At 39.4% G+C, this 72,089-nt stretch overlaps 1 protein-coding gene across 1 annotated transcript; it reads left to right on the top strand.

Annotated features, from left to right (window-relative positions):
* Positions 1 to 47,233: 47,233 nt before the first annotated feature.
* On the top strand, positions 47,234 to 70,153 carry OBI1 (ORC ubiquitin ligase 1). The gene is made up of 6 exons (XM_042806175.1): positions 47,234 to 47,569; positions 52,329 to 52,464; positions 53,452 to 53,543; positions 55,198 to 55,446; positions 58,737 to 58,825; positions 67,812 to 70,153. Exons 1-6 carry the CDS (start codon positions 47,498 to 47,500, stop codon positions 69,307 to 69,309), a joined length of 2,136 nt encoding a protein of 711 aa, XP_042662109.1. The 5' UTR covers positions 47,234 to 47,497; the 3' UTR covers positions 69,310 to 70,153.
* Positions 70,154 to 72,089: the final 1,936 nt, after the last annotated feature.

Here is a 72,089-nt window from a genome sequence, read left to right as displayed (position 1 = left end):
TGGAAAAGGGGCACCACACACAATCTGGTCTCCTAGCCTTCAATTCTTTTTTATGATTCTGAATGTAAAGATACCAAGAGGTGTCAAAAACCCCAGTGTAAAAGAAATATGGTATCCCTAGGATTTAGGCAGATGAGAACTGTCAAGCAGTTTTGTTTTGTTAGGGGTGTCCCTCAAGGGATGGGAGAGAAAGCATAAAGGTTCTACTGTAGTATAAAAGTAAATCTTTCCCTCTTCAAATTGCAAGCAATGTTATATGAGGATAACAAAAGGCAAACTCAGGTAAACACAGCACGGATTATTTAGTATGCTTAATGTCTTTAATTGAAAAGACTCAGGGTCTGAACCACACTTTGTATCATCCCTCCTATATTACCAACACTGTCCCTCAGGGCTGCAAAAACAAATCCAAATTGACTTAGGCAATCCAGATACTCCAATTCCCAGTGGAGACAAGAACATGTAAGTCCTGAAGAGGCATTTATCCAGTGCTCCTGAGCCTGAGAAGGATAGCCATAAACTAGGGCTGAGCCTGTCCTCAGATGATCTGTATTGCCTCCTGGAGGGGGTCATCTCCCCACTGACAGTGTAAAAATCCTCTGACTACACTCTCAGTTTACGTATTTCAAGGGAATACCTGGAGTTAGGTGGGATACAGCCAAACTACCATTCCTGGATACAATGAATTAATAACACTGAATGTATTCAGTTAATTAGAAAACACTCTCCCTTCAACCTTGCTGTTTTCAGAGGACAGAATTCAAGAAAAGTAGGCTCAGATCCTGGATTTTGATTAGGTTGTTCTTGCTGTAGGTCAGTGTAGTGCCTTCAGGTTTTATGAATCCAAGCCTTATTGCTGAGATCAGCAATTGTAATCTCTCTCAAATTTAGGGCAACATTTCTTTGAAGCAATTCTGAGCTACAAATAATCTGGAAATCTCTCTGAACTTGATCATAACTTTTACTGCAAGAGCTATTGTCAAGAGGGCAAGCATCTCTTGCTAGCACATGGAGTTTTTCAAGAGGGTAGTCTCAGAACTGAAGCAGGTTATGTGTTTGAAATCCCTGACCCTTCTTTGTTTAGATATAGCCTTAAATTATCCATGCCTTATTCATGATCTTTTAAATGTAAGTAGTACTCCTTGACTTTGGAAATGTCTTAACAGAGCAGAAACCTTAAAAGGTTCTAAGGGATTTGGAGAGCCATTCTGAAATACACAAGGAGAATCCACAGCAGTTACTGACAGTTGTCAAAAATATTCTCAATAATAAGCCATCTATAAATTCACAAAGACAACCATTATGCTCATGTTTATAGAATTACATTTTAAAACTAAATCCACTCACATAATCTTGGGAAAAATTATGTGGGCTTTGTAGGATGAACTGATTACAGGAGAACGAAGTCCAAAAAGAGCAACACAGAAGCACTTAGCAAGGCAAGCTGTTGCCTGTGACAGTGATGTATGAGACATGGGTGATATATATACTGGGTGGCTTTATCAGTAAATCATTGAGTTATTTACTTCCCTGAGGAACTGGACTTGTCCCTGGAAGAGACTACACTGTGAGATGCTCCGGTGGGGAATTAATATTGGCAAAACAGTCAATTTTGATTTGTTCACACCAAAGAACCATAAAATATAATTTAATAAATAATATGCCACAGATGTACTTCCTCTTCTAAGTACTAGTGTTTTAAAAATGGTAGAATCTGGATCTTTCTCTTGTTTTCCTCATTAACTTGAAAGGAAAAGTCTCCATAAAATGGGTTAGTTTTAAGTAAAGTATTTATCAAACACATACCTGGCAGAGAGTGAACAGTTGCACACTGAAGAATTAAAAAAAAAAAAACAAAAAAAAAACAACAGAGCATGAAGCTCTGTTATTGAAAAGATATAATACCACTTTTATTTTTTATACATTGCATATTAGAGGTAGAAGACAATCTCCACCATCTGCAAGCAACAGCTGTGAGGCCACTGCAATTTCGAGCTTCTGCTACCAACCCTTGCTATAGGGCCATCCATAGGGATTCTCAAGCACAACAATGAACAGGATGCTCCCCAGAACCCTTCAGCAGGCAGAGTGACAGTCAGAACAGCCACTTGTGCCTTCCTCACCCCTTCCCAAGCTGCTGTACTTGCAGAGGCAAGAGAATTCCCCATGCTCTGCACCTGGGCTTCAGCACCATGTTGCCAGATTTGTCGCCTGGATGTCCTGCAAACCTGGCTTGAGAGAGAGCTCAAAGGGCTTTCCTGGGGCTTAGTATGACACTGCTCTGCAAGTCTCTTAGTTCCTCATCCTTTGGTAATTTTTGGTACCTTTTTTTTTTTTTTTTTTTTTGCTTTATTTTAACAAATCTGTAGTTAAAACCATGTAGACTGAAAAACTACAAAATATGTACATGGTCAAACTGTAAAGTGAAAAAAAAATAAATCCAACATTGACACAAACTTTATAAACACTGCTACTTCCTACACCAAAAATAAACAAGGAAGCTCAAATGCTGTCAACATTTGCTGTGCAGAAAACAGCTCAACATTATAGAGTGTTTTAGGAAGTGTTTCTGCTAACATTAACACCATTTTCAGGAAAGCTTTGCACAAATAAAGAAAAATCAGTCTCAGTGTAATAAAAGCAGTGACAACTTTATCATTGCTAATGCACAGAAAATTACAGTTGTGATGCATAGCATATTATGGCAGAAATGCAAACAAAATACTTTTTCCTCTTTAATTCTTCCACAGCATGGTCATTCATTGGAATTACACCACATCTCTAGCACCATACAGCGAATTAGCTTTATTCTGATTTGGGGCTGCTATTCATATATGCATTTTTTTTATTCTTATTATTTGAGAGCTTTGGAGAGTCCCAGCCTAAAGCCTACACATTCCTAGTACTATATGCCAAGAATTTCCAATCAGACGTGTGAAGTACAGTGGACATGGTACTTACCTTGGTCATGAAAATATGACTGGATATTAAAGCATGGCCAGACTCAAAGTGAACAGCAGTAGAATATCCAAGAGGTATCTGGTTAGAAGTAGCATTCTTAAGGCTTCATGCTAGGGCCAATAACATCTTGATTAGCATCTCAGACAATGAGGTGTAAGACATCCTCATAAAGTTCATGAATGACCTCAAAACAAAAGGCACAATCAATATACTGCAAGGCAGGCATTCAGAGGGATCTCAACAGGCCTGAAAGGGTCTGAAAGAAATCTCACAGAGTTCAGTAAAGAAAACTGCGAAGTCCCATACCTGTGACAGAATAACTCCATGGACCTGTATGGCTAACAGGCTAGAAAGCAGCTTTGGAAAATATAACATAGTGATTCAAATAGACATTAAGTTGAGCATTTGTCAGCACCCTGCTCTTGCGGAGATGACCAACTGCATACTGAGCTGTGTTGGTAAAACTGTAGTCAGCAAATCAAAGCACATGATTATTCCTCACTATTAGGCACCTCTCTGACTCCATCTGGAGTAATGTTCACCTTTGGACTCCCCAGTAAAACATACTAGACCATGCCCAGTGAGGGGCCAGCAAGATAGTTGAGGCCTTGGAGTTCACAAGACAAAGAGGAGACTGATAGTAGTTCCTCAGACTGAGTGGACACAGCCCCCAGCAACCTGATGTAGTAGAACTGTATTGAGTGGGGAGTTAGGCCAGAGCATCCCTTATATCCCCACAGAGCTACTGCTTTGTAAGCAAAAAGGAGTTAAAGAATATAATGACATAGTCCAGACCTGAAACCATAGTACATTCAGAAAGTGCTCAAACCATGACCTGTACAGTCCCACGTTTGCCATGTTTTAAACTCCAGAGGTGGCAAATTAGTGTCATCAGTTCTTTATAGTACTTCTGTCTGTGCGACTCCTAGCACTTGCATTGTTTCATTAATCACTTTAAACTTCATTTAGAGAATAAATGTAAATTGCATCAAAGCTTCAAAACAACTGTTAAATTTCCTCTCTGCTTGAATAGACTATATTAATGAATGTCAAATGAATCATTACAACATAAGATATTAAACTGTTATATACAGTACTTTTGTTCTACTTGCTCTGACCTACTCAAATGACATTTGCTTTAACTATTTCTAATACCAAAGATGATCAATAATTTCCAAGTCACAGCAGCCATAGTCACCAAAGGCTGCTAGAAGTGAAAATGTTTTGGAGAAGACTCTCTTTACATAACAATTCTTCTATGAAGGGTTAAATATCATAAATATGTGACCTAATCCCAAACATCTGTATTCTACTCTTCACCATTTATTACTCTTACAGTTTCGATCTTTTTAGGTACAGGACTCCCTCTGGTTCTAGTAACAGTAAGAACATAGTGCACTTAATCTGCTTTTTCACGTTACATACAGTGGAAGTCCAGTCATATTCATCATGTATAGATCTTCACATGAAACAATATAAAAAGGATGCATATAAGTCACATGTACATGAGCCAGAGGGTTGTAATAGATGAGGAGCTTGTAAAATAATGCTATTTATGCACAGGCAATATCTAAGCAGGCAAGAATGTATGTCACTGCAACTGTTTCAAGGAGCAGATAGGTAAGTATGTGCATTGATAGTGACACAAAAGACATAAAGTAAGATTGGTCAATGGTGAGAAAAAGCACATAAGAGCTGAAGAGGATAAAAACAGGAAAAAAAAAACATGGAGAGTACCAGAAGGCTAATTAGAAACACTAGAAAGATAAAAATGCAGTTGTTGTGGAAATAGCATAAACCAGAGCAGAAAAGATCTGCAATAGATAGAACTTGATTTAAAAGCCATAATCATAGAACATATTAAGCATTTGCATTAAAAAAAAAAAAACAAAAAACAAAAACAAAAAAAAACAGCCAACACAAAAATCTTCTGATGTAGCTAGAATAGTAGTCTTCAGTTAAATACTCCTGAAACTGGAAGTTGCATTTACAGTAATTTACATTTTAAAGAAAAAAAAAACACAAAAGGTCATAGGAAAGAGAATAAATTCTAAATGCAGTTTCATAACTTTGTACAAAATAATAAAGTGAGCTGCTTATGATTGAATTTGAATTGACAGCAAAAAATTCTCATTTACTGTTATTTGATGCTTCATTGAGTGACTTGTGGTTCGTTACCAGCTTTCTCAATTGATATATCACTCTGCAGCCAAATAATGGACAAGTGACACACACTATGAAATATGCATTTCACTAAGAAACTGCTTTCCACATCTTGAAAACCCTTGGTAGCATTTATGCTTGAAATTAAACCAAACACTGAGCATTGATTTTAATATGTTTAGATTGCCCTAACTGTGTTAACACTGTGGAACATGCAGTAATCCATGTACTTTATGTGCCGATAAATCTGAAACTACAGTAAATGTATAATTATGCCATCACTGATATCTGTATCTGGTGCCTATTACTCAGATACCATGCTATCTACAGCTTTATGCATGAAAGTACCACCAAGGAAAGAATTAATTTATCTCACAAGTTACTAAAACAGTTTAAATCAAAAATAGATGGCATTAATAAACTGCATTTGTAATTTCAAGAAACAGCATTTTGCTTCCTTGCCTATGGTGTACCAATTGACTCTGGGGGAGCTCCCTGCACTAAATATTTGGAGAACTGGGAGTTTGTTGAATCTCTGCATGTTTCAGTTCATAATTCTGACAGCAGTTCTGTTCTCCCTATGCATGTTAGCATGATTGTCTCAAGTCTCTTCCCATGTTAGACAGAGAAACATTGTTTTGATAATTTCCCCTCCAGGACAGATTTCTCAGCTACAAATTAGTTCTAATGCTTATAGGCAAAGTTCAGATATGATAAAGGAAGAGAGGAAAAAAGGAAGGAGAGAATGGAGTGAAGGGTGGGAAATGGGAGGAAAGGAGGGCAACAGGGAGGAAAGGGAGAGAGGGAAAAGGGAGTCACCAAATCATCATCATTTCCAGATGATGGCACATAGGGAACTGTGGGGTTTGTGTTTTGTTTTTTTTTTTTTTTTTTTTCTTCTGATGCTGTTGGAGTGAAGCGTTTTTCAATTCATTGACAAAGGAGGGGACAAAAAATAAATTATTTGGAATTTTTGACAAACCAAAACAGTCTGTCTTGTGAACCTCTTCTTTAATAAAAGCAAACAGATTTAAAAGTTAGTCTGACAAGGAGTTCTGAAATATTCTCAAAATGGAGGAGCTGGCCTGGAACCTAGAGAGGCAGCAGCTTCTGGGCTCTGTTCTGAGATCTTCTAGATCTTCTGGGAACTTATCTGAGAACATTGGGGGATTTCAGGGAAACCTTCAAGGAGTGTCAGTGTGCTGGTTCTGCCCCATGAGGATCTCTACAAGAGGGTGTAGTAGGTAGGTAAAACACTAAGGCTTATCTCATCCTTCGGCTATTACAGTCCAAAAGCATGGGAGCTCAGGTGGTTTTTCTCCTCCTTCCTGTCAGTGCAGGTGAAGTGCTGGAGAAAGAGTGAATGGATCTTGTGGATCAACAACTTGTTACATAACTGGTATTCACAATAGGGGATTCTGCTTTTATGATCACAGGGCCTTCTCCGAGAACCAAGGAAACCAGTCTGAGAATCTCTTGTAAGGGAGGGAATTCACCTGAACAAGAAGGGCAAAAGCATCTTCGCCAGTATGCTGGCCAGTCTGGTGAGATCATTAAACTAGGAACAAAGCAGATGGGAGACGATGACTAACAATAAAATGAGGAAGTGTTGGACTGGGATGGCAAGCAAAGAGTGTGATATGGGCAGAAGAGACCTCACAATCATCAAAACAGTGCCAAAGTGTAACTACCTCAACCACAGATTCAGAATGGTTTGGGTTGGAATATGCACATAAATAAGGGAGTGACTACAGGACAATATTATGAGAGAAGTTCTTATGTCTTTTCTGGGAAATTAGTACAACTGGGTGTTTCTGAAGTATGTCCATGCAGTATGAACAGCATGGGGAACAAACCAGAGGAACAAGAGGTGTGTATGCAGTTGTAGGGTGACAGTTTTACTGAAATACTGTGGGAATACAATGGAAGATTGGTGAGGATTGTAAACACGTTTGACTTGCAACTGGGGTGTTGAAAAACACATATGTGATACTAATTGTTGTTTAGCTTTGTGTGCTTGATGGGTAGAACATTTGAGTTTAGGTAACATAGGGCTGTGATAGACTCAGAGACACCTTATCAAACATCCTTTAGATTCCTACCTTGCTGTGGGAAAGATCAAAGCACAGTAGAAAACTATGACTGCAAAAATCCCTGATATATACAGGCGAAAGCAGCAGGTTCAAGATCTTTTCCTTCTTCTCCACTTTTTGGCTAATAAGGACCAAGCTCCGCAGTACCTGCATCCCCACTTGCGTGTCTCTACCCAGGTGCTGCTAGAGAGATCAACCGAGTCACAAGGTAACAAGAATAAATTTACTCTTTGCATTTCGTCCATGGTTTTGTGGTTGTTCCTGCATCCTGCCTGTGTTGGCTCACACAAATACAGATATGGTGGGATAGCAGACACAGCTGGAGTGCTGCAATGGATGGATAAAAGTTCTTTAGGAACAATGGAAAGGAAGAATGGAATTAGGAGAGCCAAGGCCCACCTGGAACTGAATCTGGCAAGTGATATGAAAGGCAGCAAGAAAGGATTCTTCGGGTGTACTTGTTGCAGAAGAAAGACCAGGAAAAATGTGGCCCCTACTAAATGGGGCAAGGGATCTTATGGCAAAGGATGTGGGAAAGGATAAGGTATTCGATATTTTATTTTCTTCAATCCTTACTTGCTTTTAGCAATCCCAGGTCCATGAGGCCAGTGGGAAAGCCTGGAGCAAGGAATATTTACCCTTGCTGGAAGAGGATTAGGGGACATCTAAACAAACTGGCATACACAAGTCCATCAGACCTGATGGAATACACCCATGAGTGCTGAGGGAGCTGACCAACCTCTTTGAAAGGTCATGGCAATAACAGGAGATTCCTGAAAAGTAGGAGAAAGAAAATGTTTCTTCCAACCTCAGGAAGGAGGACCTGGAAAACAACAAGCTAATCAGATTCAACTTCCCTTTAAGGATGATGGAGAAGATCTACCTGGAAACTACTTCCAAAAATATGAAGGACACAAAAGTAATTTGATTAATCAGCATGGATTTATGAATAGGAATCCATGCTTGACCAAACTCATAGACTTCTACAAAGAAAGGACTGTCTCAGTGGATGACAGCAGAGCAGTCGATGACAGCAGAGCAGTGGGTATTCATTATCTTGACCTTAGCAAGGCTTTTGACACTATATCCCATAACATCCTCACACTAATGAAGTACAGGCTTGGTAAGCAGACACTGAGGTGGATCAAAAATCAGATGAACTGCTGGGTTGTGATCAGTGGCACAAAGACCAACTGGAGGCCAGTCACTAGTGGTGTGTACCGGGGTCCATAGTGGAGTCAATATTGTTCAACATCCTCATTAATGACCTGGATGATGGGACAGAGTGCACCTTAAGTGCATTTGCAGATGATACAAAAGCTAAAACCCCAACTGGATGCAGTTCTGAGCAACTTTTTTTTTTTTTTTTATTCTTTCTTATTTTCTTTGAGATGAGGAAGATTTGGAGGTGACTGTCTCTTCTTACTGATTATGGAGAGCCTACATGATGGTTTACACAATTTTTACATAACTAACATGATATTCCTCAGATAGAATGTAGGTATCTTAACACAGATGTAGTTGCTGAAGTGCTTGTTTAGTCAAAGAGAGAATTAGAGATTGTTATTCTGTGTTCATCTTATCCTGAAGCAGACATATACATTTGACTAACCAAACTGCTCCATAGAAGCATTTTCCTTTTTTCTCATAGTGATTGATCAGATACAGAGATCTAAAATGCAAGTTTATATTTGATCAGATGTTGCTTAGGTGTGAAACGACATTAAAAAAGGAAGAAAAAAAAAAAAAGGAAAAAAACAGTTGTTTTATTTTCTTTTTAACTAAGCTGGTGAAACAGGAGTGTAGCTAAGTTAAACCTGCCAGGAGACCCTTTATACTAATGGGGTTTGGTTTTCCTTCTGAAGATAGCATAAGCCATATTGCCATAAAAGCTGCTATATAACTTTAGTTGCTTGTAGGGGTTTGCCATCACTTCACTACCTCACCATAATTCAAGCTACAAAACTTGAATACTGACAACGTTCAAATATACCAATACATATGAAATTTAGTGCCGGATTTGGTGATGGATAAAAATCCATAAACTCAGTGCTTTATAATATGGTTTGATATAAGCTTGATTTAGAAGAGCCATGAGCTAACAGATGTTTTTGATTAGCAGATTTCAGTTTGGCATGGAGTACAGAAAGACCAAACTCATATTTACCTTCAAAAGACCATGTACACCCTTCATTATCTTAAAAGCCCAGCTGCTGTTGGTTCCTAGCCTTCCCTGCTGTCTGCAGAGGGAGCAAAGAATGATGCTTCTACCCTAAGTGTACAGCAAGACTCCTGAAGGAATGCAACTGTCAGCCTAGGACAACCTACCTTAAGCACCATAAAGCATCTAACCATATGGGATTCCAAACACCTAGAATTAACAGATTGTGTTCACCTTCCAGACACAGAGTGTGTGATGGTTCAGAGAACACAAGTTACAAAATGAACATTTGACAGTCCAACCACCAAAGTAATTTTTTCAAACTGGGACTAAGGTGGCTAAGTACTTTTGAAAGTGAATAATAAGATGTTTCATGCTAAATGCCATTGTGACTGTGCCTCAAAAGCCAGATATTAATCAAGCTGTTATTATGTTCAATGCAGTACACAGGTAACATAATAGGACAGCCCTGATTCTCTTTTTACAAAAGCCAACAAATGGTGTGGCTCTTACCATTACTTCTAGAAATTTATACCTGGAACAAATTAAATACTTCTTCCTTTTCTTTCGCTGCTTATAGTCATTGCTGCATAATTTCAGGCTGTTTTGCTGTTGATTCTGAAACAAAAACAAATCTATGAAGAACAGTTCCACAAGGAACGCTACTGTAATTCTTTGCTCCATTTCTGGAATTAACAAGATTTTTTTAAGGAACAAACTTCTTTCTGGTAAAACTGCAACTAAAATAAAAATATAAACAATTATTGTAAATATATAGTCACAAAAAACATTAAATTTGTCTCTTAAACAGGTTTATTACTTCACTACATATTTGAATAAAGATTTGTCTTCTACAACTTTGGCACAAGAACAGATTTATTTAGTTTATATAAACAATTATTTTTTCTCCATCAGCTACCCAGAATGGAATTGTTTAGGAGGTGTACTTTGTCAAATGTTATTCTGACAAAAATAATGTGTTCAAGTATATTTAGATCTTTTAATAAACATATAGGCTTCAATATTGTTTATGGCTTGTTCACAAAAGCTTCTAATTTATCAAGCCTTTTATTGTGTGTCACTGAAAGAAAATGCAAAACAGAGGCCTCACCTATATTAATATTGCTGCTTTCATGTTACTTATGGAAGATTCAACAATCTTAGTATAACTGACATAGCAAATACAGGGAAATACATGCAAACATAGCATCAAACTTTTAAGGGATGCCAATGCCCAGGGCTGTTAGAAGCTTTAGGAACAAAAGACACTCTTCGAGCTTGGCCACTTTGCACTGGAAGAAGTGTAGTTACCAGTCCTGAGATTGGTATGATGTTTCACACTCCTTCCTGAAGATATACTTGTATCATTTTCTTTCTAAGATATTACAGTGTCGTCACGCAGCAAAGTTCAGCACCCTTGGAACACGTGAATTTCACAAATATGTGGTCACCATTCCTCCTATTATAATTTTTGCCATTAAAAATCAATTCACCTATGTTCTACTATAGCATGGGAGTAAAAACTGAAACATGTCTGGTAGTAACATGCAGTGTATAGGATGAAATAGGTATTTAACAGGATTATTCTGCTTTGTCCACCTATTTCTGTAGGATTTCCTGAGGAGGAGGCTGGCTGCATGGAAAAAGCACGCTAGGTAATAGCCAGTGGGCCTTGGCCAAACTGTCCTGGGAGCAAAGGGAATCTTGTCATCAACTTTGCAAGGCTGCAGGTGAGAACAGCCTTTATTTGCATTCTTGCACACCTGATGGCAGTAAAAACGAGCTCTTTTTTATACCTTGCTTTAAAAATGTTTAAAAACCAGCTGAGGAAATGGCTGTTAACACAACTGCAAGCATATTTAGCAACCTCAGCTTCTAATTTCTAGCTCTCAATTTGTTTTATCCAAAGTTTGCCAGAACTGAGAGTGCTTGGGTTAAATAGCTCCTGCACTGGAGTAACTCCCCTCTCTACTATTGCTCAGGAAGCACAGGGGATGAAAAGATGTCTCTTTGGCAGCTGGTTCATTCAGTCTGCCAACTGATCACTGAGTGTTTAGGAGTGTGTTGCAAAATAGAAACTGGTACTGTACAGAGGTGCAGTAGCTACATCATCCATAATGACTGAGAAAATACCCTTGGCTTAGATTTCTTAGCAAGCTTCATGCTTCATACATTGATTGCAGTTATAATGTATAGAGAATTAAATTGCCTAGAATTACTTCTGACTTAACCATCTTGACTCTCTCACAGGTTTGGCAGGTCTGTGTCACTTAATTTATATCTCCTTAATATACCTCTCTTTTTTCTCCTTGAAGTGTGTCCCTCTCGATTCTTTTACCTCACATTCCATACTGTCATAGCTATAGTCTTTTTTTTTCTGCTTTCCAATTCAAAACCATTCTGTCCATGTTAGTCACTTCTCAAATCAACCAACATAATTATTTACTCATTTGGTTTTTCTCAGTAAGTAAATTATTATTTGTTTTCTTGCTTCTACTCTACTTACCCTATGAATCTTTTTATTATTTTTTTTCCTTTTCCTCTCTTCTTTCAACAACCTATTTCTGTAACAAGCTTTATCCTCTTTCATGTCTTCTACTCTATTACCCTTCCTGTCTTTCTGTCATACTTCAACACTCATTTCTTTTTATTTAGCTCCATGATTTCTGAAATACTGCTATTCTGATTCTGTCTTGTTATTTAGACAGACATTTGACACACAAAACACAAAATTGTTCAGCAGCTCACTCTTCCATATATCCTTTCTACTGGAAATTGACATAGTTAAAAGGATTTCAAAAATCATTTCCCATAGCTTATTGACCTAACCATACATGTTTTTGCAGGTGTGACTTTCTTATTCCAGATAATAACTTGCCCTTTGAGTAATATGAATGGCAGGTCTACAAAATATGGCAATGTGAGTCTGTAAGCATTCCATGACATACATTTCATTAGGAATAGGGGGGAAAAAAAAGACCTACCTGTTATCATCACCTCCTTGAGGAAGAAAAAATTGTTTTGCAATGGAAAACTCTAAAGCATTCTGACTGTACACAGAAGGCAGAAGAATTGTACCTACATTTGAAGATCTCATCCTGCCCTTTAAAGCTAACTTAACATCTTCCTAAAGCTTGGATTAATTTCTAGCATGTGATCTAGTCAGCGTAGATAGATACCTTCCAAATTGTTTGTTGCAGAGAAAATCTCCTAGGCTAGATAGTTCAATCCCCTTTATACAAAATAGCAGGCTTCTCAAATGCTTCTTGAATGATGCGTTTCCTTTGCACCCTGACTTGAATGGTAAGGCAACTCAGGCTTATAAGACAACTGAACCCACTGACCACTATGCGGGTTACAGTCTTTTCTATTTCCTTGTTTTCATACTACAGACCCTTTGATGAAATTTTCATAGACCCTTCTTCCAAAAAAAATTTTGGATGGGCAGTCAATCTCTTGATATTATTGGATTGTATTATTTCTAAGAAGAAGACTGACACCGTGTTGTCCATCTCTCCCTTTTGAGGTATGGTATCAGAACAGTTGGGGTATTCATTGCTAACCCCAATCTAGCACTGGACAGCAGTATTGGCTGAGGTTATAACTACACTAGAAAAATTAGTGGGCTAGAGCCTGTTTTCTGGCCATGATTGAAATGGCAGAGTGCAGTTGGTACCTGTATACCAAAACTCATCTTTTTCCTCCTTCCAAAACACCTAAGAACCATTCCTGGCTCAGTCTGTCTCCTGAACAACACTCATCCATTGTCAGGCAGAGGGCTAGTTTGCAGCAAGCTAGTTTGCACAGCTCCAAAATTACATATATTAATCAATGATGAATTGCAGGGCTTGGTGTATGTCAGTGTTGGAGCCTGTGATTTGGCCCTGTTCAGTTTACTGGTGAAGATGTAGCTGACCTGACTAAAACGAATGGGGCAAGCATCTTACTCTGCAAAACATCACTGGCACAGAAGAGAAGCATAACTGGAGCTATTGGAGGATCCCCCACCACAGAAAGAGAAAGAGTGGCCTTCCAGCTCCCAGGGAAGTAAATAAGAGATGAAACTCTTCTCCTTAGAGCTCACTCCTCTCTAAAGATAGTCAGTGTAAAAGTATTAGAAAGACTGTGAGTAATGGGCTATTAATTCTCACTTGCAAAAAGAGATGATAGGATACCATTTCTTACGGTGATGATAAAATGGAAAAATTAATTATTACTTTGCCAATTATAAAGTAGCTTATGTTATGGAAGAATGATTTTGAAATGTTCTCTATATAGGTAAGTATGCACAAACAGTACAACTGGACAAAATGGAAATTAAGTATGGCTATTTCTTAGAAAACAAGGCATTTACAGGTTGTTACAGGATTTGTAAACTGTACAGTTTGACATACCAGCAGTAGTTTCTATGGAATGGAAATCTGTTTAAATGGAGAAGAGTCCAATACAACTCAAGCCTGAGTAAAGGATGTCCAGAATCCCAACTGGGCTCAGCTTTTCTTTAAACAAGGAAAACACATTGCTTCTTCTGATTAACTCTGCATGACTGTTAGCTTCTATGTGAACTGGAAAGACCTCTTTGTCAGTGTGTATGCAGATGACATTGATACACAGTACACGGTATTGGTACACAGTAGACATATTGATAAGGACATAGATTAAATTCACACATACATATGCATGAACACATATACTTCCAATTGTGCACAAAGGGAAAGAGTTTTCAACATATTTTTAAAAAGAAATTTATTTAACTGTTTTTCATGTCTCAGGTGAGTTCACTAGTAAATTAGAACTACCTTATAAAACTGGATTTTGCATACTCCCTGAGAATACCTTAGTAAGATAGCGGATGGAGAGATGAACATCGTCAAAAGGCAATTCAGTTTCCTATTCCAACATTCCACCTATGTCTTCAACACTCTGGTGAGTTGACCTTAGTCGGCTGCCAAACATCCACTCAGACTCTTTCTCACTCCCTCTCCTCAATAGAACAGAGGAGAAAATAGGGTGAGAAACCTCTTGGGTTCAGATAAAGACAGGAAGATCACTTGCCAGTTACCATCACGGGCAAAACAGACTCAACTAGGGGAAAATTAACACAGAGTTGGATGATGAGAAGCAAGGACAAAACCAAAAACACCTTCCCTCTGATCCTTCCCCTTCTTCCCAGGCTCAACTTCAGTCCTTCATTCCCAACTCCACCACCACCCCAGCCTCCAAGCAGTGCAGGAGGATGTGGAATGAGGGTGATGGTCAGTCCACAATAGCTACTCTCTGCTCCTCCTTCCTCACACTTTACCCCTGTTTCAATGTGGGTCCTTCCTTCAATCTGAAGTCCTTCAAGAAGTGCTCCAGCATGAGTCCTTTCCATGGGGGTACAGTCTTTCAAGAATAGGCTGCTCCAGTGTGGGCCCCCCACAGGGCACAGGTCCTGCTAGAAACCTGCTCTTGACTGGGCTCCTCTCCATGGGCTGCAGTTCCTGCCAGGAGCCTGCTCTGGCATGGGGCCTCCATGCACTGCAGTGTGCTGTCTGGTTCACCATGGTCCTCTCTATGGGCTGCAGTGGACATCATCTGCCCCAAGATGAAGCACTTCCTCCCCCTCCTTCTTCAGTGACCTGGGTGTCTGCAGAGCTGTTTCAAATCTTCTCACTCCTCTCTTCCAGCTGCTGTTGTACAACATTTTTTACCCTTTCTTAAGTATGTCATCACAGAGGCACTAGCAACTGAATGGCTCAGCTTTGGCCAGCAGCGGGTCCCTCTTGGACCCAGCTGGAACTGGCTCTGTCTGACACTGGGGGAAGATTCTGGTGTTTGGCAGTCCACTTTCAAACACGTGTGGTGGTCCATGACATGGTATCATGGTTTAAACCCAGCTGACATCCAAATAACAAGCAGCCGCTTGCTCACCCTCCCCTGCCCTGGGGGATGGGGGAGACAATTGGAGTGGTAAAGGTAAGGAGACTCATAGGTTGAGATAAAAACATTTTAATAATTGACATAAAAATAAAATAATAATAATAATTAATAATAATAATAATATACAAACCAATCATGCACAATGCAATTGCTCACCATCTGCTTGCTGATGCCCAGCCTGTTCCCAGTTAGCAATCCTAGAGGAGAGAAAATCCTGAAACTGGAATCCTGGAAGAGAAAGCCAGCTTCCCGGACAACCCTCATCTAAATACTGAGTGTGTCATTGTATGATATGGAAAATTCCATTGACCAGTTTGGGTCTGCTGCTTTGGCTATGCTCCCTCCCAGCTTCTTGTGCACCTGCACACTAGAAAGACATGAGAAGTCGAAAAGCCCTTGATTTCTTAGCAACAACTAAAAACACCAGTGTATTATCAACATTCTTCTCACAATAAATCCCACTCTGAATCCAAAATACAACACTATTCTAGCTACTAAGAAGGAAAATTAGCTCTACCCCAGCCAAAACCAGGACACATGAAAATGATCAGAAGGCTGGAACACCTCTCCTGTGAGAACAGACTGAGAGAATTGGGGCTGTATTGTGGCCTTTCAGTACTTAAAGAAGACTTATAAGAAGGATGGAGAGAGACTTTTTGCAAAGGCCTGTAGTGACAGGGCAAGGGGAAGTGATTTTAAACTGAAAGTGGGTAGATTTAGATTGGACATAAGGAAGAAATTTTTACAATGAGGGTAGTGAGACTCTGGAACAAGTTTCATAGAGAAGTTGTGGATGCCCGATCATTGGAAGTGTTCAAGGTCAGGTTGGATGGGGCTTGGAGCAACCTCATCTAGTGAAATACATCCCTCCTCATGGCAGGGGAGTTGGACTACATGATCTTTAAAGGCCCCTTCCAACCCAAACCATTTTATAATTCTAAGAAAATAACTACTAGATAATTCAATGGTCAACTCCTTTGTTACTAAGAAAAAGAATAGCACTTTGTCAGCACAAAAAATGTTTACAGGTCATTACACACAACACTGAGACTGGGACAGCTCAGATATGTACAATTTGTTGGCAGTGTAATTTTATGAATGGGCAACTAGACCACAGCATTAAGGAACTGCTGCTCTGTGACCCCAGACAAGCTGCATATCCTCTCACTTATTTCTAGTCTACCTGCTTGAAATCTACATTTTCTGGGAAGACATTATATTTTGTTTGTATTATTCAACATCTGGTACAATATGGTCTCTCACAGTTAGGACCACCAGATATTATTGTGACACAAAGCAAACAACAGAATTCTAAAGTATTTCAATTCTACCTGGTTATACTGTAAATGAGATATTATTCCCAAGCATTTTACGACATTATAATTCTTCCCCTAAAATGCAATGTTCCCATCAGCACTGGCAGTCTACATTTTTATTGTCTCTATCTAATATTATATTTTCTCTTGTTCTATCTATCTATCTATCTATCTATCTATCTATCTATCTATCTATCTATCTATCTATCTATCTATCTATCTACCTATCTACCTACTTACCTATGATGTATCCAAATGTCTTACAAATATCTTTTCATTGTCTTATTTTTAAGTCATATCTGTAATTGTCACATTTCCAATTGTTTTCTCAAAGCAGAAGATTCCCTCCAAACAAACAAATGCTGTATCAACAGATGGAGTGACTTATCTGTATGCATTTTCACGATTATTTCACAGGACATTTTGAAGCATCCATCTTCATGGCACTGTTCTATCCTGCTTGAAGGATTATGGCAGTTTGTACTCAAAGGATGAAAGCAATGCCGGGATTATCTGTGGAATGCCAGCCATCTCCAGTGATGTCCTGTCTTTTCTATCTATTAAATACTAATCTATTCCCTGGAGGTCCTTATTAGGCCTTTTTTTTTTTCTGTTTTAAAAGTTGTCCTCAAACACGATAATTTTAGATTTAGGATCACAGTACTTTCTGATGCATGGCAAAGAAAACTCTGCAGTAGCCAATTTGCAACTCCATTCCTTGATTTCAAATAGATGTAGTGGTTAACTGCTTGCTTCTTATTTCTTCTGTTGTTTCACCATAAAAAGATAAGTAGATGTGGTTTTTGACCTCCCCCCTTTCCTCACACCACCACCTGCCAATGAAGATGTTCTACAGCATAAATAATTAATGCTGTCATCTTAATTCCTAGGCTGCTACCAAGAAGTGTGGCCTCTTCACAGTTTCCTTTCTGTTTCCTCAGTCATTGCTGCATCCATAATGAAGTGCAACATAACATTAAAGCTTCAAATTTAAACACACAGATGTTTAAACACACTCTCACAAGGATAGATGAGCAGAGCTGCATATGTCTGCTATTTCTGACACTTAGCAAATGTAAGGTCTTGCAAAAAATCTGCTAGTTAGCAGGAGATAGAACCTGACTACATACAGTATGAAGACTCCCTCATTATCCATGATAAAGATCCTATGTCTCTGTGATTTCTGCAGTACTGCTGGCAGCTGCACTGTGCAAGTTACTTCCCAGATTGCCTCCAAGATCTCTAAGCCTCAGAAGCAGGAAACACAAGAATTCACTTTCTTCTGCGATTACAAGGTAGGCTGATATGAAGAGATTTCAGATTTTTCCCAGAAGAAACAAGTTAATGATGGGCACTGCTTATAAAGTATCATTAGCTCAGATATAGCATCAGTAAAGTTGTGTTAAAGACCATGTTAGAATCTTTAACAAGACCTGTTCTCTGATGGATTTCGGTTTCTATACAAGTGCTTACTCAGATGTGCTCCACAGCCTTACAGAGGAGCTGTAGTGTTCTTGTATCGTACTGTTGTGTTGGTTAGGTTGCAAATTGTCAGGTAAGAGACACTGACCATAAGACTGAATGCAGACATCAAAGTCTTTGCTTCTGGCACAAGCACAGGATGATAGGGAATATGGGGATGGCACTTACTATCACATTTAAAATCACCTGTAGGAAGCCTAAAGATATAACCTGGTTTATTGCATGCCAGAGAGAAGTAACTTGAAGAACCAGTGAGCCATAATACTGGTACTCTCAAAATTTCAGAAAGTACCTCTGTTTGTTCATGACTTTAGCAGATGGCCAGTCATCAGTGCACATTATTAAAATGGAGGTGATCTCTTTGGCTTGATTCAGTTACCTTCCATAGGCACCTAATGCAATTTGAGATGCCCTAGGGTATCCTACCTGCACTTCTGCTACTACTACAGGTCACCGGTCTCTCATAACTCCTGTATCATATCTGCCAGCCCCATGTACATGTTTGAGATATTTTATGGCATTTACAAAGGCCTAAGGCACCTATCTATGGATGAGTAACTTGAGCCTTTAGCAATAGACTAGAATTAATCTCACCTAAAACAGGCATTTAGTCTAAATTGCTCTCCCAGGATTTGGTCTATTAACAGTGGAGAAATACAGGTACCTTCAAAGGATATTCATTCCTTACCAAAGTAGATGATCAAGGTGATTGAAATGAACTGTCTTTGGAAATTTACATTTATTTTGTCCAGGAATACAAGATTTATAGTAAGTGACTATTCACTTATTTATCTATTAATGCAATTTTACGTATTTTCCTATGGATAAGTATATTAGCATATATTTATCCCAAATACTATTTAAAATAAGGCAGCTGGAATGTTAAACTTACTCAAGTCTTCAAACACATTGTGTTGACTTCTATTTTATTTAGTACCCTGTAAAGTTTTCAACTTTCAACAGAACAAAGCACTTTTTTCCCTTAATGTTAAAAATATTGTTTTCACAATGTGGAAACAAGTGAAATTTACACTTTGGAGAAGGAGTATCATGAGGCCTACTCCTGAGTTATATCTCCCAATTCCAATTTAGTGGTGCACACAGATGGGCCTGTCTTTAATTTAAAGATTAATTTCTAGAGAATATGGTTTTCTAAGGCAGCAGTTTCCAACCTTTTTACTATACTGAAAATCCCTCATATATATTCCAGTGGAGGCTCCAATCTACATATAACAAATTTAAGCAAATTACCAACAGCAGCGTTTTCATGTTTAATTTAGTACATCTTCATGTTTGTTGGTGAAATCCTTAAAGTAGACTATTGGTCAAAGAAGATCGGTTACTAGTATCCACTTTCAAAATGCAGAAGGGTAACAACAGCTTCCAGATCTACATCTTAAGTATAAATAATCAAATAAACCATCATAAACAAACAGAAAAATGACCAACACCTTCACTGGGGACTGGACAGCAAGAAGTGTGAAGCCACATCCTACCAGAAGACAACACCCATTAAATGGGCTCAAGTTGCTGTTTGGTTGGGTTTCTTTCTAAACTAAGATTTCTTAAAACTCTGAATAAGATTTTTAAGGGTTTTTTCCCTATAATTAGATGAGATGAACCCTACCCACCCTTTTTTTCTGAACAACTATGCATGTAAAACTAGCCAGAAATCTCATCACAATATCCATAAATATGTATGAAATACTGCTAATAAATTTAACTGCATAACAAACCTTAAATTATCCCAATAACTTGTCTTCAAATACAAGAAAAAGCATCCCCCAATCTAATAACATTATTCTAAAGGAGTAAGGCTGTGAATTGTATCAGGAGAAAGTGACCAAAGTTTTCTTAGGTCACAAAATTTGTGAACTAAAGAAGCAGGTTTCAGAGGAAAAGTCCACATGACAGTGGAAGAAGTAAATTACTGGAAGTTCTGACTAACCTCCTAATGAAGACTACCTATAGGAGAGCAGCTTTCAAGTTCTTCATTACCTCTGAGTGGAAGAGAATTTGGAGATGGAAATAAAAAATAAATTTATCACAAAGATAATGTGGACAGGGAAGATAATCCTATTCCAAAACAAATGGTTCTGCCATAACTGTCCATTATATATTGGCTCCTGTGCCTTCTTACTGAACTGATGAATGCAATATGTAATGGCTCACAGGAGTTACAGTGTCCCTTCAAATTTTGATGTTGATGACCTCTCAACATCTGCTGTCGAAGCTTTTGTGTACCTCCAGCTTCTCACATGTTAATAAGTTAGATAGCTCTAATTTCATAAGAGATTGAAAGGTCAGAAGCACACAGTCGTTCCATGGTACTTCAGCTGTAGAAGAATAAAAATTTCATAGTTAAAAAAAAAAAAAAAAAAAAGCATGTATTCCCCACCAAAACCTGGAGAACCTAAGGAAAACAGTACAGTACAAAACTAATACCAGCACGTTATCTAAAATCATAGAAAAAAAGAGAGAAATGGAGGCTAAACCGTACTTCCCTTGTAGAGGAAGACTACTGAAAGGATGACTTCTTTGTTCTTCTATGCAAGAATAATGGAGCTCAAACATTTGACAGCATCAATGAAACTTCTTGCCACATCACTCATTTTTAGGACAATGTCTGACACATATGTTGTAACATTCACCCTTCGCTCTGCAGGCAAGCTACAGTGTATTATGATGAGTCTTCCCCATAATACCAGTCTGGCCAGGGCCTGGTTGCCTCTAAAGACAAAGGGATTCAATGGACAAGGTGGCTGCAACAGATACTGAACATGCATTGGATACCACTAGCAGAAAGGGATGTGTATCCTTCACTGTCTAGTGAACTTCTCCAGAGAATTCACAGTTTTGTCTCTGAACCAAATACATGAAAGAAAGATCCTGTTCACCTGAAGAGAGACAGGATTTCACCACTTAAATCCTGAATGGAAATACAAATCAGGACTTTGATATTATGCGAGAGGTAATTCTCATTTTGTATTGCTTAAATCCTGACACTTTGACAAAAGGCAGTTACACACCAATTAATTTCTCAGTATGTTTAAATCATGGGGTCTGATGAAATTTGCAGAATTTCCTTCACTCCCCAATATAGTTTAATATCATCCTTAAAGTAATTATTTCCATTTTGTCTTTTTAATGTAACTCTTGACAATATCAAAGTCCCTTTTATTGTGTCCAACAAGTATGCTTAATAATCATTTCGTAATTTACTCAAAAATGCTTGCTGCTCACAGGCTATGCATTGCTTGTGTACAACTGTTGTCTACCATGAAGAGGAAAAAAAACATTTTAAGTGTGCTTAAAGGTGTATTTTTGAAAGGACAGATTCACAGAATACTCTTTCACTAAGAAAGCTGAAAAACAATTATCATAAAAGGGAGAAAAACAAGATCGAAGAACCATTTTCTTCCATATACCCTTCCACTTATTAATCTGATAGGTTCACTCTTTAAGAGAAAGGTAAGATATCAAAACTTTCCTCCAAATTAGCTGAAACACTACAAATCACAGGTGGCTACTGTTAGTCATGTGAAGGATTCTGTGTTATCAGTTGATAGGAGCTAAATGGTCTGTGATCATAAATTTGTAAGAAGAGTACAAAAAAAAAAAAAAAAAAAAAAAAAAAAACAGCACTGGATCTGCTTGAGCTGTAAGAGAATACAGGCAAAAGACTGTAGCTAGCATGATGTAAAAGCCACAAGTGCAAAAGCTCCAGATATCAGGAAGAACACCAAAAAATTGGAGCAGAGGTAAAGTCAAGAGGATTCATATCAGCTCCAGACTAAATAAAGATATCTGTAAGGGGTAGGATTTAATTGCTCCAGCATAAGTACATAGGGCCATTTGAGACACCAGCACAAGACTGAGTAGGTATGACACCAGACTTCTGAGACCTCAGTTCCCTTATTTAGGCCAAGCGGGATACCCTAGGATATCTCAGACAGCCACTATATCCCACCCTAGGTGCCTAAGCTGCTATCATAGTACACCCAAATCCATCCAAGTGGAACCTAGAGAGCTATTAGCTGACTAAATGTAGGTTAGCATGAGCTAAGTAGCTCTGCAGGCTTCATTGACTGCATTAATTAACCAGCCTCCATTGGCTAAAATTGTCTTAACATCTAGGCATACAACTCTGTTTAGACACTCACATTTAAGTGTCCACTTTGAAGATGAATTCCATCCCCATATGCAGGGTCTTAAATTGGTGCCTTAACATAGGCCTTTAGTGCCATTTGAGAAGGTGCAGGACATCTGAGATACCTGGATGTCATTGGCAGATCTGACTTGAGACCTGTGGGAAACCTTAATACTTCTGGACCAGTGGTGGAAGGCCAGGCAAGACAGCTAGGTTGCCCAGGGCTTTTCAAATGTCCCTAAACACTATATCTAGGCAAAAAAAGGAATCAAGACCTAATTGTTCAGCATCTGAACCTGAATCATGCCCACTCTGTCTACCCCATTAAGATCTTCAAGAGCAGACCCGCATGCATATTCAAAGTGCCTTCTATGTCTGCCAACAGACACCAAGTCTACAAAGACTTTCAAATATGTTTTTCAGCTGAGAAAAGATAGAAACAATTCTTGCTTTAACCCCTGTATTACAAACACAGCCATGGACTCCCTGTGACATGTCATGCTTCAACAGGATGGAGGCAAATTCTCCCTCAAAAATATCAAAACAATACCAAAGTCCAGTTTTGGGAAAAAATGTGCCTCAAGAATTTTATCAGCATAAATACATTCTGTTAGTTAATGCATATCTTACTTATCCTACTTACTGACCTTATCTTACTTTGATAAGTTTGCTTGCAAACAGGAAGTTCCCAGGGCCACAAGCTGGAAAGACCCAGCACACCTCAGGAGCCAAGTCCTTCTCACCTGAAGGACAGACACCTGACATGACATTTACCAATGTCATCTGGTGATACATTTCGTAACAAGGCAGCGTCTCTGGTGTGGGGACTCACAAATAGTACTGCTGCTTGGAAGATTCCTCCTGCTAGTCTCTTGCTACCACCATTTCACAGGAGAAAATACTGGAGTACTGCAGCACACCTCCACAACCAGATAACTGACCTCCCCTGCTCACTACAGGGTCCTGAGTCCTCTGAGCACCCACCCTGCAAAAACACTCCTTTGCTACTGGGACCTCTTTAGGAACGAACCATCTCACACCCTTCAAAACAGAAATCAAGTGGAGTCTGGGGGGTAGTTCATTGTGAGCGCCACTGCTAAAAGACAGTACAGAGCAGACTGTTCCAAAATTGACTCCCTCAACTCTGCACTGTCCTGCTATGCTGAAAAATATGAACAAGTAAGCGTGCAACACTTTTCCCATGGGCTAAGGATCATTCCCTAAGGCAGATTCATCAGGCAGTGTAGATACAGCCTTAGACACTAGCCCCAAGAGGGAAGTGCAGAATTTCTTCAATTCTTCATTCCACTGGGATTTTTCATTGTAGACAAGATAGGAATAAGACAAATAGATTGCATTGTCTTTCTAAATGTCACACTTTACCCACATGTGCCAAATGCAGAAAAATCTCTGTGTTAGGGAGGTAAGTCTTAGGCAAACTGTGCATGCCAGGTTGCAAAATGCTGTCTGTCATTAGCAATGCTGAAAGCAAGAACAGTTGTTGAAAGCAGCTGAGGAACATCAAGAATATGGAAGAAAACTACCTGACACCATGCTACTGATGAAAATAGGGAATGTTGCAACTTAAATGGGCAATCTACCTCAAATGATGAATTACCATAATAATTCAGAATCATGAGAGCTACTATGTGGTGCCTGGAAGGAGGAATTTAGGGTAGGAAGAGGAAGGAAAAGAGGAAGGTTCTTGAAGAAGCTCAGGACTCGGGGTTCCTTGACTTTACAGAGAACAAAAGAGAAAAAGCACCACAGCACTGTCTTCTGTACCTTGCAAAACAATGCCCTTTATCCTTACCATTTCCTTTCTACCCCATTCTGCTCTGTGCAATCTTGCATGAAATATTGTGAAATACAAGTCTTCACATCATCTCAGCAGTAGTGAATGTCTGGCTTCATGGCGACACATGGAACCAACCCACTGTTATTTGGGGGCTCTTTCCTCTTTACAAAAAGTGGCTTCTCTAGTGCTGTTATAGACCACAGAGGAGAAACGGAGAGAAATACTGGCATGGTATCCTCAGGGTTTTTTTAAGACTCCACAAAGCAATCAACCAATATCGCACAATAAATACAGTTCTTGTGCTGTTTTCTTTAGTAACCTCTTCTATTATTGTAATTTAAAATGATAGTTAAAAACACACCATATGGTATAGATTAATCCCACTTTAATTTACAACAATTTCTACCAGATTGCAAACTGTTTCCTTGTACTAAATGTTTATTATAAAATTACTAAGAATTGGAAAAGAAACCGTACAATTTTTAAGAAAAAACACCAGCACTGGTCATCATCCTGGAATACATTAGCAAAGTCTGAGCTAAATTAGAGACCTGATAAATATATTAGCACAGCAGCAATAGTGCATAATGAAATCTTTTAAGTAACATAGGGAAAAGGAATAAAGTTATTAAAAATAAATGTCTTTTCTACAATGGTACATGCAAGGGGTCTCCATTGTATTAAAGCATATAAAAATAATGGAGAAAATTGAGTTGTGAGCACTGAGATTTTCTACATTTGCTTATTTTTAATGTAGAATTCAGGAAGGTGTCTAAGGCAATATACTAAATTTTCATGTATAAATGAAGCAGTAAGTTTCAGTAACTTGAAATTAATTTACATTAAAATTGAAGTTTAGTTCCAAATGGAATTGAGTTGTGAAATAGTCCTGTCAAAAATGAATGGAGATCTAAATTTAAAATGACTGTTGGCTAACAGAATATTGGTTAAAGACTGTGATTTGAGGCCCATGCTTACTAAAAAGCAGATAATACCAAGTCTTTAAGGAGAAGTATCTGGCCCATGTAAGCCATCATTTCAACTTGTTACCAAGTTAGTAATATTTACATTCCTTCTTAGTTTTATAAATATAAAATCACCTATAAAATGCTATTTTACAAATCTTAATCAGGCTTTTATGCTAACATTTCTGAAAATGGTCAAAAAATGAAATATTTCTTTATCTACCAGTAATGCTTTTAAGACATATTTGCTCTCTCTTTTTTAAAAGCAAGCAAGCAAAAAATCCCTCAGTTCTCTTATGACAGTACTCACCAAATCATCTGGCTATTTTATTAAAATATACATCAATAAGAAATGCTAAAAATCGGAAGTGACATTATTTTGGAGGGTGAATTGCTAATAAAGCAACACAGATTTTCATCCTGTGTGAAACAGCTGGACCATGACGAGATCACATTAGCACTAATTAAAATGATATTTTTTTGTGCAGTTTTTGTTAATCCAGCTTCATTGGACTCAAAAGGATTTTTGAAATCTGTAATAAAAGCTATTATGTAATCTTACTCTGGTTCTCTTGCATCAGGTTACTGTGTGAAATTTCCCTATAATAAACCATATTTTCTTAAAACTCTCACTCAATAAAATCAATATTAAGTTTTTTACTATTATAGCTGTTTTTTCCCAATATATGATCCTCATTTAATTAAAAAAAATTAAAGCTTTAATTTATTTTTGCTTGATGAACAAGAAAAATATCATATTAAAGGCAACATTTTGCCATGTTTCTCTTTCTCCCTCACTTTCCTGGGTCCCTGTTGTTCCCAATGTATAATTTGCAAAACATATTGCTTCAATACTTACAATGAGAGAGGCGGCCCAGCTGTGGGAGGGAAAGGACAGCAGTCTCCAATATTACCATAATAATCTGCCTAAGGTCCCATGAGCCCTCTGGAGTATACAATTCTCTATACTGCAGGCCCCAGCTGGAGAATGTTCTCTTGACATGTATGCCAACCTTTGCCTGCAGGCAAAATAAAAAAAGGCAGAGAAGTAATCATGAAAATAAAAAATCTTGTCAACTGTGGTAGGATGCAGTTTCCATGTTTTTTTGCTCACGTAGGCAGTCACTGTGCTAACAAAATGATATGAGACTTTAAAAGACTGCAGCTGGTACGTGTTTTGCTGGAGAGGGGAGAAGATCATGTGCCACACTAATTCTGCAATTCTAACTTTGGGGAAAAAAAATGAGCAGTGATATTGTATTACTGTCAATATGCATGACAGCTTTATTTACCTCCTCTTCCGATGGCTGCTCATTACAGGATTTAAGCAGGAAAGTGAAACCCTGACAGCGTTGTGCTAATTGCAAAGGGCCAGATTGTGATCCTCATTGTTTTGTGTTGGGTGGTGGTTGTTTTTTTCACAGCAATGAGGGCTCTCAGGCAAATAGTCTTGCTGGCTCAGTGGAACTAATTGGGAAGTAAACGCCCATCACTGTGAAAGCCATGCAATTGGCTCAGTGAACTTTCCAAGATAAAAAAAAAAAAAAAAAAAAAAAAAAAAAAAAAAAGCATTACTTTAAATCAAATAATGCAGTAAATAGAAAAGGTGGTTGGAAGGCGCATGCATGAGATCAAAGACCAAATATATGCTTTTGCTCTTCGGTTTCAAACTCAATTTGAACCCAGGAACCCAAGGTCTTTCTTCTGATTTCATTCAAACAGATGTAAGTAAGAGGAACACCAGCATCACAGAGCTCAAAGCAAGTCCCACATTTTTATAGATTCTCAAAAAAATAAAAGCAGTCTTCTGTAAAGAAAGAGAAAATGTGTAACAGTCATGGGTCGCAGGCTGTATTTTCAAAACAGTGTTGCCAAAGTAGGACAAAGTGTTATTTACCATTTTAACTCTAATCAACACTTAAACAAGATTTCCTTTTATTTTCCTTTGATGCTAGAAGACACGTTTCCACTCACATGTATGTTATTTCATCTCACAATAACCCCATGGATTTTACAGGTATACTCAAGGTGGAAAATCTTTGGTACTAAACCAGTACCCAAACCAAAAGCCTTAACACTTCTGTCTGAGTGAGCTCAGAATACAGCATCCATCAGGGTCATACATTTCTTTATCTTTCCTTGGGTAGAGCAGATTTGCACAACCATAAACCTGTATGCGAGCGAAGTAGAAATGGCTGTGGAAAGCTACCAGATCAGAAGAGAGCTGCTTCAGGCTCAGAGGACACAAGCATGGAAAAGACCCAGAGACAGAAGCTGCTCCCAGCAGGGGAAGAAGTTTCAATGCAGCCTCTATCTTCCTTCTTCCTTCCTACACCTCACTAACCCACACAGAGGTTTTCTTTATGCAATTCATAAAAACAAGCCTGTTAATTTACAAGTACTTTTCACCTGCCTGTGGGTGCATACATAAATATGTATTTTACTTCTTCTCCAAAATCAGTTTTCATCTCCTTTGCCTCCTTTCTTCAAGCCTCCTAGAAGGAACAAGAACATGTTTAGCTTAATAATTGCTCTTGAAAGATATGTACAGTAGCAAGTTAAAGGGTTCGATTTGTTGTCTGAAAGTGGAAGTCATTACTTATGCTGGGTGGACTTGGGAGAGACCCTGTCTGTCTGGCACATGAATGAGATCATTCTTTAAGTCTACCAGCCAAGTAGAGCTTAATTGAAGACACTAGAGAATTTAAAATGAGAAGAAGATGAAAACAAAATAAAATAGAAATTGAAACTACTGGGCCAAGATTAAACAGCATAGAGAATTTTCCACATGGATTTAAGAGAAAGAAGGAATCACGGCCAAAGCCTATTTAGACAGGATTGAACAATGTCCCCTTACAAAACTACTGGAACTGAAGAACGTGACTCTCCAGAAAGAAGGGTCTTTCATAGTCTAAGGCACTAATCCTCAGGAGAAGATTTAATGTAGTGAAGCTTTGGATACAGGTGTCTAAACTGTCTCTGCATTTCACCATAGGTAATAGGACTTCCCAGTCAAAGTGAACAAATAAATCCCATTTCTTGCCATGGAATGAGTAGGAAGCCTGGTTACTGTCACCGTGGCTGAGTTAGGTATATACACTTGCTACCAGATTCATGAATGTTCTTACAAGAATGGATATAAGTTTGGGGTGGTATGCTTTCTCTGTTTTCTTACTTGTTTTACCTCTTATTGATTGTTAACACAGTTCCATCAGTAAATTAAATATGACCTAGTGCGTTCCCTGGCACTGTGGTCAACCTGAACCTCACAGCCCAGATGAGAGCAATTAAATTCAAACCCTAATAATCTTTGCAATAAGGTGGCCTTATCCAACCTACCTGCTGGGAACCAGCAGAGCCCTTCATAAATCATCACCAAGAGCAGTTTGGGAAAGCATTGCTCAGCATGGGACAAAACCATGGGCAGAAACATTCCCAGTGCTATTTACCAGTATAGATGTAGCATGAACAAATTTTGCTTGTATTTGAAATAAATTTATGGAAATTGTTGAGGTTAGTGAGACCACTGTGAATGCATAAAAACAGTTACCATCCTGCAAAGATACTGTAAGTAGTTCAAAAAGGTAGTCTCTAACAGGGTAACAAATCTCTATGAAACATTTATACTTCATTTGCTGGTTCAATCACTTCAAAATAAATAATTTTTAATATGAAGTATCATTGTGACATAAAAAAACAAAATTATTTTTCACAAAATGTAACAGGAGTATAAGTTAGCTTTAAAAAATATGATTGCTTTATGTCTGAAGCAGTTTTATGAATCCAATCCAGAAAGAATATGTAATTTGGATTTATCTGAATTTGCATTTTCCTTCAACTTGATCTGCTCAGAGATATTAGGCATGGCAGTAAGTATTTTGGTTGATAAGCAATATGAGTAGGACAGGAAGCCAAGGTCATTAGAAACAAAACACCCCACTGTCTAGCAGGAAATGTATTTTAACAACCACGGCCCTCCCATAATCTCCAAATTACACAATTAAATGATTCCATGATTTTGTCTTGATTTTAGGAATACAAGCAGGCTTTCTGCAAATTAATCTTATTTTCTTTGCCCAATGGGATGAGAGAGACTAGCCTAACTCATTTACCTTAGGCATCTTTTTTTGCATGGGATGAAATCTGGAACTTCTTGTCTCTCTGCAGAGAGAGTCTAGTCAGCTAGCTGATAGGGAACCAAAGTCAGGTAAAACAAATGGCCTGTTTCTGTTACTTCAAGCTGGTTTGGAAAATCCCTTTAGACATGAGATGTGCCAAGTGCCTCTAAAAATCCAGTTCCAGATCTCTGCAAAATCCCTACCACCTGTGTTATGCGCTCAGTTTGCAAGTACTTTTCTGTGCTTTCCAAACTCCCTTGGCTTATGTCAGCAGGAAATATTTGTGACCAACCCAAACAGTTCCAACTGCAGATGCTGCTGAGAAGCTGGCTCACCCCTGCAGGAGGAGGTCGGCTGTCAGCACAATACCTCAGAACACTGACAAAAGCAAAAGCAAAGCAAAATGTGTATGTATGCAGCCAAGAGTTACCCAAAAGCTCTGTGATGAAGGGAACCTACTGCCCAAGCCCCCCACACACATAGGATTGGGTACACCACAGCAGCTACCACACACCTGACGCTGAAGAAGTTTATGGTGGGTGTCCACCTAAGAAAAGAATAGCAGATCCGAGCATTCCCCCAAACAGAAAGACAAAATGTAAACAAGCATTTCTGAGAGTGGAAATAAGTATTTCTACCCTCCACCGGGTGAGAAAGAATTGGGGATCTGTTACTTTTCTCACTGCAACGGGCCTTTGGCACCTAAGCTCAGCAACGTAATTGTCCAACAAACCTAGTTGCTACTCTGGTGGTAGCTAGCTTTCCACATTTCCTTAAGAAAGGAAGTAATAGACAACTACGTACTCATCCCGGAAAGGTAAAAGCTTCGTTCCCTATGTTATTGTGGAGAGAGATCTGGACCAACTGTTCAGTGCTTGGCAGATTAAAAAACCAAAACCAAAATACAATTAATGTCTTCAGTCTCTGCACTGTCACATATTCTCCTGTCCTCTCACAAACCTTTGGATGATTCTGAAAATCCTCCAGATCTCTGTCATGATGCTTACCCCAGAGCCTGGGAACTGCTAACCCATTAAGGGAATATGTGCTGAACACAACACAGCATTCAGAGACATGGCTGGGAAAACAGGATTTGTGAATTGCTACAGAGGAAACACTGAAACCCTGACTTCAAAAGGAAAACAAAATATTTCCCTATGATACCAGAGATTTTCAAATAAATGAACAAGACAAGTTCTTACATAAGAAAATTTTAGAGCAACATCTGAAATACAGAATGTCTACAAATGGTCAAATTAAGCATTTCTAAGAGTGTTACGAAGCATGATAAGCAATAAGATGGGCTTTTAAAATTAATAAATGGTCTTAAAAATAAGGCTGTTATTTTAAAGTTTGAAAGTTACTGATAGGACCTTAAAAGAAACCCCCTCCACAAAGAGGAAAATAAGTATAAATTGCTAGGAAAAACTGATATAACTGAGACATTCAAAAGATGCGGGGAATTTTGTTTGGAAAAAAGAGGAGAACTTGGAGTACTGAAGGAAAGCAAGATTATGATGTCAATAACTAGATGTAAAGAAATTTGTGCCAGGTCTCAGATTTTTTTCTGTTTCTGAATTGCCTACTATCAGTTAATTTTATTTTCTCCGTCTCTAGGTTTCCTGGTGCTGTCACGATGCTGGGCTCAATTCACCTCCTGTTCAAGAAAGAGATCATGATGCTGTGACTGAGCTGGTTACAAAAGGAAAACTGACTGTGATAATTCAGATTAATGTACAGGCATCAGTTTTCCTTGGCAAGCTGTTAACACAGATGCAAGTCTTTACAGAGGCTCAGCTCTCTTTTCTGCTATCCAGACTCTCCCCTCTCTGATTCCCCAACTCCCAGTGAAAGTGAAAGGGACAGTGCCAGGGTGGGTTATCTTGCTTCTTAGTTGCTTTCCTTGACATCCACTTACAAACCTAAAAGCATTTTTATTCACTATTTGTTTTGCTGTCATAACTAAAGCCTTCCATCAGATACAAGAACCTCACTTCAAAATATACCAGAAGATCACCCCTGTCTCAGAAAGCTCTTGGGGGCAAGTCTAATTTACTTCTGTAGAGTTGAAGAGAGGAGAGAAGCTAGTGATGGAAATGTCATTCACCTGAGGGCCAAAACTAATAACATAGCACAGAAATAAAAATATAAGTCTGCCCAAACAGGAAACATAAGAATGTAACTCATACAACCATAATTCAAAAATAAGAAAAATCTCAGATTTGGAAGGGGGAAGATGAGGTGACATCTTACTTCCTTGTCTGAGAGATACAACTAAAACAGTGGCTGCTCCTAGGCAAGTAATTTAAAAAAAACTTCTAGTGCACAGAAGGCTGATCTAAACACCTGAGTTTACAGAAGCCATGAATTCAAACCAGGGCTGTTCTCTTGGTGTATGGAACAGTGCTCCCACGGGGAGGCAAAAATTAGGGAACCATGGCTACAGAATCACATCTAGAAAGAGACTTGAGCAACCATGGAACAACCTAGTCAGAATTTAAAATCTGTCATACAAGGCCCATTAATCCAGAAGTTGAAAATTCAAAGCCTAGACTTAATGGCTGAGGCATCAAGTTCAAAATATATGTGAAGTTCTGCTACTTGGAAAATGCCAGATCTGAAAGAGAGCCACTGGTATTCATGAACTACACGAGAAAGTGTAAGTGCTGTGTGGTTTTCAATTTCAATTTCCATGCTTTAGAAGCCCTTACAAAGCAGTGTGCAAAGACAGCAAATAGCATAAGGGAGTTAGTGTCACGGAAAAAAGCATGCTCAGGTTGTTTGAGTTACACTGCTTAAGCCAGAACTTACAACAAGAATTCAGTATCAATAATAGCATTGCCCATTATTAAGGTCCAGGGACATGTTCTGGCCATATCTCAACTACACACCGGGAGCACTAGGCCACTGCATGCAGTAGCCTCATACTTTTTTATGCTGCTCTTATTACTTTGAGTTCAATATAAGGAAACCAAGACTGCTGCCTGGGCAGGATGTTGTTGGATTCAAACTACTCCCTAGTCTGCATGATCAGGGGATGAATGTTCCTACATACACTGAGGCGAACAAATGATGCTGCTGAGGGAGTGTCAAGTCCTATGTGCAACAGCTACTGTCATCTAAGAGGCCAAGGCTCATGTCATATCCTCCCCACCCCTCCACGTTTTTTGTTCAGAAAGGAAGTTTCTGGACCAGAAATGTACTTGCCACTGCAATTCTTCCTTCTCTCCTTATCCATCCTCTCATTCTTCTTGTACACCTGGCCATCCTCTTTGTTGGCCTGATGAGAATCATCAGCTGTTTCAGGTTTTTGCTGGGACATATATTTGTGAGTGGGTAAGTAATGATGCTGCTGTCAAGGCGGAGCAGGAATGTATGCACTCTAATAGCCAAGGAAAATTCTTGTGGTTATTTTTTATATTCAATCCATATGTTTGTATTCTTTATTGAATAGAAGGGACCATGGAGTATCTGCTTTCCTTAAAGACTTTTCTGGGGGTAAAAAAAAAAACAAAACAAACACTTACTTTTCTTATGGACTGTGTTCCATGCATTTGTTTATCTATTCTTCAGTGTCAGAAATAATTGTTAAATGCAATAAATCTAAATGGATAAATTAATAAAAATTATAAGTGTTTTGTGAGTGATGCCAGCAGCTGTGATACAAAGGTGGTTATATATCAGTGATTACACATTAGATCAGTGTAAAGCATTTTAAGAACCCAGGTACAACAACTGCAACATCAAAAGCCCCACAATGTGACTGCATTATTTATTCAATATAGTCTATACCACATACTGCATTTGCATATAAAGAATACTTTATACTGAGTATACAGAGTTATAGAAAGATTAGGTAGGTGAGGTGTGTTGGATCAACTCTCCCATCTCCCTGCAAATACAGTATCATTCCCTACTGAGGTTTTTTAGTGCTTTGCCCAGTTTAGATTAAAATGGAACTTAGTAGTTAGGCTTCTTTCAGGGAGACTTCCACAGCACAATAGATCTCACAGACAGTGTTATCTGATATTAGGTGTCTTTTTTTCATCTCTCCACTGTGCCCAATTACCCTCAACTCCATTTTTTTCAGAACACTTCAGTCATGACATATCCTGGGATTAGGACATAACAAGTAATCAGCTTGATTATTCTTCACACTTTTCATATTCATGAACAAGAAATATTTGTACACCCTATGTCACATATATGGCAATATTAACTTGCACAACCATGTGATAACTATGTTTTTAGGAATATTTGTCTCCTGTATGCAACCAACATCCATATGACTAAGTGTAACATTCTAAATAGGCAAAAGTCAATGTTAAATTTGCCTTTAAAAAGATTTGTTCTCACCAACAGTGGAGTTCCACCCACAATTGCAAATGTCCATGACTCAAGCATGTAAAATTCATCTTAAAGTGGTAACTTTTTCATACATAAAAATGTTAAAGTTTTAAGCACTGTTTCCCAACCTGCTCATGCTAGAAATGAGTATTTTAAGAGAAGGAGAACCTTGGCTTTGCAAGGGAACATTTCACACGTTTCTCACCCTGCAGTGTGATGAGTTAACATACTTTAAAATCACTCAATGATATATATTCATAGAAGAAGAGATACCCAAGGTGGCTTCAAAGGGGAGAAGTTTCAGACATACTGCAAATAAAGATGTTTACAACTCTCTAAAATGCGAGTTCCCTTAAAACACCTTGACTTAAACTCTTGCCCAATGTGGAACTGCTTGGCATGGTCCAAACCTGTCATTGGCATTCATCTACAAGTGACCTGCATAGCTTATTTGAGGTTTTGCTACCTGCTGACTCTTCACCTACACTGAACGCATGCTGATAAACCTCCCCACCATATTGTCCTGCAGTTTGTATAGATAAGCAGTGACAGAAAAACTTCCTTCAGGGCAGATGTAGTTGTTGGCTTCCTCATCTGTGGCACCTCTGCTCACCATCAACAGCCTTTCACTCTCTAATGACACAATACTATTTCAGTTGTTCGCTCCAGTTAAAGAAAATGGAACATCAGCAGTGAAGGGATGCTTTAAGCCTTGAGCACTGATCTCTGAAATAGATATATTGAGACACTAAAATGTTCTAAACATGATAGGCGGTCTACATGATTGGCATCAGTTCGTTCTTACATACTGAACGGATCATTTATCCAGAGGTGAAGGTTATTTGTTTTCTTTTTACTGAATATCACCCTCTTAACAAACACCTGAGTTCAGGGTGCTACTGTCCGTAAGAAAGAAAACCTAGTCTCAGTGATAACACATGGATTTCAGGCTTTTGTCCATAGTTTCTAAGATATCAACAGAAATGTTTCAAACAATATGCATGAGCTCTGCACCAGACACCTGGGCCCTAACTGAGCAAAATGCTTATTTTTCTGGCTTAAGGTCATCCTAAAAATAATTAATAGCCTTTACTTGACTGAAGTGCTATAAGAATAGTATAATCACATCTTTATTCTTCAGACCAGGCACCTCCTTGCCCCATATTACCCACTGTAAGTGTAACATATTTACAAGGGGGAATTTTGGCATTTGATTTTTTTTGCAAATTATTTCCCTGTTACAATGATAATGGAAAATATCCTCTCATTAAAAAGGTAGGTACACATGTTGAAAAATATGACTGTATGAAATGTGAGCAGTGGAAAAACTTGAAAGTGGAAGTTTCTGTGCCTTCAGTGGAAAGGTCAGGCAACCAAACTTATGATTGCTATCTCAGCTCACTAGCCCACATGGATTTAATATACAAAAGACCCTGTAGAAACACAGCCAACCCTAAGCATTCATTTCCAAGTACTTAGGTATATTCAGCTGTGTGTACACAGACTTAAAAGCACCGTCATTTAAAAATATTTAAATTAGAAGTAACACATCATTTACAATGTAACAGTATTGTATGTACAACGGCATATCATGGTACCTGCATCTGCTGGTAGATAGGTAAGCAGATACAGAAAGGCATTTCAACAGATAGGTATGGTCTCACAACATGACTATTAATATATGGTATCCTTGGCAGCAGAAGTGGTCATTTAATGAAGCCCATTGTAGGCTGTGCATGTAATTTATGTTTTAACTTTTGTAAACAGCACCTAGTTGCTATGGCTTGAGGCTCTGTATAAATCATTAAATATATTCAACAATTTATATGAAGTCAAGAAGCAGGAAATCTCCATTTCCATATTTAAATCTGCCTGCATGTACATCATTACTTTATTAACTTGACAACATATGCAGCCCATCTGCATACTGTATTGAAGACAGTTGGCTTTTTTGTAGCCTCTACTTACAGAATTGCATATGGAGCTCCAGAAAAATGAGTTGTACTGATGGTGTGTAACCTTTCTTTATGTAGCCAAGTCAAGGAAAATCTATGACCAGATTAATAAAGTTGCTACTTATAAAGCAATGAGCTATGGCTGCAAATCGCAATCAAATCAGGACTTATAGAGCAAGCATATATGATCTCTTCCAAGCTCAGATCAGGCCTCTTCCAGAATTTGAAAAAGCCAGTCCTACAAAGGCTCAAGCACAGGCTTTAGACTTAATGTGAGTAATCACATTACCATCAGCTGAACTTCCCTTGTGCTTAAACACATGTGTAAGTCTTTGTAGGATTCGTATCTAAATTCATATGGTTAGACTTTTATGGAATACAGAAACTGCAGAGTACATAACTCTAAGAAAAAATGTACTTTTATGGTAGATTTTACTCACCCAAACAGTTCAGAGTTCTAATAAAAGGCACACAGAATAATAGTATAAAATTATTCTTATCCCTTATTCTCAGTAGCATCAGTCAATGAGAAGAAAAGACTATAGCCTATCCATATTTAATTATAAAGAAGGTTTCTCTCTGATTAATTGAATCATTAAACATGCACAGATACATTTCATGGTATTAAATATTAGTTACCTTCCAGTATATTAAGAAGTAAAAATCAGAGTGGATTAAATGGGAAGAATTATTCTTAGTGTATGTCTTGCAGTGCACACAACCCCTCACTTGTTTCCCAGGAAACGAAAAGGAAGCGCAGACATTCAACACAGAACAAGAAAATGTGCATAGGCTGCAGAACAACCAGCAAAAAATCTTGGCCTCTATTTAATTTATTTATGGTTTTAGCTATTGTGCTGTTTATTCTAGCCTTTACGAAATAACAATTCCAGCACTACTCATATTCTGGTATTGGCAGTTGGTGTTTCTATTAAAGATACAACAAAAAATCTACTTTAGGCATTAGGAGATATGGAAAAACACATCCAACCAAAATATCTGCAGCATATGTTCATAGTAAGGAAGGATTTATCAAAACATTTTTATTTGAGAACCGCTCTGTTTTAAGTGGCAAGTAACTGCATTAGCAAATAGTGGGCCTCAGTTCACAGGTTTATATATATATATATATATATTCAGTTTACATCCAGAGAATTCATTTCTGTCCAATAACTTCGTTTAAAAAGAGTATAAAAGGGAAGATTTTTTTTTTAAAAAAAAAAAAAAAAAAGGAAATCAGGTGTCACTCAAAGAAATTACAAGGCTGAGAGAATAGTTTGGAGCGGAGGTTTTAAGCTGCCATGCTGTGCCTTTCACAGCTGCCTACACTTCATGTCATTAATAACCAGTAAATAAGATCTGCAGGTGGGCATATAGGGCACCCTGAGCCAAGAAGCTGTAGCTAGGGCTTCTGTCTCTAAGATGGGTGGCCAGGCTCATTTGCACAAGGCTGCTTATGTTTCCATACAGAAGTGTAACCCTACTTAGCATAGCTTCAGGGAAGCTGCTACAATTCAGAGAATGCTAATTACTGTAACCAACTGGCAATGATGCATCCAAAATTAAATGGCCTGTGACTGAGCAGATGAACAAATTTTATAGCCCTAAGTTCAGGGAACATGGATATTTTGTCAAATTAACAGACAGTCTATTTGGTCTTAATAGGTAAATTGAAGTCTTTTAAAAGACATTTAGATGTGCTATTAAGTTATCAGCATGAGTATAGTTCTTCCAGTTTAAAGGTGTCCAGTTTGAATCTAAAATACCTGTAGCTTATTAGAGAAAAAAAAAAAAAAAAAAAAAAAAAAACCACAACATTTTATGACCTTTATAAGCTTCATTTTCAGCTGCAGCATGGCCTCTGCTCCTATCCTAGGTTCCTGTTCATCTCCTTGTAATCAGGCAAAACTGCAACAGAAGTCAGTAGCAGCTCTGAACACAGAGGCCTTCAGGCACGGACACTACAGGCTGACTCCTCGGTCTTCAATTCCAGGGACGTTTGGGGTTTTTTCAGAACATTGTGAGATCAAAGTTTTTACTTGGCTTTCTACAATGAGCTTCAACAAGTAAATCAATGCCAAGGCCAGACATAAACAGTCCTTTATTTTTCCTGATTGTACTTAGCAAATGAATTACCTATATATTTCAACACAGATGATGGAGCAGTCCAGCCTTCCTACAAGCATTTTCAATGAATATATGTATTCATCAACTGACTCTAGTATCCTCTTTAAAGTTAGCAAAAGTCTTTTTTGGAATAACAGAAAATACTTGAGAAAAGGAAAAAAAAATGTAAATAAACTATGTAGAAAGAAGTTCCAAAAGACAAATTTTATTGCCAGAGTGCAATCCTTTTCAAAGGATGTTTTTTGGCAAGTGAGACTCACAGGGAAAGCTATTTGTGCATTATATCTGACAGAATGGTTCATCTATAGATTTATCAGTAAGCTAAACTGGCTGCTTTCAGGAAAAGCAGAGTTGCAAGTAAGTCTGGCTTAGTGTCCCCTCAGACGATAAACAGCTGGATCTAAAACCTACTGCACTTAGGATATGATTGCAGAAATGTCACTGAAATCAAGATCTTTAGTTATTTGTCACAGTTCCCTTTCTTGCCAACCATACTGAATTGAAACACAGACGTTTCTTCATCCCAGCTTCCCAATACAAAGTATGGAATTGACCTCATCAGTCTTAAGACACATCTACAGTGCCTGGTCTACTCACCCTGGGGTGCCTTTATAGGCATTGGATCAAAAATAGGCACTTATAGAATACAATTCATCAAATCTATTTAGAATGTTTTTTTCTGAAGATATGATGCTTTATATGCTAGAAAGCTGTTTCTCTGCAGTGACTCCCAGACACGTTTGCTGAGATTTGCTCGTACATAGATACCTACATCTTTTCGTTGGCTGAAGAAGAATCTACCAAAAAAAATCTCGTTTTCCAGACACCCAAGATGAAAGCTGCATATCCTGCACACCCTTCAAAGGGCTCTTTATGGGTTCCTTGAAGAGCACATGCACACCGGGAGAGTCCCCTTTCGTGGCTACAAGGACTGACACGGGGCCTCCTTCTCTTTCACCCCCATGAGCGTGGAGGGGTGGGGGGAGCTGCAGAGACGAGCTCGCTGAGGAGCGAAGCTGGCAGAACAGCTGCAGCTGCCGTTCCAGCCAGAATTGATGGATATTGATAACATCATCAGAGTATCTCTGCAGTTTTCACACTGGCCACTCTCTCTGCTTATTGGCTGGTTGCTCCAGATGCTTCTATCTCTGCTTTTCCATTTCTCCATTTCCCTCCCAACGTAACCCCCTGGATAGATTTAAAAAAAGATAACATAAAGCTTAGAAAACTCCAGTAGTTCCTGGATATATGTTATATCCCTCCCTCCCTTCCTCTCTTATCAATTTAAAATCTGTACAACAGACTATTTCTTAACTGTGTTTTTCCTGAAACTAGCCTCAGAGGCTAAGTCTACATTTACCTGAGCTGCAGTGTCCCAGGAGCACTCGGAAGTCTCTGAACTTGTGTTTGACAAGCTAGCATCAGCTACTAAAAACGGGGTGGAGTGTTTTTGTTTTAACCTGGTAACATTACCATAACAGACAACAAAAAAGATTACTTGAATACTAAACATATTTGCTAGATGTTATTGTAATGAAGAGTCAGAGAAACTGGGACTACAGAGTCCAGAGGTAAGTCAAGCAGGAAAGACCTGGGACCAATTTGGACCTGTAGCATCTTACATATCTTGCTGGCGAATGCCTGGTCCTGCAAGGAGCTGTATACAATGCCCTGGTTGCCACTGCACTCCAGAGGTCTCTGATTTTGAGCCAAGGGTAAACACATACATTACCAAAATGTAAAACAACACTTTTTTACATTTTTAACAAGAAACCATTAGAAAGCCTTTCAAAGATCAGCTGGACTTATTAAATCAACTCAATACAGTTAATGCAAAATTTAGAGACAGAAGTATCTACTGCATATACTCACAGGAAAGACATATCTTTCTCTTACATTATTATGAAGTTAAAACAACTTCATTAAAATACACAGCTTTGCATATTCTGGACTAAAAGTTCTCTGCGTGTTCAGGGAGAGGTTGAATTTAAAAAAAAAAAAAAAAAAAAAGATGCACATCCATATACTAGTAGCTCGTATTCAGTTACCAGATTCATTCTCAGAAGTGCTGAAGTTGTTGAGCAGTGAATTAGTGACACAATACTTCAGCGGGAAAACTCCAGTTGGACCATTTTGCAGGTGTCTGCAGCAAAAAGCCAGGAAGAGTTGGGACACTGTTACAGCCGTCTCTCTCTATCGCTTTGCAGCTTTTCCTTTTCTTCTTTTCTGCCAGGAAAGACTGCCCAGGATTACCGAGCTCGGTACAAAACTTAACATGCTGCTCACTCACACTAGCATCTCTCAAATCACTGGATAAACAGACAGCTGGTTCCCACTGCCTCACTACTGCAAAGAAATGCTCAGAGGGTGATATATTTACTAGATCTCCTTAGCATCCCTCCTGTTTGAAGATGTCAGCTGCAATGGGACTCTGAATCCACTTCTGATTACGCAACATACAGAGAATATAGACATCTTTTAAAGGATATACCTGGAGTAAGTTAACTCATCCCCATCACGTACATTTGCGAGCACTTTCCTGCTGGAAATGACTGTCCTCATAGCAGACAATACCTTTCTTGATCTGCCACAATGCAAACCAAACAAATTATGTCCAGCAACTTGACAACCCATGGACAATGAAAGCAAAAAATTAGTTTGGCTTTGCAGCACGCAGATAAGAAGAACAGGGATAGCAAACAGCTCAAACGTGGCAAGATCTTAAACCATCACAGTTATCTGTAAAACAAATGGGTCACCTGGGCGCCCTCTGCACATGTTGTTTCTGACATGATCCTTACAGGATGATTTTTCTGAAAGGGCAGAAAAGCACTGTGTGTGACTGAGATTTAAAGGAAGAGATCCGAGAACTTGCTGTAGTGTGATTTAATTTTTTACAGGAAAAATCAGTGCTGTGAATATGCCAAATGTACACAAGGATGTTACATTTCAGCACAATATTTGATAAATGAGTAGTATATGTTGGTCGGGGAATAGGACTGAAAATTAAATCTGGTATTTTCAATCTTAGATACATGGATAGTCAAAAATGATCCATTCTCTGTATTACACACATCCAATGTCAGCAAAAATACGGAACGTTGACAGGGGTTCACATGACTCCATACTGATGCTGCGGAACACACCAGGATGCTCTGTTGCCCATGATTTGAAGCTGTATTTCAGAGCCCCTCAGAAGAGCTGTGCCAGAATAAACACAGTTTTGGAGTGACAACAATAGGCAATCAGTTTTGATTTCAGACATTAAAGCTGAGACATGGGATTTTTCAGAGATGTAAAAGACAGTGGTTGCTACATGATCCCATTACCCTGAAGTCCTCAGTCAAGTGAGATTTTAGGGAACAAGTGACTTATCTTAACATGCTTTTTTTACCAGAGAATAGGACAGAGTAACAAAATGTACTGCAGAAGCTGTAGCAGGTCTGCCATTCAGATCTTCCTGGCCTGGAGAAATTTGTCATTCTCATTCGCACAGCATTCAGAGTAAAATACAAAGTATAAGGTGGAAAAGGATTCATCCTGCTCAGTGAATGCTTCAGGTCACTCTTCATCTGTGTGCTCTTACCCCTGATATGTCCCTACCTGTGTTTCTTAAACTACAACAGCAAGCATAAACCAAAACAAGGAGTTTTAATTGTCAAGACGGAGATTATTAGCTGCAACTGGACTGGGAACATTAATCAATATTGCTTGCATTGCTTCAGTACTGCTGCAGGTGTGGTGAACACGCTATGAGTAGGCATGTTTCATGCTGTGCTCCAGATGGTTGGGACCAAAGGGCCCAGGCCTTTTCTTACAGCATCTCTTTTTAAAAATCCTTAGAGTTTCTGCTTACAAATGCATCTCCTGCAAAAGTAAGTACTGAGTTTACTCCCAAGCACAAGAGATGCAGTAGCAGGCCCTGCAAGAGCACTCCGAGACACCCTCACCGTCGTGGGATGGGTCATCACCTCAAGTATGACCTCTGTGACAGGGACCACAGCTGGGCTGGAGACATTCAATGTATGTACCCCCAAACCCACCCTCTCACATGGCTTATCTGATGCTTTGGAGAGGCCAAAGAGCAGCCAAATCGCTGTACAGCCGTCAGGAAGGCACCACCATCTGTGATGGACTCCCAGGAAACAGGACACTGCCACTGAGGGTGGGACGGGAAACACGAGAGCCCTCTTTTCTCCCATCAGAAAAATCCACACTTACTCTCAAGTTACTCCTTCTGCCTGGGATGACAGTAGCCTGCAACTTCCAGCTAAAGAGGTTTTATAGGTGACAGATGCCAGTCAACAAGCCCTACAGTATGAGCTGTGGGTACTAAGGACCTTTCAGGAGGAGGTGACAAACCTGCCGAAAGGTGGCACAGTGTGTAGCGGCTGCACTGTTGGCTGGCTGCTCAAATTAAATTTTAATAGAACTTTTAAAAATAATTTCAGCGTAAACCACAATGTATGTGAGTGAGCCTAAATTAATAAAAAACTATCTTTCAAGAATGAAGAATAAATGTAATCTGAGATCAATATTTATGAAGCTGTGATTAATTGACTGATGACCAAATGATTACAAACTTCTGTCTGAGGCAGCTACTCAAATGTATTAGCTTTGACGGAAAAAAAAAATTAAAAAAAATACAAACTGGGTCAATGAAAAAATGCATTCCTAATCAATTTTTAATAGCACTTAAGATTTTATGATTTTTTAAACTTTCCTTTTAATAATTAATCAGAAAAATGAATCTAATTTAAACAAGGTGGTGTAAGGTGTTCTATATCTGTTTGATGGTGTTCTTAATGAAGAAATTCAATTAGGGCTGACTTTTCATTATAAATCTCTGGCTTTAAGGAATGCTCTGATTGGCTGGTAAACATTTGAGACTGGGAGAATAACAGAGGTGAACCACACTGCTCAGCACAATCTACTCATTAAGATTTTACACTGTTAATTCCAGCCTCCTCTCGCTTTCAAAAAAAGAGCGAAAGGAAAAGAAATTCTGTGATCTCTGTAACTTTTCCAAACTTTTCTGGTGTGTTGCAATGCTTTGCCTCATTCCTTGCTACATCTCAGGGGACAGATCCTCAACTGGTAATGGGCACCATAAGGTGCCCTCATAATTACAGTTTAAATCAAGGCCTGTTGCATCTGTGTGTATATTTTGTCAGTAACATACACCATAGTTCAAACTCTGGTGTAAGGAGGAACATCAGAGCTTAAGCAGCAGCCAAAACTTTCAGAATAATGGTCCGAACTTTAAGATGTTCCCTTCGTGACTAGATAGAAGCACGGTTCTTCTGAAATCAGTTAAATCTCTGCAGATGGAAGGCTTGGAGAGAGACCTTCTGTGCATAAAAAGTAGCTAAAGTTCACCCTTCTCCTCTGTTATATTGCCTATTTCACAAAGGCTCTGTATAAACTACCAAATAAAATAAGCACGGAACACAAAGCACTGCCTGTTTATCCATACCTCTCGATGGTCAGGACACTGCCTGGTACAGCTGTGGCTCATTGCAATCAGCCTTCCCCCAGGCAGCCTTCGGAAAAGCCGATGGAGATATCCTTCAGCTGAGAGATGCCATTACAGGTGGGTTCGAGCGTGTCTGCATGACAATGTCTCTGGAGCTTCTTCCTGCCCTCAGATGTCACTCTAGTATAATTCAGTTTGTTCACATAAAATACTCATCTGAAAACGGGTCTGATGGAAAATTAACCTCTTGCATGACCCTCAAAAAGAAAAAGGGGAATAGCCTAGCATCCTAGGTATGTAAGCTGCAGCGACTTCAGATATAACCCAGATTTTCTATTTGCTTGTTTGGCTCCTTGCTGACACAAGGCAAGAAAAATAGAAAGTAACAGAAGGGCAAGATCCAAAAAATTTTTAAAAGTCATAAAGATCATAAAGAACAGAATTTTTCTCACTGAACTTTGGACACATAAGACGCCTAGGTCTGAGCTAGTCACTTTTAATTCCTTTGTGGACCACAAAGCCTGAGAGCAGGTATGTTCTACTTTAAGAGAAGATAAAATTACAGTGGTTAAACTCAAAGTGAAAACTATATCTGTAAAAGCAATGTAATTTTTTATTATTCTGTGCAAAGAAGACTAACTGCACCAAGCTTACAGGAGACTGTGAATCTCAAACATTATTAAATCACCAAAGCTATGCTCTTACTCTGCCCCCAGCTCAGTTACCCAATGACCAGAGATTCACCTTCTGGCCTCTAGCATTTGTTTTATTTCTTTTCTGGTGGTAAAATATTTTTTTCCAAAGCCAAAACCCAAAATATTGTTTTAAAGAGAGAGGTGAAATTTGCCTTTGTTTCAAAATGAAAGCCACATAGGAACTCCCAAAGAGCTAGTATCGAGAGCAGCCTACGGTGCTCAGGCAGCATAAACAGGGGGTACCTGAGAGCTACGTATTCCTGCTGAATGGCCTCTGAATGGCATCAAGAAGGGATTAGGCAGCCCGTGAATCCCCAAATCAGTGCCTCGCAACAGGAGCCAGCAGTGCCATCACTCTGCAGGGACTCATCAACAGTAAAAGACTGAGCAGGGGGGACTTGTTTTCACCCTTTCTGAAAGTAGCATTTTTAAGGACCACAGGTTTGAAATTAGGCAGCCAGAATCCCACACTTCTTTACTCTCTGCTTTAAGCAAATTTCACTCTATATTCCCCTAAATCATGTAAAACCACCTGAGAAACCCTTCTTAAAAGCTGAAGATCCAACCTTGTTTTTCAAAGAGAAAAACTTGTCAAGGCAAACTCAAACAGACTTCACTGTTGTTGAAGTGGATGCTGAGAGTGGATAGCCTGGCTTAGTACCATCTGGCAACTTCCAGTCGTTTCTACCTCAGCAGAACAAGGAGAAATAAATAATAAAATAAATAAATAAATAAATATCTATTTCTGCAGGTGTAAACAATGACCTTCAAGATAGGTTTTCACGGCACAAAGACACACTTCCAATTATTACCCAAATTATTAGAAACAATACAATTTATCACTTATCGGCTGGGCTAATCAGCCAAGAACACATTAATTTCACTGTTCACACCCTCACCTTCTTCTTGATCTCTCTGTACAGTGTACTGGAAAACACGCACAGATCAAAAATATAGGCAACTTATGCACTTTAAACCAAAAGTACAGTAACTTTATTTGGCTTTATGAATCAAACGATAATAGTTTCAAGTCAGAAAGGCTTAATCGGCTCAGTTTAGTACTCTGACCAGTTTACCTTGCCCTAAATCAGTTCCTTTCAAGCTCTCATCAAAGAACTTTTAATTTTTGTGATAGTGTTTCATATTTTCACTACTAGCCATCTCAGGGTTTCTGAGCTTTCAAGACCACATAGCAAAGTGGCTGAAGCACTTCACTGATAAAGCCCTAATCCTGTGAGATCATTCATGTTTAGGTTCTCAACTCTTAACCTTGCCTTTTAACCATGCTTTCTCTGTAGATTTACTAACAGCAGTGGCCAGACACAAATCTCCTGCCTGCCTGATTCATTCTTACACTCCAGTGCCTCCACAGAGGCATGCCAGGCATTCCAGGAAGATTTTATCTGTTTCATTCTGGCTTCAGCCCTACTGCAAAAGCACCCTCCACACTACACCGACTGCAGTGTTAGGTAGCCTGGACTTTTAAAACATTTGTTACCTTCTTCAGTCACATTATATTTCTCAGCTTCCCTTACCTGCAGCATATTGTTAACCCTCAAGCTCCCTTCTCCTTGCTCTCTGTGGTCTCTCTCTCAGCACTACAGAATTAAATATTTTCCATGCCCTGAAGATTTGGTAACATCATTCCATAAATTTCAACTAAACCTCTGGCGCAACTAGATCACAAATAATTTTTGAAGTATTCATTCACTCACTAGGCATCCAACTTCAGCAGAAATCTGCTAAACAAATAAGTTTAACCTCCTTTACACAGAAAACATATTCCTTTTAGCAGCTTATTCGGAAAAATAAGCTCCTTTGCAAGCTATTTTTACTTGAGAGAAAATATATTCATCCCAACAGAGCTAGTTCTCTAACAGGTCACTTTCCAGTTACATACACTTTTTGAAGCAGTGGAAGTCATGCCTTTGAAAGGGTTCCTGCTTTATCCCAGATTTATTTAAAACAGTTTCACATGTCAGCTGTAAGATGCATTTCCTTGCTTTTGATTTCTCTTTCATGCATTTACCCTTTCTGCTCTTTGTATTGTCTATTCACATTTTTTCATTAAAAATCAATATAAAAATAAAGCTAAGAAAGACAAAATAGCAGGGATTCACTGCATTCCTGTGCAGTTCACTGACTGCACGATAAACTCACTCAATAGATTTCAGGCTTCAGTGGTTCTGTTTAAAGCTCAAAACACAATAATTTTACATTTCTCTTGTGAAAATTCTCTGATCGCCCTCCTACCTAAGTGGCAGGTCGATCATGCCAGGACTGCATCTCCTCGCAGTGGATGTCCGCTCATTCCAGTTTATGATAATTAACGGTATGTCCATTATATTGCTAACGGGTTCCTTTTCTACTTGACATTAAATCATTTTTTCTGAAGTTTACTAAAACATGTTGTGTTTTAACACATAAATACTCAATTTTTATCAAGTGCACCTTATTCAAACCTGTCCTTTCCCACTTAAGGATACGTTACCCTCAAGGGCACTTGGCCTTGTCTACGCTGGAATGTCACCATGTCTACTCACTTTATTTGTGGTGACTTACATATAGCAAATTAAAATGCATCTGTGCAACTCTGCTATGTCAGCCTAAGACACTTTCCTTGTTAATCATTGCATCCACAACTTTATGCCTGTTTGAATTATCTGCTCAGCATTCTAAGCATTTATCATGTGGCACAATGTTAAACCACTCAGGTCTGTAATTTTCAGCATGCTGTGGCACATTTACAAGAAACTACAGGAATCCTGGGACTGAGGTCGAGTGAGCAGACTCCTAGGAGCCTCCCGTCCTGCCCGCACCGCTTCCCAGCTGCACTCCAGCAGCCCCGAAAGCCCAACACCAAGGCTTTGCAGTTTGGAGAGTTGTTAGTGCAAGGCAGGCAGCAGATGCGAATTTTCATCCGTGGAATTGGCCCCTCAGTTTCCATGGATCGGGACAGGATCTTCCATCAGGCGTCACCAGGCAGGCACCACCACGCATGGCACTCGCAAGGCTGGGGGGCTTATCCCTGCCCACAGTTCCTTGTCGCCCTCAAAGCCACAGGCACCTGGGCTGTGAAAATCCCACCTGAATCAACCAGCCAATGCTTTGGGCCAAGAGGGAGGGGTTTTGGCCAAATTGCCTATGCAGTGGGAGAGCAGCGTGGGAGCAGAGGGGCCGTGCCAGGCACGGGCAACCGCACACGAGGTCATGGGGAAGCAGCGCTCGTGCCTTTCCCTTGGAACATTCGCTGTATTAGGAATTAAAAAAAAAAAAAAAAAAAAAAAAAGGCAAGGGGAAAAGCACAGAGGAAGACTCGAGGGAATTACCAGGATTAAAATGTCGATTCATTTAATTCAACAAAATGAAACCTGAGCGACGGATAGGTTTATAAGGGGAAAGGGCAGCCCTCGGAACCGCGTCGGCGTCCTCCCGCAAGGGCCCTTCACCCACCGCCCTGCGTTTCCCCTCAGCGAGGCCGCGCGTAGGCCAAAACCCGCGCGGGTCCTCCGGGCCGCAGAGCCGGCGGGGCCGCAGAGCCGGCGGGGAGCAGAGCCGTGAGGGGCCGGCGGGCGGCTCCCGCCCTCCCGGGGGAGCGCGGCTAAAAGCGAGCGCGGCTAAAAGCGAGCGCCGCCTCCCCTCCGCCGGGGCGGCGGTTTGGCCTCTCCGGCTTGCCGTAGCGGGGCTGGCGGGGGGCTGCCGCCGCCGTTACCGCCTGTGGGACTTCCGTGCTGGCGGGGCCGGGCCGGGCCGGGCCGCGCCGCCGCGATGGCGCAGCACGGTCCCAGCGTCACGCTGTCCCTCACGCTGCCCATCACCTGCCACATCTGCCTGGGGAAGGTAACGGTGCCGCTGCTGCTGCTGCTGCTGCTGCCCTTCCCCCTCAGCCCCCGCCGTGGCGGTGTGTACGGCGAGAGGGGAGAGACCCAGCCGGCTCGACCGGGCCCGCTCCGCCCGGCCTTGGCGCGCAGCCCTGGCCCCACCGGGGTTTCTCGCTTTTAAGCGGCTGGGCGCGGGGAAGAAACTCGGGGGGTGGGGTCCCTTCTCCAAGCGGGCGGGTGTCTCTTCGCCTTGGGGTGGTGAGGGGCCTCTCCTCGGGGAGGAGGAGGAGGAAGGGGTCCTGTCGCCCGGAGTGGCAGTTCCCGGCTGCAGGCGAGGCTTGTTGCCAGCCTTGGGATGGTGGGATCCGTGCGGCCCCAGGCAGGAGCCTCCCCGGGGCTGTTGGAGGGGGCTGGGGTCCCCAGACCCCGAGGTGGCCGAAATGCGGGGGTATGGCTCCCAGGGTGAAGGTTTTGAGGTTTATTTTTTTTCTTCCTGTATCAATAGCGTAATCAGTTTTAAAACGCTAGGTGAGTTTGTGTTTCAGCGTGGTGCTGTGTGGCAGAGGACAAGAAAAACAAAGAGCAGGATGCGTTAACCAAGCGGATTTTAAAAGTATTGAACAAAACTGCAGCAATCTGGAGAAAAAGTTTCCGTTTCCTCTTTCTGACCTTTTCTCAGTCCCCTTCTCCCTCGGGAAGCTGAGGGCTCTTGCTTGTCTGTTCTTCTCTAAAAGCACCAGAGCTAATTTCATAGCTGTCACTAATTGCTACTCAGATTCTTTGCTCATTCCCCACTACTTTTTTTTTTTTTTTCTTGCTCTCCAAATCAAAATGAACCTTTTAAAGCACACTACTAATTACAAGGGAAGAAACAGCCTTTTATGTTTGTACTCTGGCATTTACTGTCCAGTTTCTTTCTACCTCACGTGGCCTTTACTCTCAGACCTTTACTGGTGGAGTGATAACAAAAGAATAGGCGTGCTTGATGTATAAAGTAGGTGTAGCGCTGGTAGTGGAAGTAGTCAGACATCTCCCTTTTCTCAACTCTCTGAACTCGGACAGAGTGATGCTTTTAGCAGCTATGTTTACTCATTTCTTGGCTTTTCTGTGGAAGCCAAGGACGACTTCATATCTGTAGTCCTGTTCCCTCTCCTTTTCTATTTATGTTTAATGAAAATGGAGGGGAACATAAATTTACTATGTCTGTAATGCGGAGTGGATACTTTTGGAAGAGGAGAGTGAAATCAAACTGACAGTGTATTTGCTATTTGAATCTGATCCTAGTGACTTTCTAATCTAAACACTTGATAGATTTGTTAGATATTCACTCCTATTTTGCTATAAAGCCACTGGTCTGTTTCAAGGCACTGTTTCATACTTCCGCTTCTTTTCTGGAGTTGGTCAGGAATTGATGTTCCTGTGTTTGTACTGGAAGAGACTTCCACACTCTTCTTACTCGGTATCTTGCACTGAGGTAATATAATAACATTATATAAGTGAATCTACTGGTGATATCTGTAATAAAGGTATTCAGATACTTTCCTTTGTAGACACATGAAGCTATTCAAATTTTGCCAAAGTTGGCAGCTCTGGCTGCCCTTTTTTTTAATACATGTCTTTGTTTCTAGCTTGGAATTCAATTGAAAAACTTCATCAGAAAAAGTTCTTCTCGAGAGTACAGTTAGAAGAAGAAAAAGTTTAAATTAAGGGAAAAATCTTGCCAGAGGGAGCAGAAAGTGTCATAGAGGGTTGACGTATTCTAATACTTCTGTGGTTTGTAGCATGAGCCTCAACTTGAGTAGAAGGCCCACCCTACAATCAGAATGTACCTTTTGCTATCTATGCAAAATTTGCAAAGAACTGAGTGCAAAATAGAAACTATTCCTTGTGCATAATAAAGGGATAAAAAGAAATAGTGAAGAAAAAGTCATTCAGTAATTTTGACCACTCTCTTGTTAGTGAAGTAGAATCTTGAGGGGACACACACAACATGTTAGCCCATTTTGTTAGTATGAGCAGTGTGGTAAATATATTGGCAAGATGTGCAAATAATGATTTATAATAAGAATTAATTGCTTGGATAAATTTCATGTTTGTTACCTGAATGTTCTTTTAACACGGTCTGAACCATCTTCTAAAGTATTTGCATTCATAATTAGTGAGCAGATCAGAAGCCACCTGCACTAGGCTATTAGGTTTACTCATCCTGCAATGATTGAAGGTCTCTCCTGTTGTTTTTGGTTTTGACAGTTTGCTTGGTCTCGGACACACAATTCTGAGTGTGTGTTGAAACCCTCTAGGATGTCTGGGGATTCATTCACTGGTATCATGTGCCTTGTGCCTGCTTTACCATGTGCCTGCTCCTCCGTTAATGCTGCTTGAAGGTCCAGAAGTGCCTTCCAAGTGACATAGATGAGTACAGGATTTGATTTTGATTGGCACAGAAGTCACATTATGTGTGGGGAAAAAATTAGGAAATTGCTCAAAATCACTTAGCTCATCAAGCCTTCTCAAATAAGCTGTAGTCTTTCTAGACATTGTGGTCGATTAAGGAACTGAAACTGTGCTGTAATTCAAGTGAAATGCTTTTTTCATAATGAGTATGTTGCAATCCCCCACCCCCTTGGGCTTGTCACAGTCAGTGGCTCAGGGACTTGGTGAAGGGTAGTGGCACCCCCAGCCATTGTGTGACATTTCAATAGCGGCTTCTGCTGTTGTCGCTTGGATTGCTTTGTGTGGATCCTGAGCCAACAAAAGTACAAACCTCAGCCCTGAAATGAAACTTGTAAAGGTGTGTAAATCAGAAGCACTGTACCCTGGAGAGTAATAAATGTGACTTACTATTTTGCTAGAGATATGGAATAATCATTCACTTGTAAGAAGTGCACTTCCATGTCAGGTTTGGGGTAACTGAGGGTCTCTTGCTCTCCAGGGGGGAGACCTGTACCCCTGAAATGTCTTTTCCTGTTTGGATTATTTTATGTTACTCTGCTCTATATCCTATCATCGCCATCCATCTAACTGTTCTCATGCTGCTTCTGAATAAGAAAGAAATACAGCTAGAGAAAAAGTTGGGATTTTTTTTCTTCTAGCGGCTGGTGAGAAAACTAGAGAAAGCTCTTTTTCTGGTAAAGAAAAGCAGTAAATAGCAAGATTACTTTTTAATAATTGAAAGTGTAATGTTTAAAGATTCCAAAGCATTGGTGTGTTAATGCTTGCATTAATCAAGCAAAAGCCTCCTTAATTAGAGATGAAAGTGCAGGGACACTTGGAGAAATCACTTAGTCTCTATTCACACCTTCAGTAACTGGAAATTCTGTTTGTGTACAGATAAATCCCTTGGATCCCAGGACTGTCATATTGGAGGTTTTAAAACTATTTTGAATCCCGTAATGTGACAGAGGCATAGGTAGTAAATTGGAGGAGAAACTGACGGATCTGGGCTCTAGTTCAGATCCATGTGTATTTCAGTTGTAGAATGCTTGGATTTTAGCTTGTGCAACACTAATTGTTTGGCCATCATTAGAAGAGGACACATCTCATCTTTTTTTCAAGCAGTTATTGGCTGTCCTTTCCAGATGCTTGCTTTTCCCTGCCAACATTTCATTTTTCCTTTTTAGTTTGACTACTTTACTAATAGAATGAAGGAGGAATATCTTGGGGATGATGACTTCTTTTGAAGTTGAAAGGATTCTCTTGAACTTGGGTTTTAAGTGTAATACAAGAAGAAGCTAAAGTAATAGATACTGATACTTCTGTGTCTTAAAACACATTTCTTGGGTAAAGACTGAGGTGGAGTTAAAATTAATAATTATTTCGGAGACCCCTAACATAGTTACTAATGTTAAGTCTGAAGAGGTTTAAGAGTGTGTATTACAGTAAGCTGTAACAGAAGCTGGAATAAGGCAAAGATACAGGAGAAAGTCTTTTTTTCCTTCCGTATCATATTTGGTCCCTCTATACACACTTGCTTTCAAACAGGGTTTATAGTTAAATGACAAGAGAGAATAATGCGTTGTCATTAATATTTTCTAAAAGTTTGTTTACCCTGCTATTTTGGACAGGGAATGAAAGCTTCTTGAAAGGATCTGTGTCTGATTGGAATATTTAATCCTTCAGTTAGCTGCCCCGTTCTTGGGTAATTATTTATTTAGTAGCAATGCATATCTAGCAGGAGGCTTGAATTAGTGATTGCTGGTTCATGTTTCTGCTCTGTGGTTTTGGCCCTTATCCTTTTTGAAGCTGATTTCCATGAAGCTGATTACATGCAAGCTAGAGTTAATCTGTAACACTATCCGTTTCAGTGCCACCTCTTCCAAGGCAAAGTGTTGGTTGTTCTCAGGATCAATCCCTCATTCCCTCACTTTTGGAAATCAGTTAGTGCGTGTCTTTTTGGCCACCTCCTACCTAGGGAGGTGAATGCATTTCACTGGAGTGGTCGGTTTCAGTTCTTGGAGGTTGTGTGGTGAAGGAAGGGTGCCTGCCACACTGTGTATTAATGAGGTCTTGGAATCAAGGACTGTTTTGCAAAAATGGTTGTAGCTCTGGTGCCTTCAATAATAGGGAAGTTTGAAGTTGTGAGTCAGGAGGTCATTCCTAGCTAGCAATGTGAAGCAGTGTCTCTTTCCTTCAAGACCAGACTGGCACTGGGAGATGAAGTAGTGTATTTTAATATGCTGTTACCTGAAAGAGTTTTAAAGTATTCATAGTGTCTTTTTGTTTGGTATCTTTTCTTTTTTATTCCCCCCCCCCCCCCCCCCCCCCGTTAATATTAAAAGGTCCGTCACCCGGTCATCTGTGTCAACAACCATGTCTTCTGTTCCATTTGTATTGAAGTGTGGCTGAAGAACAATAATCAGTGTCCAGCTTGCAGGATTCCCATCACACCTGAAAACCCTTGCAAGGAAATTATAGGTAAGGACAGCTTTAGGCTTTGAAATAACTTGCTGTTATTTACTGCTGGAGGAGATTCTTTTGAGTCCAAAGGTGTCTAGGTGTTTTTTTCCTCTGTGTGTTTTTTAGCAATGTCTAGGGAAGACCTGACTTTAAATCTTTCTGGAATCATACATAATAGCTACAATGTAAAAATTCCAAAGACGATCTGTATATTAATGGCTAGATTATTCAAAGGCAACAAGTACCCCCTGGCTCTGATTGTTTTTTAAATCTTGGTTGGATGATGCTTTTAAGTGGAAAAAAATGTATTTTGTTTAAAATACTCTACCTATGCATTGCAACCTGTTGACCTAAGAGAATATCATTTAACTGAGAAATAGTATACTTAAATCCAGAACGTTGAATGACTATGTGGTCTTTTTTCTTTTTTTTTTTTTTTTTGTTTGTTTTGTTTTGTTCACTATTTCCTCCCTTTTGCTTTATTTTTAAGAAAATGTCTCTTGGCACAGAAATAGGCTAAAGCTACAACATCTGAATGAGGATCTGAACTTCCTCAGAGCTGGGAAATACTGCAATCTTTATTTGACATAAAATGTCAGCTCTGCTATTTGGTTCTGGGAGGAAAATATATCTGAACAATCTCACTTTAGAAATTTGTGCTCTCTTGTGCTAATTAAATGTATGCTTGATTCCTGCCCCACCCCCAGATCTGTTTAATAGTATGATCTTGAAGATAAGATTTTGTCAAGGAAAATACAAAGTTGAAAAACTCAAAGTTGTCTTCCTTCTGTGAGGCAGGATTTTGACTTCTAAACATTACTAAAAGACACTCCTGTTTAACCTGTTCTGAAAATGAAAGGACTTTAAATCTCCCTTGGTAGTAGATTGGTCCAACATTAGCTGTATTTGTAGTTGATAATATGGAGAGTGCTATAGGGTGGATTACTAATATTTAATTGACTGAAAAAGAAATATTAGTGTTTCTTTCACCTTGTGCTGCTTTAGGAGGAACGAGTGAAAGTGATCCTATATTTAGTCCAACAGTCAGAAAGCACCTACGTAAAACAAGGCTTGAATTGCTCCACAAAGAATATGAGGTAAGGATGTGGGGAGTGTTGTGACTTTGCAGATGAACTGCAGCTGTTAAATTACTGCATACAACCGGTCCTTTTGCTTTAAGTCCCATTGTTTTTAATTTCAATGAAGGTTTATACTGGATCTATGTGAAACTCAGCTGCATTAAAATCTCACCTTCTGGCTAGGGTTGTGAGAGCGCGTTTGCTGGTGCTTGAAAGTGGTCCCACTGAAATCATGGTGATATTCTCTTTATGCTACAGGTGACCAAGTACAGCCAATTCTATAGTTTTGTGGGAATTCCACCCCAAGGTGGTGTGGGAGAGTTTTCTTTATGCATATTGGGTGTTGAGGGCTTCTCGTTTTCCCTTTGATGCAAATGCAAACATTTTGTGAAGTAATTCCCTGTTGCTCAGGGAGACTAAATGCCTTCTTAGAGAATACTGCCCACTGTAACCTTCTGGCATAGGTTAATTTTCATCATTGTTGCTTTATTGTTTTCTGAAAGTGAGTGAATGCTTGGAAGTTTATCTCCACTTTCCTGCTGGAAAAATATTCTCTTAGGAACAAGGTGAAAAGGTGTTAATAAGGAATATGCTTGGTTTGTTCTCTTAGCCCTTGTTTCCTTAGTAGCAGCAGTGTGAAGACATCGCATATTTTGTAAGGAAGCCTGTCTCAGGGAGGAGAATGAGAGAAAGGAAACGGACACTGTACATATCCTTAACACTGGGGAAGTAAGAGCTGTCTTTTATGACAAGCTTGCCTGTAGCTCAGCATCCTTCATTCTCTATGAAAGGAGTCAGGAAAAGGAGGTTTCCTGCCTTTCTATTGAATCAACTCCAAAATCACACAGATAGGCATAGGATAACATAAATCTCTTAAAACCAACTAAATTTAAAATGATTGTTCTCATGCTGGGGAAAAAAAAAAAAAAAGTCTGATTATTCATGCAAATATGCCTTGGATTTATGCAAATGCCATACATAGCTTCCTTTAGTAACCTGACCTTGAGCAACTCAAGTATTTCAGTCGGTGAACAGTGTAGAAGAGATGTTTTCAGGATAAATTATTTCTTTTATCCCCTTAACAACAAGCTTTTGAAGGTTTTTCCTTCTCTGTGATTTCAGACCTATACAGCTGAGAGCTTTGTTCTTTGCATTTTGAGAGTCTTTCCTAAGATGTTGCTACTTCCGTGTAGCTGGAGCAGCCTCTTCCAGTCAGTGTTCTGTCTATTTTGAATCTTGAGACTTTTAGCATCCGAACATACGATGTTTCAGAATGATATGAGAGGAACATTCTCAAATAACAGCAAATGAGTCAGCAGAGGACGACCTTAAGAACACTCTTGATACAGGAAATCCTCCCACAGAGTGCCCTAATAATAGATTCATGTTGCTGGATGCTTTGAAGTTTTTGGTCTGCCCACCAGTTTGTTCAGGGTCCTTTCTGTAGTTAAGGAATTCCCTTCACTAAAACCTTAGCTATGCTTGAGTGTGCAGGTTGATTAGAATCCTGCCTAGAGCACAATATACAAGCATACTTAGATATACGTGTAAGTGAAGGCAAACATCTGAGTTTGCCAGAATCCATGTTTCTAAAGTGCTGTGGGAACTTGCTGGTATTATTTAATTAATCTCGTACATTGTTTTAATTCTTGTGACTTTCTGACACCTTTAGGATGAAATAGAATCCCTGCAAAAAGAAGTGGAAGATCTGAGAGGTAAAAATCTCAGTTTACAGACACAGCTGAAATCTCTTCTGGATCCTACAGCATCAGCTTTGTCTTGCCAAAATGAGGAAACTAGCCAGTCAGCAAATGAAGCAAGTACCAGTGGCCCAGAAACCCCAGAGGAATGGAGCAAAAAGCTGAAAGCTGCCAGTGATATATATGAAAAAGTGATGGATAATGTGGAAAAGCTAAAGGAGGTAATAAATACATTTCTTCAGCTATCTTGGAGTGTAACTGTTTCATGTTAGTTAAACGGGAGTGAGAGCTAGCATGACCTCTGGGTACTTCATAGATCCTGAAGAAAGAGGAAAAAGTTGAATTCCACTGACTGTTGGTGTATCATAGTATTTCCATATAGCCTTTGCAAGTGTCAGATGTTATTGCTTGTTCTAGTGGGTCTTGTATGTGACTCTTCTTCAACTCCTCTGTCACTCTATGACTGGATAATTGGATTATAGTAGCACTTGTCACCAGTATTGATGACCAGATTTTTCAGGCTTGCAATAATCTATATAATATATCTATTTTACAACATTCAGTGGCCAAACACAGTACAATTGGCTGAGGCAGATTTTGCACTATTGCCCTCCCTGCTAGCCAATACTCTTGGTGCAATTTGCTGAGACAGAGTAACTTGACCCTTTGACCGAAAATAGACAAGCTTCAGCATTTTATGACCAGAAGATCCTTTACTGGAAACCTGCAGCTTTTTTTACACGTCTTGAATGTAATATAAAAGAAAACCTGCTACTACAGAAGGAGGGATACAAGAGATAGTCATGTGAAAATACATCTAAATAAAAATACCTTGCAAACTCTACATGCAGGCACAAGAAGGATCACTTCAAATCATTGAAGAAGAGTGAAATTTCAAGATTAATTTGAAAGGCAATGTGTAAGGAACTGGACCTGTATTTATTCAGAATGCTGCCTTTATTTCTTCTCGTAACAATTCGAGATTGCCTCCTGCAAAACCAAAGCATTACATGTTTAGGACTTTTTTTTTTTTTTCCCTCTCCCTTTGTAAGCATTAATAGTGTTTACACTTTTCCTGTGCTACAGGCTCAGAGGCTCACATTATACTGTTCTGCCATTCTGTTGTTAATGGGACAGTTCTAGATTTGCCTCTGTGTAGTCTAAAGCAAATTCTGGCCCTGATTGGACTGATAAACACTAAACGGAATAAACTGAGTTTCCAAAGTTAGCTTTTTTCAGTAGCTTAGCTGGACTCAGATTTCAACTTTACAGGCTGGGACACACCTTATGCCCTCCTAAGAGGATCCCAGGAGCTTCAGAGACACTTGTAGTTGGCAAAAAGGGATTCAGAGCAGAGAGTTCTTGTCTGCCTAATTTATTATTTCTCACACTGCTCCACCTCCCCACTCAAAGTTAAATTGTACTGCTTCTTGTCAGGGACTGAGGGAGGGGTGCATTTGAGGAGTTTTTTTCAGTAGAACTTCAGCCTTAGAAGAAAAGGGTTCAAAGTTTATCGAGTTTCTGAATTTGGTTAAAGGTTAGGTACAAGTAAGGGTTTAGATGGGGTTTAGGAACCAAGTCTTAAAATGTGATCGTAGAATCATTTAGGTTGGAAAAGACCTTTAAGATCATAGAGTCCAACACTCTCTTCCCATCTGTTCCCTCTTCGACAGCTGCTTGACTCCTGAAGTACCTAAAGTCACTTGACTCTTCTTTTAGACCTTGTTTCGCTTCTGAGCATGCACTGACCAACCCCAGTCTGAACAGCAAGACCTCTTTTCCACATACACTCAGTCTGGAACCAGAAAGATTCTTATTTCCTAAAGTACCTGACACAGGAGCTTCAACAATCTATCATTTCCCAGTGAGACAGGGTCCATCAGAAAATGTGGTTGCTATCTCTTTCTTTTCAAAACCAAACTGAGACAGAAAATAGCAGCCACCTTTATCATTTAATGTCCTAGAGCAGAGACTCCCAAAGTAGGCATTATTACTTTGAGTGGAGTCATAACAAGGATGGAAATGGTGATACAAACCCAGTAGTAGAAATACTAGACAATGTACACTCGTTAATAATGAGGTTACATGAACTCATTAATCTAATCATTGTGCTCCAGGTGGGAATCCTTTGCAGATTACTGACTGGGAGGGTAGAGCACTCTCTGGAAGGACAAAAAAGAGGTTCAGTCCTGCCTTGCCATGTACCAGGTGGATGCCCTACCTAAAAACTCCATGCAAGTCATGCAGTTTCCTGTGTGGCTGGGAGAAAGGTGTGTCTTTCTCTCTTGAAAGTTCTTGGCCATGTTGTCAAATGGTCTGATGCTCCTTTGGAAGTGAGGTATCCTGGATTCTTACCCATTGCTTTCAGGATAGTTTCTGCTTTTATTTTTTTAAATACCAAATAGCTGACACTCAGGCACCCAAGCCCTGGCCTCACCCTTCCCATTCCTTTTTTACCAGAAGTCTCTATCTACTCCTTCAACCCCTAGCAATAGTGTGGTGTTGGCGGGGGGGGGAAGTGTTTGGGGTTTTTTCTGCTCCATTCCCCCTCCCCTCCACTGTCTTAGCCTCACCTGGAGGGGTTGCTGGGGATATTTGTATAGGCATTTAAGAGTTTTCTACCTCTCTTCTTGCACTATTTGATGCTTCTGAAAAAGTACATTTCACTCCTGAGCCCAGTTGCATAGTTTCTTCTTCGGATCTAACTCTAGATCATACTTTTATTATGCAGAGGAAGCATCATCTAATTGGGGCTATGAATTATGAGTCTTGGACTGGTGGTGCCATTTTCAGCATACAGAGATTGAGCAGAATGCAAAGAGTATTTTCTACTTGCTAGGATGGTGGTATTCATTGTTCTGAAACACGGTGGCAGGAAGACTTTTCTTTATATGAAGTATCTTGTTAACAAGGGTGTCTGCTGAACTAAGAAGGAAGAATTGACCTCAATTCAAGGAATAAGAAGGGTTGTGAATCAGGAGCCTTAATCACAATGTCCTGGAAGAAAGTGAAGAAAGACTGCAAATAGCTTGTCGTAATGGATTTACATCCACAGGATAACTATGCTTTAAAAACAAGCCAAAAAAACACAAAGTAATCTTACTCTAATTTGGAATGGGGGAAGCTGTTCAATGTTAGTTTTGCTGATACCTGCATATTGTAATGTTAATGTACTTAACGTATTTAGTCATGTGGAAAAAAAAACATGGAATTGCCATTAGTACATCTCCTTAATGACTTTCTGTGCTAACTAACATAGCTGTGTTTATTTCCCTAGATAGGACACTTGCAATGTATTTTGGGAATATAAATAAAAAATGTCTGTTCGCTATTCAGTTTTGCAAGCCATTTCCCATGGTGATTTTGAAGTGGTGTCCCTGTCTGAAGGCTGTTTCCTGCCTTCACATTTCTAGTTCTGTCTCTTTAAAAGGGAGAAACAGCTTGTCCTATAAATATTAGAATTCATTTCTATTTTACTGTATACTTATTTTTTTCCTTTTCTTTTCCTTAGGCAAATAAGAAACTGAGCATGGAAAACAATAGCCTTTTAAGAGAGAATTTGCGACTAAAAGCTGAAGTTGATAGTAGATCACCCCAAAAGTATGTGAATATTTTAAGATACCATGTTTTATTTACAGACTGTTTAACTGTTGTAGGACTTTAACCTAAAACCGTGGTGTTATACATGGTGTTGCATATGTGTCTCCAGGTAGACTTTGGAATTTTTATCCTCATAAACTTGGGTGACAAATGCAACTTACAGAATAGCAGCAAGTCTACAGTGAAGGAATGTGACATGGCTGCAAGTGCTATTGTTTGCATTATGTGGCCCGTGTTGAAGGACTGGATTTATTAGTTGAATTCTACAGTTAATTTACTTTTGTTATTGGGAAATATCTAAATCTGGTATATGGTCAAAGTAGGATGTCTATTACTGAGTGCAGATGTTCTGTTTGTTTGGTTTTGTTTGGTTCTTCCTTTTGCGGCCTGCTGAATTTGTTCTGTGGACTTAGGCTCCCTATTCAACGAAGGTCCCTGATAGCTTTGTGTCTGGGCAAGATATGTAGACTCAAGCTTCTGCAGCGTGAGAACAGCATTCCCAGAACTGACACCTGTGTTTATACTTTGTCTTACAGTTAAAACATCAATGACAGTGACCTCAAAAAGCAGAAACTTTGCCATACTGATTACAGCTGAGTGCTGAGGTACCTCTCCTTGAAGTACTTTGTGAAGGAATGTGTTCATATATTTAAAGTTGTGTTCCTTTCTTTCATTGGTTTTCTACCTTTTTTTCTCTCATTGGTTTAGAACTTAGAAAGCTAAGAGCAGCACTGGCCGAAGCTTTATAGAGTGCTTTTGAGGAAGGGGGCTGGGCGGGCACCTGTGTAACATGAGAAGAGAACTCTCTGGATTTTGCTTTTGCTCACAACTCGCTTCCTTGGAAGATGAAATTCATCCTTATAGTGAGCTTGCTTGCCAGACTGGTTGTCATTCAAGACCGCGGGAAGGAAGGTGCATGATTCTTGTGCTATGCATAAAAGTGCGTTCTGCCTTGAAGTCCTCTAATATGGGATCTAGAGCCCTGTTTAAGGTCTTGGCAATGGAGAGGGCTTTGATGGCATGGAACATCTTATGTGAAAATATTTGAGAGTGAGTTGGCAAGGATGGCAAACTTGAAAAGTAAGTAGATGTAGCTAAATACATCCTAGAAAAGAAGAACTAGAAGAGTCCAGATCATCTAACTTGAGTTTTACTTTACTGTTGTCAGGTAAACTCCCCAGTGGAGACAATTTCCGATTCTTCTAGCTTGTGCATGCTTTACCATCCTGTTGCTCAGAAAAATTAGATATTGCAGAGGCGGGGGTTTGAAGAACTAGTCTTTATTGCAAGCTGATTGTTTTCCCATCTTTTGCCAGTGTGGCCTAAACCAATAGCCAGTCACCTTCTTTAAAAGCACAAACATAGCCAAATGTTATTATAAATTGAACAATGTTGAGGTCTGTTTTTGCAGCTCAGATGCCAGCTAGATTGGTCTGTCCATGTCTCTTCTATTAAACATTTTTTTTAATAGTCTCCAGAACAAATAGTTGTGTCCTACCTGCCTGTTGGGAATGATTTTTGGCCCATGCTAACTCTAGAACTGTGCACGGGAATTGAGCACATGAGTTGAATTGGGCTTAAACTGGGCCAGGAGCAGTTCAAACACTTCAGGAGTGTAGACAATTGCATGTCTATACCCTGCTTTTGCTATCTTCGGTTGTGGTTTTACTTTGAGCCCAGTGGTATACCACAAGACTGTAAGTACACGCAAGAAAAATTTGTCCTGGAAGAAACCCTTCCACACTTCAAATTTAGCAATTTTGATTTGCTGTCTATACCCATTCAGTCCTAGTCATGTCTTCTGGACTGAATTTATCTAATTCTTCTAGAAAAGTGTGACTTAAGAGAAGAAGTAGACTTCTCACTTACTTGGTTTTGCTGTACTCTCAGGGCTCTCCAGTGTCTATGGTTTTCTGAAGAAATAGTGCTTAGAACTGAGTAGAAATTAAGCCTCAGTAGCACTAAATGGAGCAGAAAAACTGTCTTCTTTCTACAGCATCTTATGTTGATATCTTGCAATACTGTTTTTGTTGCTTCCTATTACCTGACACTTTTAGAGTGAATGGCCAGTGTCAGTTCTGCTAAGTAGCTACTTGGAAAGTTACCTTCCTTACCTCATTTTGCATTTGCACTGAAAATGTCCCCTTCCAAGATGTGGGACTTTACTCATTTATGACTTTCTTCCAGTTGGTGTTTTGATGCACATGTCAAACTTAAAACAACTATTTCAAATTTCAGTCACATCCTTCACATGGTAGGAAGTCTCTCCCATCTTAGCATTGCTAGCAGATTTTGTTAATTAACTTTTACCCTTGTAGTCCTTAGTCTGTTCAATATTTAGACCAGACCTAACATGAAGATGTTTTTAAAATGTTCTGGTTCTGATGGCAAACTCTGATAATATGTAAAAGGTCTTTCAACTAGGCTTCACACACTGAACAGGTGTTGCAATAACTGTTTTCTTACTTTGCTTATGAAATCAGAATTGAAGATATAAGCATCAGAGCCCCACAGTATCACTATAACTAAACTTTTCTGTGCGGGTACACTGATTTGCCAGTATGGTTGATACAGTGTACTTTATTCAGAATTTTTGAGAAGGTAATTTTGGAAAAAGTTTCTGAATGGCTTTCTAGTGGAATTTTAAAATAGTTACTGGATTGGATCTTTGTAATTCAGTGTCACCACTATTGTTTCATTTGTCATATATTTCTTGCCTTCAGATTGTCAGGTATGGATTCATGCTTAAACAACTGGCTAGGTAACTAACTAAAACTTGTATCAAATTATTTTTGAAAGGGTTTGTCAATATTCAGTCCCCTTATCCCAAATGTAGTTAATTTTGTGCATAATGACATACTGGGGATAAATATAACAACCTAAATTATTTTAGTAGGCTTTGCTTTATAGCAAAAGGAAACACTGATGGCAGTGTTTCCTTTGTAACAGACTCTACCTCTGACATCACAAGAAAAATATAAATAGCCTTCTTCAATGGTCAATAAAAAACTCCTTTTATCATAGTCTTGAGCTGTTTGTTTGGATCCATTAAAACCTGCTGAAAAATGTCATGTATGTCAATAAAATTGACATTGCAGCCATGTCAGAGAATTTTACACAGTTTTTTAATTGATGATGCTGATTGATTAGACTTCTTTTTTTTCCTGAAACATTTTTGAGAGTAGACCTTCACCAGAATACTGTACCATTGTATGGTTGGGACATAGATCTGAAAAGCAAGTAGAGGTAAATTTTTTGCCAAAGACCTGAGTTAGTCTCACATTTCTCAGGCAAATCAGGCTCATTGTTTGATGGTTGTTGCTTGTTCTTTGTTTCCTCTTTCTCTTGAGGGAATTTCAGTGACTTCCATTTTCCTGATACAGAACAGGAAAACTTCTAAAACTTAAGTTTTGCAGGATGATAAAGCCCTATTACTTCCAGCTCTACTTAATATAGAAAACTATTATGTCTGTTGGCAAGGCACAATGGATCTAAAAGCATTTTTGGCGAAGGGATGTTTGCATTTTACCTGAAGGAAAATAACTAGCAAGTCCATCCACTCCAGGGTATAGTGTATTTTATGAATGGTTAGATTCAAATTAGCTTGAACCAGACTTCTAGGCTTCCTAGGAGTCTTTTCCCTAAATATTTAATTCCTTCTTCCAGTTAAAATCCCAGTCTGAAAAACTATCTGTAACGTGCAGAAAATTGTTGCGTTACCTCTTTTTCTCTGGTTTTATGAATTCTTTTATTGTTGTTGTTTTGGTTTTGGGGTTTGTTTTTCTCCCTTTCTCCAGTTCTACTGTTTATCTTGTCTAGATTTGTGACTTCAGCTACCAGCACACTGAAATCCAAGGATGTTGAGTTTTTAGGTCATTCTGTACAACATTGAATATTTGTCTAACTCAAATATTTCCACTCATGCCAGACTACTTAATTCAGTCTGCATTTCACTGAGCCTACAGATAGGCTTCTAGTAACCTGTGTCCAGGGTGCAGAGAGTAAGAATGCTGCTATCTTCCTTGATAGAAAACTGGACTTCTTTCTCAGCTTGCTGTCTCAGAGGAGTGGCTATCTTCAAGGACCAGTTGCAGTGTGGCCTTAAAAGTAGGTAGGTATAAATGCTGTTTAGTGGCCTTCAAAGCCATATTGAGCTCTTGAGTCGTAGCACCAAATACAGAGGAAGTACCCACTCCAGACATGAAGATCTGAACTTTAAGCAGATGGGTAAGGACATTCAGATCTCACTACTTGGTTTTGTGGGTTTTCCAGTGGTTTTGGGTTGGGTTTTTTTGGTAGTAATTCTGAAGTAATCCTTTCTGGCTTATGTTGTTCACTGACCTTGGGTATGATCTGTCTTTCCTATGTGGAAGACCAATGCTGCTTCACTGAAAGACAGTAAAATTCTTGGAGAGGCTTTGCACGTTTGTCTAAATTCACCCAATTCCATAAGTGAAAGGAGAAGCTCTCTTCAAAGAATGTACCTTGGCTGTTCTTTTGTTCAAATCCTGCTGCTCTGCAGTCATCCAGCAAACAGCTTAGCCTTACTTAGGTGGTGTGAAGGAAGTGGATTGCCCTGATGCTCAGGAGAGTTTTCATGAGGAAAGCCATGTGTCTTCAGATTGGCTAGTATTCTCTGAGCTGTGAGATGGAGAGGATTTACTGCCCAGGATTTGCTTATATTGAAAATAACTTGTTCTTTTACAAGCTTAGAAAATTAGCTCTTTCTTCTCATCTAACTGCAGAAGCAAAGTGAAAAATGTGTATCTAAATGATGGGACTGGGTTTGGTTTTGCACTCTGGCGTTGCCCTGACTGTACATTGTCATTTCCCACTCCTCACCCTTCGTTTCCTTCGGAGGATGGATCATGCTCATCTGTCAGAGCTGCAGGGCAGTCCCCAGTCTGGGCCATCGGGTGATTAGAACTGGAGAGTCATCTTCCATGGCATCCTTGCAGCCCCAGTCTTCTGTAAATGGTTATACAGGAAAATTAATTGCTGCAGCTGCTTACTGTCCACAAAGAGAAATGCTTGTATGAGGTTGTGTGGTTTTAAACTGAGTTGATATGAGTTAAGGACTCAGCTAGATAGATCTGCTACAGTCAGCGGTCACTGGTGTGTGAAAACAAAACCCTAAAGCTGAATTTGCAGAACTGTTAGATAAGAAGAGAAGAAAGAACTGAAGAAAATTGTTCTCTTGTAGGTAAGAGGATATTAAACATCCCAAAGAACTTTCAAATGGACATCTTCAGGAGTACTCAAACATAACTAAGGGAGCAGTTGTGGAATAATGTGAAAGAGGGTTACTTGAACATTATAGCTATTGTGTTAGCCGTCTTGCTCTGTCTAGGTAAGAGCTGACTGCAACTTTCTCATTGGTGTCAAGTTACAATCATTCTGGGACAAGGACTCTGACTGAGGAAAGGTCCTGAAATACGGGGTTCAAGTGCTCACCTAGACATCCAGTGTCACCTCAGACACTGTAACATATCCAGTACACCTGCCTGGGGCTGGCAGCTGTGATACAGGACCTATAGGACATCTGTATTCTCCCAGAGCAATAGCTGGAGGCCAGCAGTCACGTAAAAGACCTTAGGCCATCTAAAGTGTCACTAGGTGCCTGTGTTGAAGTATCCAAATCCTGCCTGAAATGTCTTTCTCTTCACTTTATGGGTGACCACTAGTTTCTCTGGGCTTTTGGTTTTCTGTAGAAAGGATGTACCTGAAACAAATGCAGTGAGATACAAACTCATTGTTTAAGCAATACAACTAGAGAACAGGAGCCTAACACTGAAAAGACTTTGTCCATGCATGAGGGTATGAAAAGTGCTCTTTACCACATGTATACCAAATACCTTAACTTCTACTGAAGAATGTATCAACTTGTTACCAAGTGTGAAATGGTTCAAATACTTCAGGAAAAATAATTTATCTAGAGTGTCAGGCTGAACTTTAATTTTCGTGTAACTGTACTGCATTCTACTATTCTCATCATCAGAGCATAACTTTTCGGCTATGGCACAGCTCACTATACATCTGAAGGAAAAAGAGGAGGAAATTGCTTAGTGGTTTGGTTTGGGGAGATGAGGGTTCTGCTTTCTTTAACCAAAATATGCGAGTCTCTTAAAGTGTTTGTTGACCTGCCAGATCAATCACAAAAACACCTGTGTCATGCTCTGGTCTGACATAATTGGTTTAAACTTGTGCATTGTAATATGGCTGTCTTAAAAATCCATGTCCTTGAAAATTTGGGAAATAAATGCGTACAAGTCTCAAAGCAGGAACAGAAAGCAGCTACTGTTCTGGTGCCTAACTGCAGAGGTAACAGTTTGTAGGCAGCATGTCATATGCTCCATTTCTGAAAACCAAAATTCCCAAGCACATCCCTCTACAACAATTAACGTATTAGTGATGCTATTTTGCTTTGAGCAACATACTGTATTTTTTTTTTTTAACCAAAGGACACTTGTTATAAAAGTTGCACTTGAGAATACAGTGCTTCTTCCTCATAAGCAAATCTCAGGCTGTCACTAATGCTACTTGCATTAAATAAACATATTACACCATTCTTCCATTAAAAAGGAATTGTCAGGTATGCATATAAATGTAAACATGTTTAATTTTTATATCAAAGTGTCTGTTACAGCAGACCCCAGAAAATCTTGCTTATTTTACATAAGCATTTTTCCTCGTCTCTCACTTGGCTGTTAGACTAAATTGTATTTTTGCACCACTTTTATATCCTTTATTAAGCAGTGTAGGGTTTGGTTCTGTAAGGCTGTGTGAACAGATCTGTTAGAGAAAGGCAAAATAAATAGTTTTCGATCACTCCTGGAAAGCAAGAAGGGTCTTGTTTGGGCCCTGCTGTGCTACAGTGGCTCCTTCAGTACTTTAAACTAAAATCTGAGTTCCTTTTACTGAAGGAGGGAATAAGCCAAAATGTGTTGTGTATGAGGATGCTTATTTAATTGTAACCCTGTTCACCCAAAAGTATAATTGAAACATTCCTGAGCTGTCTGTGATTCTGCTTTTTATGTAAGTTTTGTAGGGGAGAGGTATGAGGTCTTGTACACCCTTTCTTCCATTTCCCTCTCACATGCAACCAGAAATGGAGAAACTGCTATAATCAATTTAAACTTGTTACCCATAGAAGAAGGAAATGAAAAATGGTCTGTCTTCATTTTTATGAAGACAAAGATAATTGAGTAGAGTTAATGTGGAGGTGGGGGTGTCCTTGCCTCGATAGAGTTCCAATCCAGCTAGCTTCTTTTAGGGGAAAAAAGTCTTACTAAGTAAACTCTCCTAGTCTAAATATAAAACTACTACCTTGCCATTTCATGTCTACAAAGCAGTGAGTGACAAATACCAAAATGGTGTGGATCTTAGGCTAACCTGATTTAAAACGTAGTCAACTATCAATTCTGTGGAAGAACTGACTTAGACTGTTGTGTGAATCTTCCCCACCACTGGAAACATCTACACCAAAAATCTTCAGAGTCCTTTCAATATGCAGAAACAGTGGAGCGGTGAAATACAGCAGTAGATCTGGTCACTCATGCCCAGCTTGTCTGGGGCTTGTGACACCCCTTATTCCTTTCCCTGACTGCCCATTTAACTGTATTGCAGTTGTCAGCGTAGAGCAGTTTCCTACTGCTTTGGGCTCAGGAATTGAAGAAACAAAAACCAGTTTGGTTCTTTGCTCGAAATGCATGCATAGATATTCATGGATGTTTTTTTCAGCATAGTCACAGGCCACAGATAGACCACCTTCAGACCTGACTGGTCTAAGGGCTGCGATGGGAGCATTTTGCAAAGGGGTGAGGGGATGGAATGCGAATTCCCTGTGACTCAAAGATGCTGAAGGAGGGACAGACGGACAGACAAAGAAACAGGGTGGGAATTCCAGGCTGTGTTTGTGCTGGAAGAGCGAACGTAAACTTATGCTGTGACATGGAGCTGCAAGATGGAAAACGGAGGTTAGTGTGTAAGCCCACATACAGAATTGTCATTTCTTTGTGATAGAAAACCTTACGTGTCAGAGTTGTAGGGTGGCTGCAGGTCCTTTTCTCCTTCCTAATAATACCAGAACTTTAATTGTTTTTTCTTTCTGTAAATTGAAAGCGTCGAATGGAGCAGGGAATTCCCTGGTGCCCTCCTGTCAGTGACAGGTTAGAATTAGTCAGGGCACATAGCTGAAACCTTCACCTGCCCTCTGGGGAAGGTCAGTCTTGAAAGCTGGTGGAAGATAGGGGGAAGGCAAGTCTGTATCTTGGCAGTTGAAAATGTGCTCAGGCTGGAAGCCCCACGAACACGCAACTCTCACAAACCACAAGTGGCAGGTTTTTTTGTATTGGAGTCAGGGAAGAAATTAGATTGCACCAGTTGTAAAGCTCAAAAAAACAAGTAGCTCTGAAGTAAGTGGAAGTACCATCCACGCGATGGCTGAGGAAAAGCTGTATATCTAACAGGAACATAATTGAAATAGTCTATATAAGTATTTAAACCACCTCTAAGGACTATTGCAATTTCTGAATTTCATATTGGCATTTTATATTTGACAAGGTGACATTGAGTAAGAAATGTATTGTAAAACACTGCTGTACTGTAGGAAAATGATTGAATGTAAATATTTCAAGATGTGGACCACTGTTCAAATGTTATCATAAATCTTTGCCATTGTTTTAGGGGATAATTCTTCATGCATATTTGAGTTGAATTGATAGAACCAGTCCCTGGAAGGGTAATCTGCTTGTTATTGCCTTACTACCACTAACAGTTTAATTTTGGCTTTTCAGGTATTCACCTCCACCTGTGCATTATATATGATGATTTTTGTTTTTTATAACTAGCAGAGAAAAGTTCTGACTTTTGTTTTCAAATTAACATAGTGCTTAATAGCTTTGTTCTTTCTTGAAATGAGCTTGCAAAGCACCACAAGAATGTCTTTTTCCAGCTTAATACTTTCTTTCTTTTTTACTTCTTACAGGTTTGGTAGGTTTACAGTAGCTGCACTTCAGTCCAAAGTAGAACAAAGTGAACGTGAAATGAACCGTCTAAAAAAGGCACTGGAAAGAAGTGATAAATACATAGAAGAAATGGAATGTCAGCTTTTACAGCTGAAAAATGCAGGCAAAGGAACCCAGACAGCAGGTGCTGTTAGTGAGAGAGCACTTTCCACGGATGCTAAAGGAACTGAGAGCACTGAAGATACAACATCTTTGAAAACCCAAGTTGAGGACAAAAAAGCTTTGACTACCAGTCAGAGTCCTGACAGTCTCGAACAGCTGACAAGTGGTGGAACTTGTTTAAGCTCTTCTAGTCAAGATGGTTCAAATACCCAGTGTCCCCCAAAGAAAGAACTATTTCCAGGATGTCATGGAGTTCTCCTGGATGAAAATACTACAAATATGGATGCCTGCTTAGAAGAGCAGTGGAATAAAATTGAGGAATGTACCCCATATAAGGATGAAGAAGAACTTTATGATCTTCCACCGCCATGCACTCCGTTTCTGTCTCTTAGTCGCCTTCAGTTGAACACTCCTGATGGAAAAGAAAAGGCAAGGAAACCATCAACATTCCTGAGAAAACTGAAATTTGAAGAGTTTTGTGATGCTTCAGATGACTGCAGCAAAGATTCTCCAGAACACGGCACAGGCAGCTGTAATAGCGAAAAGAAGCTAAACTGTTTTACTACAGGAAAATCAGGTTTTTGGGGGACCTGCCCCACAAATTTTGCTGAGAACTTAGATTTTGATGAATCAGAGCAAAATTCAGTAGCCAGTCAGTCAGATGAGACATCAGCAAAGTCCAGTGATAAAACAGGTTCTTGCTTGCCCAAAAGGCTACATACTCTCTGCTCTTCTGAAATGAATCGCACAAGAACCTCCAGTGAGGCATCTATGGATGCAGCCTACCTTGATAAAATTTCTGAATTGGACTCAATGATGTCCGAATCGGACAACAGCAAGAGTCCATGCTATAATTTCAAGGCCTCTGATCTTGATAATTCTTCAAAGTCAATAGAATGCTCTAAGCTTCTGAATGAAACTGAGAAGAAACTGGAAGAGATGAATGAGGAACGGAGTATGAAGTGTCCAGAGACAAGCGATCTAGCAGTTGACAGAACTGGCTGGAAACCTGCTATGTTTTCCATCCTCTCCCCATCTGAGCTGGATATGAATGACCACTTTCCGCTGTTTACAGGCCAAAATGTAGCAGCTAGTGATAGCAAACCTCCAAACCGTTTATTTCAGAGAGACTTTTCCCAGAGTCTGCTGTTTGGTAACTCACAAAGGTTGTTTGAGGAACAAAAGTTTGGTTCTTGCTTTTTAAAGATGTCATCTGACCTGCACAATCAGCTTAATCCTCCTTGGATGTCTTCCTTTATAGCTGAAAGGAAAAATAAAAATGTCAGTCAGTCAACCAAGAGGAAAATTCAAAGCAGCCTTTCCAGTGCTAGTCCATCAAAAACCACCAAAAACTGACTCTGCTTGGAAATTGAATGTGACTCAAAGTTGTCAACCTGCAAATGTTTAATATTTACAGGTGAACTTAATTTTTAATGACTTCCATGCAATCTGATCCTGTCTTTTTCGACCAGGTGAAAACGGAATGTTCCCTTGCCCATTACAAGCTCTTTCCTAGGGACGAACCATTCCAGAATCTTTTCTTTGGGCATCTTACTTACTTGGGGGTTTTAGGGTTTTGGATGTTCTTTTAAGTTTTCAGGTTACATTATCCTCCAGTTATGAGCACAGCTAATGGCACCCTTGAACAGGACAGTTTTAAGTGGTCTTGTCAAATCAGTCATTTATGTAAGAATTTGTTTTAAAGGTTACATTTTCCATTCCTAAAGATTACATTTTGTGCGTGGAAGGCAGCTACTGGCTATATATCCTATGGATTCATCAAATTGCTATAAAACAATGTCAGTTTTGCCATAAAACTTGCCTCCCAGAGGAAATGTTGCTGCTTGAACTGTTTCATAGCACTGTACTGTACTGAAACTCTTGTTTTAAGTGGGTGTAAGGTAGCAGCCCCTTTCTTTTCAGGGTTACAGCACTTCAATTAGAAAGCATCCCTTCTTTCACACTGCAAACATGACTTGTATTTTTTGAAGTTAAGCACAATTTTTAATTTAGTTCCCAAAAAGCATTGTTATTCTAAATGTGTTCAGTATGCCTGTATAGACCATAAAAATGGGTTTGTATGCTAATGACTTGTTTACCTAATGTGCACTGAACATTTTACATTAATACTCTACCATTTTACATTAATACTGCATGCTTTTCTATGTGAATTGAATAAAACATGTTATAAGCACTGTAATCCTTGATGTTGCCTCAAATATTGAATTAGCAAAAAAAGAATGGGAAAACTTTTTTTTTTTTTATTACAATTTGGAAAAGAGATATCTAAGTTCTGTAAAACATAAATGTGAGTTTATACACAAAAGAAATCAAATCTCTTTTCCTCCTCCTTGTTAGACATATTACTGTTCCAGTGTCAGCATCGATACAGTTGATGGAAATGGCTTTCGGCCTCTCTGGAGGTGACTCTCCCATAAAGTATTGCATAGGTCAACATAATGTGATGGCCTACTACAGGCAGGAGACCTAATTAAGCAGCGGAGCAAAATTGGTTTCTTTGCATTATTGTGTTTAAGTTTTGGGTTTTTTAAAGGGCATATTTAATTGCAAGATGCAGGTTTTTCTTTCTATATAGGCCTCTGATGACATTTCTTACAAACATGTCCTCACCTCAGCAGTACCTATGATATGAAAAATCCATATGCTGCCTTTTGTCCCTTTGAAAAGAAGGATAGCCCCCTGGAAAATTCCAGTAGACCAGTGCGTATTTTGTGAAGTTAAGTCCTGTAAGCGGTTTGAACAAGAACTACATTTCACATTGTAATGTGTGCATGCATTTGTGCAATTCGTGTGTTCATTCTAAACTGGGACTTCTCTTTTTTTGCGAAAGAGCTTTGCCAAAAAATCATCATTCAAGCCATATATGCCAGGACCCTTTCTGGGTGATAAGCAGAATGGCATTGTGCTTTCATATACTGCTTTCAGTATACCATCTGAATTTTAATCTTCAGAGAAAAATCTAGCCGTTCAATTTTAACGTTTTTCAGAAATTAGGGAGCTGGCAAAACCATCTGGACATGAGCTGCTACTTGATTTGCATAGTTTTGCTAGCAAGGCAGAAAAATACTGCCTTGATTTTACTCTGTGGGAGAAGAGGCATGGGCTTTTCAAAATACATCTCTAATACTTTCTTAAAACATCCTTGTATTGCAAAACAATTGCAAACATGCAGTGAGGAAGTGTTAAGGTCATTGTTTTGGTTCATTGTGGGGGTGGGGAGGGTGCGTTTACAGGCTTCATTTTGTACTCCAGTAAACTTCTGATACATAAGTAACTTTTGGTGATGGAAAAATTAATACAACTGGCATCATACCTGAAGTCAAACTAGAATACAGGAAAACATTGTGCTGTTCTTCATGCTACTTTCTAGTCCTTTGGACAGGAACACTTTATGGACTTGCTTTTCAATATAGTTTGACTTTACATGTCATGCAACTTGAATGGAGAGACGAGACGAGCCTAAGGTTAAAAAAAAAAAAAACTCTGAAGATCAAGGTCACAAATTTCATATCTTATTTTCAAGTGGGGACAGAGAATGAGACATTTCAGACCATGTACTGTCTTTTCACCGGGAACAGTTGTGGGAGCACATACGTTGTCACCTACAGCCTCCCAGCTGGTAACTGCCTACGTTGTGGCAAGAAAGTGATTGTAATTGTCCATAATTACTTGATTTCCAAGCTCTCAGATCTCAGCTGCGGATACAGTGAGCACATTGTGACTGCATCCAGTGCTATAAGTAGGAACATTTTACATTTCGCAAGTTGTAAAGCTGAAACAGATTTGAATCCTTGTATCTTAGTCTTGTTTTGTTTGGCTGGGGTTTGTTTTGGGTTGGTTTTGGGTGTTGTTTGGGTGGCTTTTGTGTTTTGTTTAGTTTCTTTAATCGAGTCCTTTAAAACAAGTACCACACTCTAAATTCCTCATCTTATTTGGTTAATGTAGATTGTATTCCTTTTGGTTTAAAGTTTGACAGAGTGATTGGTGCAATATCAACTAAAAAATGTAAGCTATATGTAATGACTAGGGTTTCTTCAGTTAGAAATTCGTTGGCCATCCATGAGGTTTCAGTTCCACAGGCTGCATTCTGTCAGTGCTGTGCTTGATTAATCTCT

Source organism: Tyto alba, unplaced genomic scaffold (genome assembly GCF_018691265.1).
Source record: "Tyto alba isolate M040663 unplaced genomic scaffold, T.alba_DEE_v4.0 Super-Scaffold_45, whole genome shotgun sequence".
NCBI classification, from domain to species: Eukaryota; Metazoa; Chordata; class Aves; order Strigiformes; family Tytonidae; genus Tyto; species Tyto alba.
The sequence above is the reverse complement of the archived record's forward strand: the minus strand, read 5'-3'. Positions and strand labels throughout refer to the sequence as shown.

Bases quoted from the DNA above. Each gene is read 5' to 3' on its own strand.
- OBI1 (XM_042806175.1), top strand. From the start codon at position 47,498: ATGGCGCAGCACGGTCCCAGCGTCACGCTGTCCCTCACGCTGCCCATC. The intron at 47,570-52,328 runs GTAACGGTGCCG...TAATATTAAAAG, and splicing joins GCCACATCTGCCTGGGGAAG to GTCCGTCACCCGGTCATCTG. The intron at 52,465-53,451 runs GTAAGGACAGCT...GTGCTGCTTTAG, and splicing joins CCCTTGCAAGGAAATTATAG to GAGGAACGAGTGAAAGTGAT.